The sequence below is a fragment of the Pristiophorus japonicus genome, chromosome 23 (assembly GCF_044704955.1).
Source record: "Pristiophorus japonicus isolate sPriJap1 chromosome 23, sPriJap1.hap1, whole genome shotgun sequence".
In the NCBI taxonomy this organism is placed as follows: Eukaryota; Metazoa; Chordata; class Chondrichthyes; family Pristiophoridae; genus Pristiophorus; species Pristiophorus japonicus.
This window is the reverse complement of record NC_091999.1, coordinates 66,865,000-66,937,088: the sequence shown is the minus strand read 5'-3', so window position 1 is coordinate 66,937,088 and position 72,089 is coordinate 66,865,000. Positions and strand designations below refer to the sequence as shown.

Genomic DNA, 72,089 nt, shown 5'->3' with positions numbered 1-72,089 from the left:
GGCACCTTAACAGGTTGGCGAAGTACGACCAGCTCTTTCTCCGTAAGATCCTGAAAATCGATTGGCAGGACAGACGCACCAACGTCAGTATTCACGTTCAGACCAACATACCGAGCATCGAAGCATTGACCATGCTCGATCAACTCCGATGGACAGGCCACCTGGTCCGCATGTCCGACACGAGACTCGCAAAGCATGCACTCTAAGCGGAGCTTCAACAAGGCAAGCGAGACACAGGTGGGCAGCGGAAACGCTTCAAGGATACCCTCAAAACTTCCTTGATAGAATGAAACATCCCCACAGACTGCTGGGATCTCCTGGATCACGACCGCCCTATGTGGAGAAAGAGCATCCAGCAGAGCGCTGAGCACCTCGAATCCCATCGCCGAGAACAAACAGAAACCAAGTGTATTTACCGGTTGAGCATGCGTCAATCCAGGCTTCACAACCATCCTTCTCTTCAAGCACTGTCTGCCCCACCTGTGACAGAGACTGTATGTTCTGCAGTTACCCGAGAACTCACTTTTAGAAGCAAGTTATCCTCGTCTACGAGGGACCCCCTATGATGATGAGGATGTCGTTCCATTGTGTTGTTAATGTTGGCAGTTCCTGGCTCAGTTCTACAAATTGTTCATTAATTCCGATTATTCGCCAATGAAATTTAATTAATTAACTTATTCAAAATACATTATTAGGTGGTGAATTCTTGACATAAATATAAGCAGTGCAATATGTGGCCGTTTTATGCATGAATCTATATTTGCCAAAAATACACACAGCAAGCATTACTGCTCTCCAATTCTAACGTCCCTGGTTCAGCCAGACTCTTCTCTTCCACATTTGCTGCTTCTGCGACTTCTACAGCGACCGCTGCTGTGACTGGGAGTGCCTTCTGGTCATAACACCTGGCCTTGTCCCGGATTGTCCTCGTCTTCAAACTTTTCTAGACATGGACTGACGCCGCACAACTGGTTACATCTCTGGTATCTGAGTCACAAAGTTTATCGTTCAATATTCACTCTCGGACTAAGCCAATCATTTATCCTGACAGCGCAGTACTGAACAAGTATTGCATTGTTGGAGGGGCCTTTTACTGATCACCTCCTCATCACCTGCCAGTTCCAATGGGTCAGGTCGGCACCGACGATCCAAGGTGATCATCAGCAGAAGAGTTACGAGTTTGCACCTCGCTGTTTGGGAATATGTTTGCGCAAGTTTACTGCTGAATTTTCCAAGAGTGAATCATTTTACAGTAATTAATCAGATTAGGGTGTTTACGGTCAGCCACAAGACACAATCCGTTTTAATGCATTGTTCCTACTTTCTTGTTACTTCATCTTAATAACCTCTCAAATATCTTCTATAAGCGCTATTGAGATGTTATTTTTGTTGTCAATCTGATGACTCCATGTTGGTTTCCAGGTTTCCCGATGAGTTACTTTTCTCCATTATCATTGTATGCATTATTTTACATTCCGATGTCATTGGTCTGTCAAATGTTTTATCCGGATGATTAATTAATCACGTGGTCAAAGTTCTAAATTTCACACAGAATCCTGCCAAATGGATGATTTTGCCTGGAGTCGGACCAGTAATATTACTGTTCTCGTTCAATCACACACATTCACTCGCTCTGTCCCTTTCTCACACATATTCACTCGCTTCCTCTCTGTCTCACACATTCTCTCTCTGTTACAGCTAACTTGGCAGTCATTGTGATCCTGCCTCGAGGAAGGTGCGGTCTCTCCAGACGTGTCACTCGGTACCTGGTGGCATGGCCGTGATAGATCTGCTGGTCATTTTCGCCGCTGTGTAATTAAACCGGATTGTAGGTATTTATTTCCCATTTAGCTTCCTGTCCATCACTCCGGTCTGTCGTTTCCATGTTGCCCTAATCTATGCAACCATAGACTGTTCTGTCTGGCTAACGGCCGCTTTCACCTTTGATCGATTTGTGGCCATTTGTTGCCAGAAGCTGAAAGCAAAATATTGCACCGAGAAAAACGTGGTAGTGGTGATTAGCACGGTCTGTTCAATGAGCTGCTTAAAGAAAACCTCTTGTATTTTATATATGAACCTTTGTACACAGTTAACAACATACCCTGGTTCTGCAGTATATAAAAAAACATTTTATACATCAACAGCTTGGGTCGTATATGACTGGATTTTCCACATTTCACCCCATGTCTCCCATTCATTCTGATTTTACTGCTCAATGCACTGACCGTCAGGCACATTCTAGCGGCCAATCGAGCCCGTAGGAGACTCCGGGCAAACAGCAATGGAGAGAATCCACACGATCCAGAGAGGTAGAAGTGGAGCAATTCCATCGTTTTACTCTTCTGTATCTCGGGCACTTTCATCATGTTAAATGTTTTCTTAGTTAGAAATTTCATCTATGTCCAGATTGGGAGCGTTCGTTATTTCTCAGGTTCCACTGTCAATGCATCAAGTATTATCCTGGAGGAATGTGGATATATGCTTCATCTTTTGAGTTCCTGCATCGACCCGTTATTTATGCAGGACCCAGAGTAAATTCAGAGAGGAATTACAGAATGGGATGAAATATCCACTGAGTCTCATTGTTAAATTATTTTAATTCTAAACAGAGTAAAGTATATAATGAATTGTACCTTGCTGTGCTCTCCTTTCCCGTGTCAGACGGGCCTCCGCTCGCAGGTACACGGTCACTCGCTGTAAGATCCATACCCAACGTGTTTTTAAGTATATATGAGCAACAGTGCATCAGTGCACAATTCAGTGCTGTAACCCGTTCTCAGTAAGATTTCCATTTATGTTTTCGGTGCGGACTAAGGCCGTGGATTATTTCTATATTTAAGCCGGAGATCGAGAGTGCGACCTCGGACCTGCGATGTGAGATCAAGTTTAACATTTTAATCAAATGACCCAACATCCCCGCTGGGAATGGTTTATTTCTTCAGGCTTGGGCATGCTCTTAACAGGGAGGTGGCTTTTTCTGCACACAATGTTCCTCTTTCTCTGGGCAATGGGAGCCTGCTGCTCCCACACATTGTTCACACTCAACGGGCAATGGGAGCGTGCACTGTCCCCAAATATTGTTTACATTCACTAGGTAATGGGAGCCCGCACGGTCCCCAAACATTGTTCACTTTCACTGGGCAATGGGAACCCGCACTCTCCCCAAACATTGTTCACTTTCATTAGGCAATGGGAGCCCGCACTGTCCCCAAACATTGCTCCCACTCACTGGGCAATGGGAGCCCGCACTCTCCCCAAACATTGTTCCCACTCACTGGGCAATGGGAGCCCGCACGGTCCCCAAACATTGCTCCCACTCACTGGGCAATGGGAGCCCGCACTCTCCCCAAACATTGTTCCCACTCACTGGGCAATGGGAGCCCGCACGGTCCCCAAACATTGTTCACATTCACTGGGCAATGGGAGCCCGCACTCTCCCCAAACATTGTTCACTCTCACTGGTCAATGGGAGCCCGCACTGTCCCCAAACATTGCTCCCACTCACTGGGCAATGGGAGCAAACACTGTCCCCAAACATTGTTCCCACTCACTGGGCAATGGGAACCCGCAGTTTCCCTACACATTGTTCACATTCACTGGGCAATTTGAGCCCGCACTGTCCCCAAACATTGTTCCCACTCACTTGGCAATAGGGGCCCACACTATCCCCAAACATTGTTCACATTCACTGGGCAATAGGAGCCCGCACTCTCCCCAAACATTGTTCCCACTCACTGGGCAATGGGAATCCGCAGTTTCCCTATACATTGCTCACATTCACTGGGCAATGGGAACCCACAGTTTCCCTACACATTGTTCCCCACTCACTGGGCAGTGGGAACCCGCAGTTTCCCTCCACATTGTTCCCCACTCTCTGGGCAATGGGAGCACGAACTGTCCCCACATATTATTCCCACTTACTGGGCAATGGGAGTACGAACTATCCCCACACATTGTTCCCACTCACTAGGCAATGGGAGCCCGCACTGTCCACACACATTGTTCCTCCTCACTGGGCAATAGGAGCCCGCACTACCCCCACACATTGTTCCCACTCATTGGGCAATGACCACACTGTCTCCACACATTGTTCCCACTCACTGGGCAATGGGAGCCCGCTCTGTCCCCAAACATTGTTCCCCATTCGCTGCGCAATAGGAGCGCGCACTGTCATAGAAACAGAAAATAGTTGCTAGAGCAGGCCATTCCGCCCTTCGAGCCTACGCCGCCTTTCAATATGGTCATGGCTGATCATGCAACTTCAGTACACCAACTCCCATCTTCTCTCCTGACCCCCTGATCCCCTTAGAAGTGAGGGCGACATCTAACTCCCTCTTGAATATATCCAACGAACTGGACGCTGCAACTTTCTGTGGTAGAGAATTCCAGAGGTTCTCCACTCTCTGGATGAAAAAGTGTCTCCTCATCTCGGTCACATATGGCTTACCCCTTATCCTTAGCCTTTGACCCCTGGTTCTGGACATCCCCAACATCGGAACATTCTTCCTGCATCTAACCTCTCTAGCCCCTTCATAATTTTATGTTTCTATGAGATCCCCTCTTATTCTTCTAAATTCCTGTGCGTATAAGCCTAGCCGATCCAGTCTTTCTTCATATGTCAGTGCTGCCAACCCGGGAATTAGTCTGGTGAACCTTCGCTGCACTCCCTCATTAGCAAGCACGTCCTTCCTCAGATTAAGAGACAAAAACTGCACACAATATTCAACGTGTGGTCTAACTAAGGTCCCGTACATTTGCAGTAAGACCTACCTGGTCCTATACTGAAATCCTCTCGTTATGAAGGTCAATATGCCATTTGCTTCCTTTACAGCATGGTGTAACTGCATGCCTACCTCCAGTGATTGTTCTACCATGACACCTCGGTCTCTTTGCACCTGTCCTTTTATTAATCCGTCACCTATTTTTGCCACCAAAGTGGGTAACCTCACAATTTTCCACATTATTTTGCATCTGCCATGCATTTTCCCATACACCTAACCTTTTCAAGTCACTCTGTAGCCTCTTAGCATCATTCTCACAGCTCACACTGCCACCCAGTTTAGTGTCATCAGCAAACTTGGAGAGATTATATTCAATTCCTTCGTCTAAATCATTAATGTATATTGTAAATAGCTGGGGTCCCACCACTGAAGATTGCGACACCCCACTAGTCACTGCCTGCCATTCTGAAAATAAACCGTTTATTCACACTCTTTGCTTCCTGTCTGCCAACCAGTTCTCTATCCACGTCAATACATTACTCACAATACCATGTGCCTTACTTTTGTACACCAACCTCTTGTGTGGCACCTTGTCAAAAGCCTTTTGATAGTCCAAATACACCACATTCACTGGTTCTCCCTTATCCACTCTACTAGTTACATCCTCGAAAAACGCTGGAAGATTTGTCAAGCATGATTTCCCTTTCATATATCCATGCTGACTTGGCCCGATCCTGTCACTGCTTTCCAAATGTGCTGCTATTACATCTTTGAATAATTGATTCCAGCATTTCCCCGCTATCAATGTCAGGCTAATTGTTCTATAATTCCCTGTTTCCTCTCTCCCTCTTTTTTTATTAAAGTGCGGTTACACGAGCTACCCTCAAATCCATTGGTACTGATCCAGAGTCAGTGGAATTTTGGAAAATAACCAACAATGCATCTACTATTTCGAGCACCACTTCCTCAAGTACTCTGAGATGCAGACTATCAGTCCCTGGGGATTCATCGGCCTTCAGTCCCATCAGCTTCCCTTAAACCATTTCCTGACAAATAAGGATTTCCCTCACTTCCTCCTTCCTTCATGACCCTCGGTCCATAGTACTTTCGAGAGTTTATTCTTGACTTACTTAGTGACTGCAAGGGACCTACATTAGTCTTCATTAACCATTTTCTCATCACATATCTATAGAAGCTTATGCAGTCTGTTTTTATGATCGCTGCATGCTTACTCTAATATTCTATTTTCCCCTTGCTATAAACCCTTTGTCCTCCTCTGCTGAATTCTAAATTTTTCCCAGTCTCAGGTTTGCTGCTTTTTCTGGCCAATGTATCTGCCTCTTTCTTGGATTTCAAACTATCCCTAATTCCCTTGTTAGCCACGGTTGAGCTCCATTTCCTGATTTGTTTTTACGCCAGACAGGGATGGACAATAGTTGTAATTCATCCATGTGATTTTTTTCCCCACACTTTGTTGCCACTCACTGGACAATTATCATAGTCTCCCCACACTTTGTTCCCAATCACTGGGCAATGGGATTCCGCACTATACCTACCACTGTTCACACTCACTGGTCATTGTGAGCCCGCACTGTCCCCACACGTTGTTCCCAATCACTGGGCAATAGGAAACCGCACTTCCCCACACATTGTTCCGAATCACTGGGCAATGGGAGCACGAACTATTCCCACACATTGTTCCCAATCACTGGTCAATGGGAGCACGCACTATCCCCATACTTTGTTCCCAGTCACTGGGCAATGGGAGCCCGCACTGCCCTCACACCTTGTTCCCAATCACTGGGCAATGGGAGCACGCATTATCCCCAAACATGTTTCACAGTCACTGGGCAATGGGAGCCCGCACTACTTGCACACATTGTTCACAATCACTGGACAATGGGAGCACGCACTATCCCTACACATTGTTCCCAGTTACTGGGCAATGGTAGTATGCACTATCCCCAAACATTGTTCGTAATCACTGGGTAATGACCGCACTGAGCCCACACATTGTTCACCATTCCTTGTGCAAAAGAAGCTTGACTGTCCCCACACATTATTTCCCACTCACTGGACAATGGGGACCCATAATTTCCCCACAGATTGCTCCCCACTCACTGTGCGAAGGCAGAAAGCACAATCCCCACACAATTTTTTCTTTCACTGGGCAATGGGAGCCCGTACTGCCCCTACACATTGTTCCCATTCACTGGGCAATGTGAACCTGCACAGTCCCCACACATTGTTCCCCACTCACTGGGCAGTAGGAGCCTGCACTGTCTGCTGACAATGTTCAAACTCACTGGGCAATGGGAGTCCGCACTGTCCCCTCACATTGTTCCCCACTCACAGGGCAATGGTAGTTCGCACTGTCTCCACACATTGTTCCCCACTCAGTGGGCAATGACTCTACTGTCCCCACACATTCACTTCGCTTCCCGTTCCCAATAAACCTTCACTTACATATCGCTCAAACATCTGTCTATCTCCGCCTTAAATATATTTATTGACTCAGCCTTCGCAGCTCTCGGGGGAAGAGAATTCTACAGATTTGCCACTCTCTGAGAGAAAAAATTCCTCATCATCTCAGCATGAAATGAGCGAAGCCTTAATATGAAAACGATGCCCCCTAGTTCTTCAATCCCCCTTGAGTGGAAATAACCTCACGGCATTTAACTTGTCGAGTCACCTCGGTATCTTATACGTTGCAATAAGAGCACGTCTCATTCTTCTGAACTCCGAAGAGTATAGGCCCATCCTACTCAAAATTTGGTAATGTCAATCCATTCTACTCAGGACTCAACCGAAAGAAACCTTCACTTAACTGCCTCGAATGCAATTATATTCCTCCTTATATAAGGAGACCAAAACTATGCAATAATCTAGGTGTGCCTCAACAATACCTGTACAATGGAGCTGGACTTCTCTGCTTTTATACTCCATCCTACTTACAATAAAGGCCAAGAATCCATTTGCCTTCTTGATTACTGAGGACCTGTATAATAACCTTTTAAGTATCAGGCACAAGGACGCCTGAGCCATCTGAACTGCATCATTTTGTAAGTATTCACCATTGAAATAATAATTTGCTCTTCATATTTTCTGCCAAAGTGGATAACCTCACACTTTCCCACCGTATATTCCATCTAGCAAATATTTGCCCACTCACTTTGTCTATCTATTTCCCTTTGCAGATGTATTGTGTCCTCCTCTCAACTTGCTTACCCACCTATCTTTGAATCATCAGCAAATTTTCCGACATTACACTCAATCCTTTCATCCAAATCATTAATATAGATGGTAATTGTTATGTCCGCAGCAACGATCCATGTGACACCCAACTAGTTACTGTTCCCAACTGGAAAATTACGCATTTATCGCGACTCTCAGCTTTCTGTTGGTTAGCCAATACTCTATGCATGCTATCACTGTGAACGTTTATCTTGTGCAGAACCTATTATTTGGCTCATTATCGAATGCCTTCTGGAAATCCAAATGCACCACATCCACTGGTTCCCCCTTATCCACCCTGCGCATTACATTCTCAAAGAACTCCAGTTGTTGTCCAATCAAAGCAATTCATCGCTCGCAACTAGTTTACAATAGACCGACACATGAGCTGAAATAATCCCAGTGGGGGAGAGCTTTAGGACTCAAAGGACCAAAGTGACCTGTTCCTCACAACATGCTATGCATACAAAATATCGTGTCTCAAATTACTTAAATACTATGCCCCAAAAATTATTTTCAGAAATAAATCTATAAATTTGCATTTAACTGAATAAATACTGACTGTTCCCAGGGTATGTCTAGGGAGATTGACCACTCTCCCAGTTAAATAATATGTTCCCAGAATATTTTTGAATGTACCCACTTCAAGCGCAGACACTACTTTTCTGGACAAGGTGATCAACATCGTTGCATCTATTAGTATTGCCAAAGTGGCCATTTTGTTTCTGATTGGCTCTCCAACTTCCCTGCACCTGTTGATGATTGATGCCATTTTGGAGGACCAGTAAGTGAGGGAACGAGATAATATTTGACATGGAGAGACTGTGGACACCGTCGCTTTCGCGTGCCCACAATGATATCACAGTTGCAGATTAGGGATTAATTTATATTTTGCAGTCAGGGTTTAGGTTAGAACTTAGTGTTTCGGGTGGTATAGAGTTAATATTACTGCTTGGAAGTTTGCGGCTGGGGTTCGGGTGTTATGGTTAGTGTGCTGGGGTTAGGGTTACGGTTAAGGAGTTTGTATTACCTTTTGGGGGTTTGCGGTTGGTGTTCGGGTGTTATGGTTAGGATGTTAGTGTTAGGAGTAGGATAATGGCGTTAGGGTTAGGTTTAATATTTAGCGTATGATGCAAACGTGTTAGGTTTAAGGGATTTGGTTATAGATACCAAGCTTTGAAGTAACACTCTGGAACGTATTGGGTGCTTGGCCTCCTAGAATAATTACTATTACTGGCTTGCGATGAATGAAAACAATATATTAATCCATTCATCAGAAACTCAATGGCACTTATACTTGCCGTGGATGCTCCACGTTACAGAATAAGTCTTCCCAAAAATAGTGCCGCACAACAGACGTTCATTCCTGGAGAGTGTCTCTCCAGAGGTGATGAAGAGCTGGCCGTTGGCTGCTCTTTGGAGGAGAAAGAGAGGAGGCGAGACCGGGACAGATAGGAGAGGACGGGGAGCTGTAGGGTAATAGAAATACCAGGCAGATTGTATAAACACGGGATGCGGCCATAGTCCCCAATAGCAGCCCACGGGACCAAGGCTCCTTCAGCAGGACGGCAGCTCCGGGTCTTTCTCTCTGGTGACAACCCTGGGTTATCATGGTAACCGAATTCTCAGTTCAGGGTCAGATTGAACACCGAGGTTGCGAACTTGCTGGTACAACCTCACATAATGGCCAGAGAGGGAGTTCGTTTCGAGATAATGGAGTTTTACTTTGTATCTAACCCCGTTCTGTACCTGCCCTGGGAGTGTTTTATGGGACAGTGTTGAGTGAGCTTTAGTCATTATCTAACCCGTGTTGTACCTGTGATGGGAGTGTTTGATGGGGCACTGTAGAGTGAGCTTTAGTCTTTATCTAGCTCGTGCTGTACCTGCCCTGGGAGTGTTTGTTGGGACAGTGTAGAGGGAGCTTTAGACTGTATCAAACCCGTGCTTACCTGCCCTGGGAGTGTTTTATGGTTCAGTGTAGAGGGACTGTTACTCTATTTCTAGCCAGTGCTGTACCTACACTGAGAACTACGATAGGGTTAAGGCCTCCAGCTAATGAACACAATAAACTCACAGAAGATGATACTGAAATGGTAGCGGTATTGAACAGGTACCACTGAAGGTTCCACTGAAGTGGTCAACAAAGAGGAAATGGCACCAGTACAGCAGTTCACGAGTGATACTACAATAGCTGAGACAGAAGAATAGGAAATACTAAATCATCTATAAAAATTTAAAAACAACCAAGTCATGAATTACAACTGTGGATGCCCGAAAAGACTAGCATATGGATGGCAGAAGCAACCGTGCCCATATATATATATATATATATATATATATATATATATAAACAATATGGAAGGGAACAGTGGCAGGGTAATGGCGAACCGCAAATATGATTACTATTTTCAAAAACAGAGTCATTCAAGCAAATGGAATTATAGACCAGTTAGGTTAACGTCAATGGTAGGAAAGATATAGGAATCGTTGCTAAAAGATCAGTAACACCATATGTAGAATCAGAGAATATCATAACCATAATCAGTATGGATTGCTTAAAGGAATGTCTTGTTCAATAAACCTCATTGAATTCCTTGATGAAGTAACAGAAAGAATATACGAGGTGAATACAGTGGATATGTTATACGTGGACTTTCAAAAGGATTTCGATGAGATGCCGCATCAAAGATTCATGACAAAAGTCAGGCCGCGTGGAGTGAGGAACCAAGTGGCAGAAAGGGCTGAAAGATGTCTAAACACAGGGGAAAAAACAGAAAAAAGCAAGAGTTAAGTTACGTTTCTCAGACTGAGAGAAAGTTGTGTGTGGTGTTCCGCAGGGACCCTTGCTGAGACCACCGTTGTTTACATCATACATCAATGATTTGTACTCGATCAATCGAGGCATACTCGACATCTGCAGATAACAGCACATTGGGAGATATGTTTAATCAAGTTGAGCACTGGACCAAAATAGATCAAGACATCAGATGGTTCGTTTTGTTAGGATAAATAAGAAAACCACTTGCTACATGGAAGGCAAGAAACTATAAGTGGCTGTGCAGGATAGCGATATGGGAATAATGATGAATAAATCACTGAAGCAACAGCACTGAAATGGACAAAAAATGTAAAACAAGTCCTGGCATTCATTTCTAGAGGAATGTAATACACAAGCAGGGAGGAAATCTTTAAATTACATTAAAACTTGGTTGGAGGAAATTAATATTCAAGCAGGGAGGCAATAAGAACATAAGAACATAAGAACGAGGAGCAGGAGTAGAGCACTCGATCTTGCTCCTCCAAGCAATGAGATATTTAATTGGTGTTTAACCCTCAGCTATTTGATGCCGAGGCTAGAATGCTACCACAGAGCCACTGCTGACAATCTTATAAAAATAATAACTTTCAAAAGGGAATTGGAGATATACTGGAAAAGGAACTGTTAGCTGGGTTGTGGGGAAAGAGCAGGAGACGTGAACTAATTGGATACCTACCTCTCAGAGCCGGGAGTTGCACGATAGGCCCAATGGCATCCCTGTGTGCTTTCTAATCTTCATATTCTATACCGACCACTAATGTGAATGTAATAAAAGCTGAGGAAGCCCTCCCAATATTTTCTGATAAAGCACCCGCTGTGTGTGCGACACTCTGGCAGTGCTGCCTGTCTGGGTGATTCCTGCGCTCGAGTAGAAAAGTAGAAAATAGTTACGAAATTATTAGCGAGTGTGGAATTAAAATGTATAGTACTATTTAAAATAGCATAGGGGGCACCGTAGGTCCAAATTATTATGTAGAGAGCATCGTTAATGATTACGAAATAGTGTTTTAATTATCCAGCAAATCGAGCAGGACAGCCAAGGCCATTGGTAAATATTCGGGGCAGAACAAAAGTGAATTGCTGAGGAGTGATTGTATGAGCAGCAGCGATAAAGGAGTTGTTAAATGTGCTAACCATGTTCAACCACATAAAATGGGAATCTGGAGTGCAGTGGAAGAGATCGATAAGAACTTACGAATATAAGAACGAGGAGCAGGAGTAGTCCATCGGCCCCTGAGCCTGCTCCATCATTGAAAATGATCATGGATGACTTAACACGTCAACTCCACTTGCCTGCACTATCCCCATATCTCTTGGTAACCGCAATATTTGAAATCGATAGATCTCTGTCTCGAGTATACTCAACGACTGAGCATCCACAGACCTTCGTGGTAGAGAATTCCAAAGATTCACCACGCTCTGAGTGAATAACTTTGTCCTCATCTCGGTCCTAAGTGACCGACCCCTTATTCTGAGTCTGTGACCCCTGATTCTCGTCACCCGAGTCGCGAGAGAAAGGAATGGGGAGTGACATGAGTGATGAAAATACTGACACGGTTGTAAATGTCCTCTTTTGAAAAGTGTCCATGAGGACCCGACAACGTCTGTAATAATCCCAGTCTTTAACATAAGGTCTAGAGAGATCTAGATAGTGAGCTCCTTGGAAAGTAGCAATGTAAAAGTGAATTATTTTGGTTTACGGGACGATGTGTCATCTTTATCTAAACTGCTGGAATTTCTGACACACCTCATTGAGCTTTGGGGCAGAGGAAATGCAGTTGGAATGTTACAGGCAGATTTTACCAAAGCAGCGGAGAAGTTTCCATATGAGCAAACGGTGAGAATTGTAGGATGGCGTGGGAAACCTGGCACTGCACGGACACATACTCAACAAATGAGAGCAGGCTATTGACACGTGGGACCTTTGCGACGGAAAGGAATGGGTAGCTATTGGATAGCAGGGATCTGACTGGTTAATAGCTTATTTTAATGTATTTTTAATAGAATATCAACGGTAATGCGGGTAGCTTGGAAACAAAAAATGAAAATGTTAGCAACCTGGTTAAAACGTAAACCCGTAGACATTTACTGGGCGAGAGTAGGTCATTTGAAGCTTCAAATATATAATGGATTCCTCGATACAACAATAAAAACAATCCACACTGTTCTCTCTCTCTCCACAGATATCCATTTACCGTGATTCAAATATTCACCTAATTTCCCCTAAACTATTCTCTGAGGTAAAAACATTCCATGATCCATCAGTCCTTTGCTCACATAATTTTATACTAACCCCTCCGCTCATTACCTTTGTGACTTTTTAAAAGAAGGTGACCTGTTCTCGTTGTCTCACCAACTAGAAGCAATAATCTCGACCTCTTCACTCAGTAGAAATTGTTCAGAATTTAAAATAAAACTCGCTGCTGCAGTGCCAATGGTCCCAATATCCTGTCCCTCATCATCAATATAGTTCAGATCCATGGCACCATTGTGGTGCATCTGCGCTGTCCGTTGTCTTTGGATTTAATATCCTTTCCACAATGAGCAGACCGAAGCTGCATCTAATGTTCTATAGGTGGCCTTATCAGCGTATTGTAATGAATTATCATCACATATTGCTTCTTGTGATCTATGCCCATGTCTATCAACATTATTTCGGTTTTACTACGGAATTAACCAGATGTAAACGCACGTTGTACGAATTCAGTATTTCGTCCCCAAAGCTCGCTGCGCATCCATACCATTCAGTTGCTTTAAATTGATAATCGGATCCCATTCCTTGGAGTTCCTAGCAGAATGAAGCGAGATCACCGCTGAACAACTTGCAGCTGATTCAATGTTGCTGATATTTTTAAATTATTATTTGGAACTATGTGCAACCGCATAATACTTCAGTAATTACAATGTATAATTTCTGAAAGTCTGAAGTTGTTCGCCAAACATTTAAAACATGAAAACATATGAAATAGCAGGATTAGGTCATTTGGCACCTTGAGCCTGCTCTGCAATTCATTAAGGTATTTGCTAATCTGATCTCGGCCTCAACTCCACTTTCTTGCCCGTTCTCCATAACCCTTGCCTGCCTTATCGTTCACCTATCTGTCTATCTCCACATTAAATAAATCCAGTTAATGTGTTATATTTGTACATTGAGAAGGCTTTCGACATGGTCCGACACAAGAGATTAATGTGCAAAGTTAAAGCACATGAGATTGGGGGTAGTGTGCTGACATGCATTGAAACTGGTTGTCAGACAGGAAGCAAAGAGTAGGAGTAAATGGCTACTTTTCAGAATGGCAGGCAGTGACTAGTGGGGTACCGCAAGGTTCTGTGCTGGGGCCCCATCTGTTTACACTGTACATTAATGATTTAGACGAGTGGATTAAATGTAGTATCTCCAAATTTGCGGCTAACACTAAGTTGGCTGGCAGTGTGAGCTGCGAGGAGGATGCTATGAGGCTGCAGAGTGACTTGGATAGGTCAGGTGAGTGGCAAATGCATGGCAGATGAAGTATAATGTGAATAAATGTGAGATTATCCAGTTTGGTGGTAAAAACAGAGAGACAGATTATTATCTGAATGGTGATAGATTAGGAAAAGGGAAGGTGCAACAAGACCTGGGTGTCATGGTACATCAGTCATTGAAGGTTGGCATGCAGGTACAGCAGGCGGTAAAGAAAGCAAATGTTATGTAGGCCTTCATAGCGACGGGATTTGAGTACAGGGAAGGGAGGTGTTGCTACAGTTGTACAGGGCCTTGGTGAGGCCACACCTGGAGTATTGTACACACATTTGGGCTCCTAACTTGAGGAAGGACATTCTTGCTTTTGAGGGAGTGCAGCGAAGGTTCACCAGACTGATTCCCGGGATGGCGGGACTGACCTATCAAGAAAGATTGGATCAATTGGGCTCGTATTCACTAGAGTTCAGAAGAATGAGAGGGGACCTCATAGAAACCTTTAAAATTCTGATGGGTTCAGACAGATTAGATGCAGGAAGAATGTTTTCAATGTTGGGGAAGTCCAGAACCAGGGGGCATAAGGTGTAAGCTATTTAGGACCGGGATGAGGAGAAACTTCTTCACCCAGAGAGTGGTGAACCTGTGGAATTCTCTACCACAGAAAGTTGTTGAGGCCAATTCACTGAATATATTCAAAAAGGAGTTAGATGAAGTCCTTACTACGATGGTGATCAAGGGGTATGGCGAGAAAGCAGGATTGGTGTACTGAAGTTGCATGTTCTGCCATGAACTCATTGAATGGCGGTGCAGGCTAGAAGGGCCGAATGGCCACTGCTACACCTATTTTCTATGTTTCGATGTTTCTATGTTCCAGCTTCCACCGCTCTCTGTGGGAGAGAATTCCACTGAATCACGACCCTCTGAAAAGTTATTTATCTCCACCTCCGTTTCAAATGTACAACCCCATATTCGGAAGCTATGCCCACTAGTTCGCGATACCTCCAACGAAGGGAAACATCCTCTCTGCATCTACACATTGAAGCCCCCTCATAATCGTATATCATTCAACAAGAACACCTCTCACTCATAGAATCACCAATTAGTATAGCTCTAACCTGCTCAACCTTTCTTCATACGACAACGCGTTCATCTCAGTAATCAACCCAGTGAACCTTCTCTGAACTCCCTCCATTCCAGATATATTCCTCCTTAATTAACTAAACCAAAAGTGTACACAGTACTTTAGGAGTGGGCTCATCAATGCACTGTACAGTTGTAGTAGGACTTCCCTTCTTTAATGCTCCATCATTTATAAATCAAAGGGAGAGTTATTATTAAAATGGGAAAAATTGCAAAGTGCTACTGTACAGCGGGTCCTGGGTGTACTTGTGCATGAAACACAAAAGTTTAGCAAGTAATCAGGATGGCCAATGGAGTTTTGGCTTTATTGCAAAGGGGGCGGAGTGTATAACAGGGAATTTTTGCTGCTGTTATACAGGGTTTTAGTGAGGCCCCACCTAGAATACTGCGTGCAGTGTTGGTTTCCATATTTACGAAAGGATATACTTGCTTTTGAGGCAGTTCAGAGAAGGTTCACAAGGTTAATTCCAAAGATGAGGGGGTTGACTTATGAGGAAAGGTTGAGTATGTTGGGCCTCTACTCATTGTAATTCAGAAGAATGGGTGGTGATTTTATCAACACTTTTAAGATTATGAGGGGGCATGGCAAGATGAATGCAAAAAGGCTGCTTCCACTCATAGGGGAAACTAGAATTAGAGGGCATAATATTATAATAGGGGCCCTCCCAATAAAAACTGAGATGAGGAGAAATTTCTTCTCTCAGAGTGATGTGGATCTGTGGAATTCGCTGTCTCAAGAGCTGTGGAAGCTGGGACTTTGAATACATTGAGGACAGAAATACAGTTTCTTAAACGTTATGTGACTGACGTGTAATGGAGAACGGGCAGGAAATTAGATCTGAGTCCGTGATCGCATGAAATGGCAGAGCAGGCTCGAGGAGCCTTATGGCCTACTCCTGCTCCTATTTCTTATGTTCTTATGTTCATATGATCCTCCATTGCTATAAATTCCAACATTACACTTGCCTTCCCAATTCCTATCAGTTCCCCACATTATAATCCATCTGCTAAATTTTCGCCCACTCAGCCTGTCGCGTACTCCTCACAACATATCTTTGCATCACCAACAAATTTGGCTACGTTACACTCGTTGGCTTCATCCAAGTCACTAATATAGCTTGTAAATAGAGAAGGCCACAACACTGATCCTTGTGGCACCTCACTCATTTCAGTTTGACAACCTGAAAATGAACCATTTATCCAGATTCTCTGCTTTCTGTTCGTTAGCCAAACATCGATCCTTGCTAATATATCATCCAAACCCGTGAGCACTTATCCTGTGCAGTAACGTTTTGCATGGTATCATGTTGAATGCTTTCTTGAAATCCAAATGCAGTACATCTAATGGTACCGCATTTATCTACCCTACTCTTTATATCCTCAAAGAACTCCAGCAAATTCTTAAACATGATTTCTCTTTCAAAGAATCATGCTGACTCTGCTTGACTATATTGTGATTGTCTAAATGACCTGCTTCTGTTTACTTAATAGTGGACCCCAGTATTTGCCCAATAACAGATGTTCGGCTAACTGGTCTATAGGGGACCTACGTTTGTCTTTACTAACCTTTTTCTCTTTACATACCTATAGCAACTTTTGCAATCCGCCTTACTGTTCCCTGAAAGTTTCCTCTCGTACTCCATTTTCCCTGCCCTAATCAAAACCTTTGTCCTCCTCTTCTGAGTTCTAAATTTCTCCCAGTCCCCAGGTTCGCTGCTATTTCTGCCAATTTGTATGCCACTTCCTTGGCTTTAATCCTATCCCTGATTTCCCGAGATAGCCACGGTTGAGCCACCTTCGCTTTTTTATTTTTACGCCAGACAGGAATGTACAATTGTTGTAATTCATCCATGCGGTCTCCAAATGTCTGCCATTGCCCATCCACAGTCAACCCCTTAAGTATCATTCGCCAATCTATCCTAGCCAATTCACGCCTCATATCTTCAAAGTTACCCTTCTTTAAGTTCTGGACCATGGTCTCTGAATTTACTGTTTCTTTCTCCATCCTAATGCAGAATTCCACCATATTATGGTCACTCTTTCCCATGGGGCCTCGCACAATGAGATTGCTAATTAATCCTCTCTCATTACACAACACCCAGTCTAAGATGGCCTCCCCCCTAGTTGGTTCCTCAACATATTGGTCCAGAAAACCATCCCTTATGCACTCCAGGAAATCCTCCTCCACCGTATTGCTTCCAATTTGGCTAGCCCAAACTATGTGCATATTAAAGTCACCCATTATAACTGCTACACCTTTATTGCATGCACCCCTAATTTCCTGTTTGATGCCCTCCCCAACATCCCTATTACTGTTTGGAGGTCTGTACACAACTCCTACTAACGTTTTTTGTCCTTTGGTTTTCTGCAGCTCTACCCATATAGATTCCACACCATCCAAGCTAATGACTTTCCTAACTATTGCATTAATCTCCTCTTTAACCAGCAATGCTACCCCACCTACTTTTCCTTTTATTCGATCCTTCCTGAATGTTGAATACCCCTGAATGTTGAGTTCCCAGCCCTGATCATCCTGGAGCCACGTCTCCGTAATCCCAATCACATCATATTTGTTAACATCTATTTGCACAATTAATTCATCCACCTTATTGCGGATACTCCTTCCATTAAGACACAAAGCATTCAGGCTTGTTTTTTTAACACCCTTTGTCCTTTTAGAATGTGTGAGGAGGACACAGCAAATCTGCAAAAGGACATAGACAGGCTAAGTTAGTGGGCAAAAATTTGGCAGATGTACTATAATGTTGGAATGTGTCAGGTCATGCACGTTGGCAGAAAATAATCACAGAGCAAGTTACTCTTTAAATGGAGAAAGGTTGCAAAGTGCTGCAGTACAGTGGGACCAGGGGTCACTTGTGCATGAAATACAAAAGGATAGTATGCAGGTACAGCAAGTGATCAGGAAGGCCAATGGTATCTTGGCCTTTTATGCAAAGTGGATGGAGTAAAACGCAAGAATGTCTTACGACTGCTATATGTTATTGGTGAGGCCACACACGGAATATTGCATGCAGCTTTGGTTTCCATATTTAGAAAAGGATATACTTGCTTTGGAGGCAGTTTGGAAAAATCACACGAGGTTATTTCCGGGGATGAGGGGGTTGACTTATGAGGATAGGTTCAGAAGGTTCGGCCTCTACTCATTGGAGTTCAGAAGAATGTGAAGTGATCTTATCGAAATGTGTAAGCTTAAGATGGGGCTTGACAATGTGGATGCAGAGAGGATGTTTCCACTGATGTAGGAGACTAGAACTAGAGGGCTGATGTTGAGGGGCCGCCCATTTAAAACAGAGATGAGGATAAATTTCTTCTCTCAGAGGGTAGTAAATCTGTCGATTTCGCTGCCTCAGAGAACTGTGGAAGCTGGGACCTTGAATAAATTTAAGACATAAATAGACATTTTTTAAACGAGAAGGGGATGAGTGGTTGTGGGGAACGGGCGGGGAAGTGGAGCTGAATCCATGATGAGATCAGCCATGATCTTACTGAATGACGGAGCAGGCTCTATGGTCTATATAGCCTTCTCCTGTTCCTATTTCTTATGTTCTTATGTTCTTATGAAACCATCCGAGACGAATTTCCAGCATTGCGTTTGCTACGAAATTAATGAAATCTTCACAAATGAACACACCCAGTTTTAACATTACAAGAACAAAGAACATTCTACAATGCAACGGAGTTCAAATTGAGATTTATTCACAAAACTCTTTTCATTTGACTTGATTCTTGTTAACCGCATTTTCTTTCGAATCTGAGACTGGTTGTCCAGGGAGATTTCACAGAAATCTTCAGCTCTGTACTGAATTTCCCCTATATCGCTGCTTAAATGCACGGGTTTTGAATGCAAATCAAAAACTTCAGTAAAGTTCTGGTTTCCATGTTGATATATCCAGGGGCTCTACGGTCGCCTCAGTAATAAGTGGTGTTTGTCAGTCTGGTAGTTACAAATCTCATAGCGGGTGTCAGCCACAACTGTACAAAACTGCCTGATATAGTGAACAGCAAAATGATGGTGTCCCTTCGGTTCTGCATCTCTGTTTCGCTATGATTCTCACTCCAATTACTCCGCAGTGCCCTGAGGGCTCTATTGGCCACTAATACACGATTGATAGTTAATGAATTAAACAGGACAATTAAAGTAAAAGGAAGCCAAACAACCTGGGCGTGTAAAAAACAGACGTACGCTGCACCTAAAGATGAGTGAAAAAAAGCCGCTCTTGACTGGCAGCCACAAAGCACATTGTTGATTAATTGCTAAGGTTCATATGCAAACAAAAAAGAAATATCCTTGAAACAACTCAAAACAAAAAATGTTGTTATAACCACAACCGCAGATTGCACAGTCCAATATATTGATTTAAATTTCTGGTAACAGAGGGCTACATATCGATCAAATATGAAGGGGATGATGAACCAAACAGATAGTTCAAAGGTGAGAGTTGTCATGTATATAATTAGCCTACACATGGAAGTGTGGGACAGCAATGAAAATGGAAAGTAAGAACTGAAAATATGATACACTGTTACATTGATGATCATGACCAGTATATCCACTGCTGCAATTGACACCATGCAGACCGAGATACACTTGGAAAGGCCGCACTTTCCTCGTCAGAGAATCACAATTGTCACCAAGTCCTCTGTAAGAAAGAGAGAGGAGAGAAATAATGTTGCAGTGTTTGATTGAAATAGACATGGAGATATATGTTGAGAGCATTCCACTCCATTCAGTGTGATTAGCAACATGAAATATTGTGAGAACAGGATTATTAATGCAGCCATTTCCTGGGTAACATCCCCAAACATTTAATAAGCCACTGCAGCGCTCATGATGCACCGGATAAAAAGAAGGGCTGGAAATCCGCTAAAAATCCACGTGTCGACCTTCAAAATTCATTGTGACCGCTAAGATTTTCAGATTTTAAGCAATGCAGTAAGTGCAGACATGCAGTTCACGACCTTGTTCCGGTGCCTACCGATTGTGTGACGCTGACTTCCTGGAAACATATTAACCTATCCAACGGGCTGTAAGATCAAGGAGACAATTAAACAGATTAACAACAAACACGTTACAATGGCTCACTGAGGACACCGTAGGCTGCGAGAATCAGGTAGTAAATCTCTTTGATCAGAAAAAATTCGGTCGCTCCATTTTCTGTGAGAATATATATATTCTGCTGCAATGTAAAGCCTCTGACTGGTGCACTGCTGAAGCAATGGAAAGTGAACCGGTATTTATCGACACATCAATGCATCAGGGAGTCAATTAAGTTAAATCATAATTAACATTAGGTTCAGTCACATAATAAATACACTCATGTAATTAGCTTTTTTTTCTGATACGTCTGTTTAAAAAAAAATGTTAACATTGCTCCAGGACAATTAAAAAAAACACAATGAAAATATTGTTTACAAGTGAAAAGTGAACTGTCCCAGCACTGGTGTTGATCCGATTCCAACCATTCTGAGGATAGCCTGCCTTGCAAAAATCGCCGAGACCCTGCACTTGCCTCACTATGGTGCAAGAACTCCTTCACATCAGGTGGGGAAATAAATCCTATAATACATGTGATGACAGCTGTACAGCAGCATTAAAAGTGACCGTATCTCTCCAGTATTAGTGGTACCTGCACATACACTGGAGGTGACCATATCACTCCTGCACTAGTGGTACCTACACATAAATTAAGGTAACGTATCCCTCCTGGATTAGTGGTACCTACACTTACACTAGAGGTGACTGAGATCCTGCAGTACTAGTGGTAACTACACTGACACTGGAGGTAACCATATCCCTCCTGTACTATGGTACCTGCACATACACGAGAGGTGACCGTATTCCTGCTGCATTTGTGGTATCTACACTTAGACTAGAGGTGACCGTATCCCTCCTAGACTAGTGTTACCGATATGTACACTAGATGTGATCGTATCTCTCCAGTTTTAGACATACATACACTTATACTACAAGTGACTATGCTCCTCAGTTACTAGTTTTAACTACACATACCCGGAGATGACCTTGCCCCTCCGTCACTAGTGGTACCTACAGTTACATTAGAGGCAACAGTGCTACCTCGGTTCTTTTAGAGGTAATGGAATTACTCCTGCCTTTATACCAGAGAAGGCAGTGTATGTTCAATAGTAATGTAACTCCTGCAGTTAAAAGAGATGGCCATACGACTCCGATGTTATTGGTACCCTGAACATACACTGCAATTTCCCATGCTCTGCTATTACTGATGGCCACCTACACTTACACTAGAGATGACCGTGTTCCTCCAGTGCAAGTGGTACCTACAACCACCCCAGCAGGTACCGCAGCCCTCCATTGCTAGTAATATCTACACTTACACTACAGGTGACGGTGCTCCTCCAGTACTTACACAACTACATAAGAACGCAAGAAATAGTAGCAGGAGTAGGACATTTGGCGCCTCCGCCATTCAATATGATAACGGCTATTCTGATCTTGCCCTCAACTGCATTTCCCTGCCTGCTCCCCATAACCCTGACAGCCTTACTATTCAAAAATTTAACTCCACCTTTAATATATTCAATGACGCAGCGTCCGCAGTTCGCTGCGGTAGTGAATTCCAAACATTCACGACCAACTGAGAGAAAACATTCATCCTCCTTTCCAGTTCATATGGGCGACTTCTTATTCTGAAACTATTCTGCCTAGTTGTAGAAACATCCTATCTGCAACTTCCATGGAAAGCCCCCTCAGAATTTAATAAGTTTCAATATAATTAACTCTCATTTTTTCCAAACTCCAATGAATACCGGCCCAACCTGCTTAAACTTTCTTCATAAGCCAGTCCCTTCATCTCAGCAATCAACCTAGTGAACCTTCGCTAAACTGCCTCCAATGTAAATATATCCCTCCTTGACAAATGTTCTGGAATTTTTTGAGGATGTTTCTAGTAGAGTGGACAAGGGAGAAACAGTTGATGTGGTATATTTGGACTTTCAGATGGCTTTCGACAAGGTCCCACACAAGGGATTAATGTGCAAAGTTAAAGCACATGGGATTGGGGGTAGTGTGCTGATGTGGATTGAGAACTGGTTGTCAGACAGGAAGCAAAGAGTCGGAGTAAATGTGTACTTTTCAGAATGGCAGGCAGTGACTAGTGGACTACCACAAGGTTCTGTGCTGGGGCCCCAGCAGTTTACTCTGTACATTAATGATTTAGACGAGGGCATTAAATGTAGTATCTCCAAATTTGCGGATGACACTAAGTTGGGTGGCAGAGTGATCTGCGAAGAGGATTCTATGAGGCTGCAGAGTGACTTGGATAGGTTAGATGAGTGGGCAAATGCATGGCAGATGATGTATAATATGGATAAATGTGAGGTTTTCCACTTTGGTGGTAAAAACAGAGAGACAGACTATTATCTGAATGGTGACAGATTAGGAAAATGGTGCAACGAGACCTGGGTGTCATGGTATATCAGTCATTGAAGGTTGGCATGCAGGTGCAGGAGGCGGTTAAGAAAACAAATGGCATGTTGGCCTTCATAGCGAGAGGATTTGATTAGAGAGGCAGGGAGGTGTTGCTGCAGTTGTACAGGGCCTTGGTGAGGCCACACCTGGAGTATTGTGGACAGTTCTTTTCTCCTAACTTGAGGAATGACATTCTTGCTATTGAGGGAGTGCAGCGAAGGTTCACCAGACTGATTCATGGGATGGCGAGACTGACCTATCAAGAAAGACTGGATCAACTGGGCTTGTCTTCACTGGCGTTCAGAACAATGAGAGGGGTCTTCATAGAAACGTTTAAAATTCTGATGCCTTCAGACAGGTTAGATGCAGGAAGAATGTTCCCAATTTTGGGAAAGTCCAGAACCATGGGACAGAGTCTAAGGATAAGGGGTAATCCATTTAGGACCGAGATGAGGAGAAACATCTTCATCCAGAGAGTGGTGGACCTGTGGAATTCTCTACCACAGAAAGTTGTTGAGGCCAATTCACTAAATATTATCAAAATGGAGTTAGATGAAGTCCTTACGACTAAGGGGATCAAGGGGTGTGGCGAGAATGCTGGAATGGCGTTCTGCAGTTGCATTTTCAGCCATGAACACATTGAATGGTGGTGCAGGCTAGATGTGCCGAATTGCATAATCCTGCACCTATTTTCTATGTTTCTATGTTTCTATGTTTCCTAAAATAAGGAGACCAAACTCTATCCAGTACTCCAGGTTTGGTCTCACCAAACAGTTGTAGCAGGACTTCCCTACTTTTTTACACCATCCCCTCGCAATCACTTAGCCCATCGACATCGCTTTGCAGATTCTTTATGTCCGCCTCACAACTTTCTTTCCCACCTATGTTTTTATCCTCAGCAAATTTGTTACATTACAATTGGTCCCTTCATGCAAATCATTGATATAAATTGTAAATAGTTGTGGCCCCAGCACTGATCACTGTGGCACCACACTAGTTAGTTTGCCAACCTGCAAATGACCCATTTAAACCGACACTATGTAAATTAGCCAGTCTCTCTCCATGCTAATATATATTACAGCCAACTTCGTGAGCTTTTATATTGTACAGTACATTTTCTGTTGAACCTTATTGAACTCCTTCTGGAAAAGCAAATGCGAGACATCTACCCCTTCCGCTTTATCCATCCTGGTCGGTAAATATTCAATTAACTCCCGCAAATGTGTCAAACATGATTTCCCTTCCATACAACCATGGTGACTCTGCTTGTCTGTATGATGATTTGCTAAATGTCTTCCTGCTACTTCCTTAATAACACTCTCTTCACGAGGCGACCGAAGGCTGCACAGGTGCAATGGAGGTGGTGTTGGCCCTTGCCATAGAAGTCTGCACTTGCTGAGAGTAGGCTCACGACGTCTGGAAAAGTGTCTACATTGTGCAAGTCCGAGCCATGTATTTTGATGAATGGGGGGAAGTGCTGTGTGGTGGGAATAGTTTTGTGGATGTCCTTTGCCTTACGGATGGTTCGTCCAATGCCCATGCTTTCGTACATTTCGGTGAAGATGTTGACAACATTTGAAAGTTCAGCCTCTGAATGTGTGCAGACACATTCATCATCAGCGTACTGTAGTTCGATGACAGAGCATGGAAAAGGAATGCTCTCCTATATGGCTCACAGAAGGGGACCATATAACAGCAGACACATCAAATCGCTGGAGATATATTACCAACGCTGTTTCCAGAAGATCCTACATATCCCCTCGGAGGATAGATGCACCAACGTCAGTGTTCTCGATCAGGCCAAAATCCGCAGCAGCGAAGCACTGATCATACTCGACCAGCTCCGTTGGGCGGGTAACATCGGCCACATGCCCGACACAAGACTCCAAAAGCAAGCGCTCTATTTGGAACACCTTCATGGCAAACGATCCCCAAGTGGGCAGAGGAAATGTTTCAAGGACACGCGCAAAGTCTCCTTGATAAAAAGCAACATTCTCTCCGACACCTGGGAACCCTGGCGGAAGACCGCCGTAGCTGGAGGAAGAACATGCAGGAGGGCGGTGAGCACCTCGAGTCTAATTGCTGAGAGTAAGTAGGAAGCAAACGCTGGCAGCGGAAGGAGCGTGTGATAAATCAGACTCCCCACCCATGCTGTCCTTCAATGCCTGTCTGTCCCACCTGTGACAGAGACTGTCATTCCCATATTGAACTGTACAGACACCTGAGAACTCACTTTTAGAGTGGAAGCAAGTGTTCCTCATATTAGAGGGACTGCATATGATGATGATGAACATTATTTCTGAATAATGGACTCCAGCATTTTCCCAACGACAGCGGTTGCACTAACTGTTCTATGGTTTGGTGATTGAGGGAAATTGTTGGGATTAAAGGCTGATAAATCTCCGGGGCCTTATGGTCTGCATCCTAGCGTACTTAATGAAGTTTCCCTAGAAATAGTGGATGCATTGGTGATCATTTTCCAACAGTCTATCGACTCCGGATCAGTCCCTATGGACTGGAGGGTAGCTAATGTAACAACACTTTTTAAAAAGGGAAGGATAGAGAAAGTGGGTAATTATCGTCCAGTTAACCTGACAGCAGCAGTGGGGAAAATGTTGGAATCAATTATTAAGGATGAAATAGCAGTGCATTTGGAAAGCAGTGCCATGATCGGTCCAAGTGAGCATGGATTTATGATGGGGAAATCAGGCTTGACAAACATTTTGAATTTTTTGAGGATGTAACTTGTAGAGTGGACAAGGGAGAACCAGAGAAGGTGATGTATTTTGACTTTCAAAAGGCTTTTGACAAGGTCCCACACAAGAGATAGGTGTGCAAAATCAATGCACATGGTATTGAGTGTAATATACTGACGTGATCGAGAACTGGTTGGCATTCAGGAAGCAGAGAGTCGGGATAAACGGGTATTTTTCAGAATGGCAGGCAGTGACTAGTGGAGTGCCGCAGGGCTCAATGCTGGGAAACCAGCTCTTGACAATATATTTCAATGATTTGGATGAAGGAATTGAGTGTAATATCCCCAAGTTTGCAGATGACACTAAACTGGGTGGCGGTGTGAATTGTGACGGTGCCGTTAGGAGGTTGCAGGTTGATTTGGACAGGTTAGATGAGTGGGCAAATGCATGGCAGATACAGTATAATGTGGAAAAATGTGAGGTTAGCTACTTTGGTGGCAAAAACGCGAAGACAGAATATTATCTGAATGGCAGCAGATTAGGAAAAGGGGAGGTGCAACGAGACCTGGGTGTCATGGTCCATCAGTCATTGAAAGTTGGCATACAGGTGCAGCAGACGGTGAAGAAGGCAAATGGTATGTTGGCCTTCATAGCTAGGGGATTTGCGTAAAGGAGCAGGTAGGTCTTGCTGCAGTTGTACAGGGCCTTGGTGAGGCCTCACCTGCGATATTGTGTTCAATTTTGGTTTCCTAATCTGAGGAAGGACGTTCTTGCTATTGAGGGAGAGCAGCGAAGTTTCACCAGAATGATTCCAGGGATGGCTGGACTGACTTATGAGGAGAGGATCGATCAACTGGGCCTTTATAAATTGGAGTTTAGAAGGATGAGAGGGGATCTCACAGTAATGTATAACATTCTGATGGGACGGGACAGCTTCGATGTGGGTACAATGTTCCCGATGTTGGGGAAGGCCAGGACAGGGGAACAAAGTCTTTGGATAAGGTATAGTCAATTTAAGACCGAGAGGAGGAGAAACTGCTTCACTCAGAGAGTTGTTAACCTGTGGAATTTCCTGCCGCAGAGAGTTGTTGATGCCAATTCATTGGATATATTCAAGTGGGAGTTAGATATGGCCCTTACGGCTAAGGGGATCATGCTGTGTGGAGAGAAAGCAGGAAAGAGGTAATGAGGGAGTGATGAGCCATGGTCTTATTGAATGGTGGGCAGGCTCAGCGGCCGAATGGCCTACCCCTGCTCTTATGTTCTTATGTTCTTATTATCCCGCTTTGCAATAAATTCCAACATTACACTGACCTTCGTAAGTCATATCAATGTGGATAACCTCAGATTTTCCCACGTTATAATCCATCTGCTAAATTTTTGCCCTCTCAGCCTGTCGCGTCCTCCTCACAACATACTTTAGTATCATAACAAAATTTGTCTACATTACACTCGGTCTCTTCATCCAAGTCATTAATATAGCATGAAAATAGTTGATGCCACAACACTGATCCTTGTGGCACCCCACTCGTTTCAGTTTGATTACGTGAAAACGAACCATTTAGCCTGATTCTCTGTTTTCTGTTAGTTAGCCAAACCTCTATCCTTGCTAATATATTATGCCAAACCCGTGAGCACTTGACTTGTGAAGTAACATTTTGCATGGCATGTTGTCTACTGCCTTCCTGAAATCCAAATACACAAAATCTAATATTACCGCATTTATCCACCCTAATCTTTATATCCTCAAGGAACTCCAGCAAATTGTCAAACATGATTTCTCTTTCATAGAATCATGCTGTCTCTGCTTGACTATATTGTGATTGTCTAAATGACCTGCTTCTATTTCCTTAATATTGCTCTCCAGTATTTGCCCAATGACAGATGTTAGCCTAACTGGTCTGCAGTTTTCTTCTTTCTTTCACCCTCCTTTCTTAAATAGTGCCGCTTTATTTGTTGTTTTTTAATCCCGTCGGACCTCTCCAGAATCCATGGGTTTTGGTAGATTGCAAGCAATGCATCCAATATCTCTGCTGCTACTTATTTTAAGATCTCAGAATGCAGGCCATCAGGTTCAGGGAATTGTACACCATGAGTCCCATTTTGACACCGAGTCCATTTTCTCCAGTGATATAGATTGTTTTAATTCTCCCTCCCTACAGCCTCTTGATTATTTATTATTAGGATGCTTTTAGTGTCTTCTAGTGTGAAGACCGATAACAATATTTATTGAAAGTCTCTCACATTTCACCGTTTCCAATTATTTAACACAGAATTCTTAATGTCAGATTGATTTTTTCTGGATTTCTGATTTTGTTTTTTGCAGATAACTTGCAACAATTTTAAGAGTTTATTAAATCTATGACAAAACGTTAATTCTAAGGTCCCTTTATTATTTCGTTTGGCAAACTGTTTAATATAGGAGAGCAATAATATTATTCAAGATTATTTTACTGAACGCACAAAAAAGATAGAATCCATCGTTTTGCTGAGTTAGAAACACCAGTCAGTGTACAATATTGTAAGGAAGTAACTGGGAGAGAAGAGGCGAAGATTCACATCGGTGAGCCAATTGCGGACTGTTTATTCCATTCTAACACACAGCATATTTCACGAGCCCAAGGAATGGTGTCCGATAGAGAGACCCGCACATACAATATTCACACCAAACTTCCATGAATGTTAACAATATTGGTGATCGCAGGTTATTTGGTTGTTTTGGCAACGAACGCTGCTTGTTATAAGGAGTGGTTATAAATAAAGAACGACGTGGATCAATGTAGTGCCTTTCACATCCACCAGCACTTTACAGCCAATTAATTAAGTTTGGAGTGTAGTCACTGTTATGAGTCAACTATTCTGAATACCAGTTGCTCGTATAACGGGGGAGGGGGGTGGGGAATGTTCTATATTAACGACTTGGACGAAGGAACTGAGTGTAACGTAGCTAAGTTTGCTGACGATACAATGATGGGAGGAAAAGCAATGTGTGAGGAGGACACAAAAAATCTGCAAAGGACATAAACAGGCAAAGTGAGTGGGCAACTATTTGGCAGATAGAAACATAGAAACATAGAAAATAGGTGCAGGAGCAGGCCATTCAGCCCTCCTAGCCTGCACCGCCATTCAATGAGTTCATGGCTGAACATTAAACTTCAGTACCCTCTTACTGCTTTCACGCCATACCCCTTGATCCCCCGAGTAGTAAGGACTTCATCGAACTCCCTTTTGAATATATTTAGTTAATTGGCCACAACTACTTTCTGTGGTAGAGAATTCCACAGGTTCACCACTCTCTGGGTGAAGAGGTTTCTCCTCATCTCGGTTCTAAATGGCTTAACCCTTATCCTTAGACTCTGACCCCTGGTTCTGGACTTCCCCAACATTGGGAACATTCTTCCTGCATCCAACCTGTCCAAATCCGTCAGAATTTTAAACTTTTCTATAAGGTCCCCTCTCACTCTTCTGAACTCCAGTGAATACAAGCCCAGTTGATCCAGTCTTGCTCGATAGGTCAGTCACACCATCCCGGGAATCAGTCTGGAGAATCTTCGCTGCACTCCCTCAATAGCAAGAATGTCCTTCCTCAAGTTAGGAGACCAAAACTGCACACAATACTCCAGGTGTGGACTCACCAAGGCCCTGTACAACTGCAGCGACACCTCCCAGCCCCTGTACTCAAATCCCCTCGCTTTGAAGGCCAACATGCCATTTGCTTTCTTAACCGCCTGCTGTACATGTATGTCAACTTTCAATGAATGATGTACCATGATACCCAGGTCTCGTTGCACCTTCCCTTTTTCTAATCTGTCACCATTCAGATAATAGTCTGACTCTCTGTTTTTACCACCAAAGTGGATAACCTCACATTTATCCACATAACACTTCATCTGCCACGCATTTGCGCACTCACCGAACCTATCCAAGTCACTCTGCAGCCTCATAGTATCCTCTTCGCAGCTCACACTGCCACCCAACTTAGTGTCATCCGCAAATTTGGAGATACTACATTTAATCCCCTCGTCTAAATCATTAATGTACAATGTATACAACTGGGGCCCCAGCACAGAACCTTGCGGTACCCCACTAGTCACTTCAAGCCATTCTGAAAATACCCATTTACTCCTACTCTTTGCTTCCTGTCTGACAACTAGTTCTCAATCCACGTCAGCACACTACCCCCAATCCCATGTGCTTTAACTTTGCAGATTAATCTCCTGTGTGGGACCTTGTCGAAAGCCTTCTGAAAGTCCAAATATACCACATCAACTGGTTCTCCTTTGTCCACTTTATTGGAAACATCCTCAAAAAATTCCAGAAGATTTGTCAAGCATGATCTCCCTTTCACAAATCCATGCTGACTTGGACATATCATGTCACCATTTTCCAAATGCGCTGCTATGACAACCTTAGTAATTGATTCCATTATTTTACCCACTACTGTGGTCAGGCTGACCTGTCAATAATTCCCTGCTTTCTCTCTCCCTACTTTTTTAAAAAGTGGGGTTACATTGGCTACCCTCTACTCGATAGGAACTGATCCAGAGTCAATGGATTGTTGGAAAATGACTGTCAATGCATCCGCTATTTCCAAGGCCACCTCCTTAAGTACTCTGGGATGCAGTCCATCAGGCCCTGGGGATTTATCGGCCTTCAATCCCATCAATTTCCACAACACAATTTCCCGACTAATAAAGATTTCCCTCAGTTCCTCCTCCTTACTAGACCCTCTGACCCCTTTTATATCCGGAAGGTTGTTTGTGTCCTCCTTAGTGAATACTGAACCAAAGTACGTGTTCAATTAGTGTGCCATTTCTTTGTTCCCCGTTTTGACATACGCTGATTCTCACTGCAGGGGACCTACGTTTGTCTTTACTAACCTTTTTCTCTTTACATACCTATAGAAACTTTTGCAATCCGACTTAATGTTCCCTGCAAGCTTCTTCTCGTACTCCATTTTCCCTGCCCGAATCAAACCCTTTGTCCTCCTCTGCTGAGTTCTAAATTTCTCCCAGTCCCCAGGTTCGCTGCTATTTCTGGCCAATTTGTATGCCACTTACTTGGCTTTAATACTATCCCTGATTTCCCGAGATAGCCACGGTTGAGCCACCTTCCCTTTTTTATTTTTACGCCAGACAGGAATGTACAATTGTTGTAATTCATCCATGCGGTCTTTAAATGTCTGCCATTGCCCATCCACAGTCAACCCCTTAAGTAGCATTCGCCAATCTATCGTGGCCAATTCACTCCTCATACCTTCAAAGTTACCCTTCTTTAAGTTCTCGACCATGTTCTCTGAATTAACTGTTTCATTCTCCATCCTAATGCATAATTCCACAATATTATGGTCACTCTTCCCCAAGGGGCCTCGCTCAATCAGATCGTTAATTAATCCTCTCTCATTACACAACACCCAGTCGAAGATGGCCTCCCCCTAGTTTCTTCCTCGACATCTTGGTCTAGAATACCATCCCTTATGCCCTCCAGGAAATCCTCCTCCACCGTATTGCTTCCAGTTTGGCTAGCCCAATCTATGCGCATATTAAAGTCACCCATTATAACTGCTGCACCTTTATTGCATGCACTCCTAATTTCCTGTTTGATGCCTCCCCAACATCACTACTACTGTTTGAGGTCTGTACACAACTCCCACTAACGTTTTTTTGCCCTTCAGTGTTCTGCAGCTCCACCCATATAGATTCCACATCATCCAAGCTAATGTCTTTCCTAACTATTGCCTTAATCTCCTCTTTAACCAGCAATGCTACCCCACCTCCTTTTCCTTTTATTGTATCCTTCCTGAATGTTGAATACCCCTGGATGTTGAGTTCCCAGCCCTGATCATCCTGGAGCCACGTCTCCGTAATCCCAATCACATCATATTTGTTAACATCTGTTTGCACAGTTAATTCATCCACCCTATTGCGGATACTCCTTGCATTAAGACACAAAGCCTTCAGGCTTGCTTTTTTAACACCATTTGTCCTTTTACAATTTTGCTGTACAGTGACCCTTTTTGTTCTTTGCCTTGGGTTTCTCTGCCGTCCACTTTTCCTCATCTCCTTTCTGTCTTTTGCTTTTGCCTCATTTTTCTCTCCCTTTGACTCCCTGCGTAGGTTCCCATCCTCCTGCAATATTAATTTAACTCCTCTCCAACAGCACAAGCAAATACTCCCACTAGGGCATTGGTTCCGGTCCTGCCCAGGTGCAGATCGTCCGGTTTGTACTGGTCCCACCTCCCCCAGAACCGGTTCCAATACCCCTGGAATTTGAATCCCTCCCTGCTGCACCACTGCTCAAGCCACGTATTCATCTGCGCTATGCTGCGATTCCTACTCTGACTAGCACGTGGCACTGGTTGCAATCCTGAGATTACCACTTTTGAGGTCCTACTTTTTAATTTAGCTCCTGGATCATTAAATTCTTTTCGTAGGACCTCATCCCTTTTTTTACATGTGTCGTTGGTACCAATGTGTACCACGACAACTGGCTGTTCTCCCTCCCATTTCAGAATGTCCTGCACCCGCTCCGAGACATCTTTGACCCTTGCACCAGGGAGGCAACATACCAGCCTGGAGTCTCAGTTGCGGCCGCAGAAACGCCTATCTATTCCCCTCACCATCCAATCCCCTATCACTATCGCGCTCCCAATCTTTTTCCTGCCCTCCTGTGCAGCAGAGCCAGCCACGGTGCCATGAACTTGGCTGCTGCTGCCCTCCCCTGATGAGTCATCCCCCCCAACAGTACTCAAAGCAGTGACCCCTGCACTATCTTTCTTGCACTGCTCTTCCTGCTGGTCTTCCATTCCCTATCTGGCTGTGGACCCTTCTCCTGCGGTAAGACCAACTCACTACACGTGTTACTCACGTCATTCTCAGCATCGTGGATGCTCCAGAGTGAATCCACCCTCAGCTGCAATTCCGCAACGCGGACCATCAAGAGCTCGAGGCGGATACACTTTCCACACACGTAACGCCCAGGGACACCGGAAGTGTCCCCGAGTTCCCACATGGTACAGGAGGAGCATATCACATGGCCGAGCTCTCCTGCCATGTCTTAACACTTAGATACCCTTAAATTGGTAGTAACAATGCTAAAGTTCACTTAATAATTTAAAAAAGAAAAAGAAAAGCTACTCACCAATCACCAGACAATCACTTACCCCATTGGCTGTGACGTCTCTTTTTGATTCCTTTCTACTTCTATTTTGCTTTCTCTCCCGCTGTAGCTGCATCGGTACGCTATTTATAGATCGCTCCCCTCTCACCAACTGCCGCTGGCTCTCGATCTACCGCTGGGCTTTTTATAGGTCACTCCCCTCTCACCAACTGCCGCTGGCTCTCGATCTCCCGCTGGTATTTTTTTAGGTCCCTGCAAAGCAGATACACTGCTTTGAGTTCTGTTGGGGCGGATGACGCAGTAGGGGAGGGCAGCAGCAGCCAAGTTCATGGCACCGTGGCTGGCTCTGCTGCACAGGAGGCAGGACAAAGATTGGGAGCGCGGTAGTGATAGGGGATTCGATGGTAAGGGGAATAGATAGGCGTTTATGCGGCCGCAACCGAGACTCCAGGATGATATGTTGCCTCCCTGGTGCAAGGGTCAAGGATGTCTCGGAGCGGGTGCAGGACATTCTGAAATGGGAGGGAGATCAGCCAGTTGTCGTGGTGCACATTGGTACCAACGACATAGGTAGAAAAAGGGATGAGGTCCTACGAAAAGAATTTAAGGAGCTAGGAGCTAAATTAAAATGTCGGACCTCAAAAGTAGTTGAGATCGAGAACCAGCGGCAGTTGGTGAGAGGGGAGCGACCTATAAAAAGCCCAGCGGGAGATCGAGAGCCAGCAGCAGTTGGTGAGAGGGGAGCGACAGACTATAATGTAGTAAAGTGTGAGGTTATGCACGTTAGCAGAGAAAATTAAAGAGCAAGTTATTATTTAAATGGAGAAAATTGCAAAGTGCTTCAGTACAGCGGGATCTGGGGGTACGTGTGTATGAAACACAAAAGGATAGTATGCAGGTACAGCAAGTGATCAGGAAGGCCAATGGTATTTTGGCCTTTAATGCGAAGGGGATGGAGTATAAAAGCAGGAAACTCTTACTACAGCTATATAAGTTTTTGGTGAGGCCACACACGGAATACTGCGTGCAGTTTTTGTTTTCATATTTTAAATGGGATATACTTGCTTTGGACGCAGTTGGAGAAGGTTTACAAGGTTGATTCCGGAGATGAGGGGCTTGCCTTATGAGGAAAGCTTGCATAGGTTGGACCTCAACTCATTGGAGTTCAGAAGAATGTGAGGTGATCTTATCTAAATGTATAAGATTATAATGAGGCTTGACAACGTGGATGCAGTGAGGCTGTTTCCACTGATGGGGGAGATTGGAACTTGAGTGTACGATTTTAGAATAAGGGGCCGGTTATTTAAAACAGAGATGAGGAATAATGTCTTCTCTCAGAGGATTGTAAATCTGTGGAATGCGCAGTTTCAGAGAACTGTGGAAGCTGAGAAAATGAATAAATTTAAGACAGAAATAGACAGTTTGTTAAACGATAAGAGGATAAGGGAATATGGGGAGCGGGCTGGGCAGTGCATCTGAGTCCATGATAAGATCAGCCATGATTTACTGAATGACGGAGCAGGCTCAAGGGGCCATATGGCCTTCCCCTGTTCCTATTTCTTATGTTCTTATGACACCATCCGAAACGAATTGCAATATTGCGTTTGCTACGAAATGGATGCAATTGTCACAAATGAACACACCCAGTTTTAACATTACCAGAACAAAGAACATTATACAATGCAACGGAGTTCCATTGAGATTTATTTACAAAAAGCTTTACATTCAACTTGATTCTTGTTATCCATATTTTCTATCTAATCTCAGAATAAGTGTGCAGAGAGATTTCACGGAATTCTTCAGCTCTGCTCTGAATTTCCCCTGGGTTGCTGTATAAATGCATGGGTTTTGAATGCAACTCAAAAACTTCAGTAATGTTCCAGTTTCTGTGGCAATATAACCAGGATTTATGCGGTCGCCTCGGTAATAAGTGGTGTTTGTCAGTCTGGTATTTACAAAGCTCACGGCAGCAGTCAGCCACAACAGTATAAAACTGCCCGATATAATGAACAGCAAAATTATGGATTTTCTTCGATTCTGCATCTCTGTTTCGCTATGATTCTCATGCCTGTGACCCAGCAGTCCCCTGCGGGCTCTATTGGCCACTAAAATACGATGGATAGTTAATGAATTAAACAGGACAATTAAAGTAAAAGGAAGCCAAACAACCCATGCACTGTGAAACCAGACGTACGCTGCACCTAAAGGTGAGTGAAAAAAAGCCGCTCTTGACTGACAGCCCCAAAGCACATTGTTGATTATTTGCTGAGGTTCATAAGCAAACAAAAAAGGAATATCCTTGAAACAACTCAAAACAAAAAATGTTGTTATAACCACAGCCGCAGATTGCACGGTCCAATATCTTGATTTAAATTTCTGGTAACAGAGAGCTATATATCGATCAAATGCGAAGGAGACGGTGAACCATACAGACAAATCAAAGGTGACAGTTGTCATGTATATAATTAGCCTACACACGGAAGTGTGGGACAGCAATGAAAATGGAAAGTGATAACTGAAAATATGATACACTGTTACATTGATGATCATGACCAATAGATCCGCTGCTGCCATTGCTACCATGTAGACCGAGATACACTTGGAAAGGCCGCACTTTCCTCCGCAGAGAATCACAATTGTCACCAGGTTCGCTGTAAGAAAGAGAGAGGAGAGAAATAATGTTGCAGTTTTTGATGGAAATAGACACGGAGACAATTGTTGAGAGCTTTCCACTCCATTCAGTGTGATTAGCAACATGAAGTCGTGTGAGAACAGAATTATTAGTGCAACCATTTCCTGGGTAACATCCCCAAACATTTAATGAGCCACTGCAGCGCTCATTATGCACGGGGTAATGAGAAGGTCCGGAAATCAAAAATTATTGTGACCATGACGATTATCTGATTTTAAGGAATGCGGTGAGTGCAGACATGCAGTTCACGACCTTGTTCCCGTCACTACTGACCGTGTGACGCTGACACCCTGGAAGCAAGTTAACTTATCCAACAGGCTGTAAGATCAAGGAGACAATTAAAACCGATTAACAGCAAAAAGGTTACAACGGCTTACCGGGGATACCGAAGGCTGCGAGAATCGGGTAGTAAAACTCTTTGATCAGAAAAATAATCGGTCGCCCCATTTTCTGTGAGAAAGGATGAATTCCGCTGCAGTGGAAAGCCTCTGACTGGCGCACTGCTGAAGCAATGGAAAGTGAACCTGTATTTATCTACACATAAATGCATCAGGGAGTCAATTAAGTAAAATCATAATTAACATTAGTTTCAGTCACGTAATAAATACACTCATGTAATTAGCTTTTTTTTCTCTGATACGTCAGTTTAGAAAAACATTCTAACATTGTTACTGGACAATTAAAAACAACACAGTGATAATATTGTTTACAAGTGGAAAGTGAACTGTCCCAGCACTGGTGCTGAACCAATTCCTTCCATTGTGAGGAGAGGCTGCCTTGCAAAAATCGCCAAGACCCTGCTCTTGCCTCACTAGTGGTGCAAGAACTCCCTCACATCAGGTGGTGAAATAAATTCTGTAATACATGTGATGACAACAGTACTGCAGCATTAAATTTGACCGTATCTCACCAGTATTAATGGTGCCTACACATAACCTAGAGGTGACCGAGCTCCACTGGTACTTGCCCTACCTGCACATACACTAGAAGTGATTGTATCGCTCCTGTACTAGTGGTAACTACACTTACACGAGAGGTGATCGAGATCCTACAGTACTAGTGGTACCTACACTTACACGAGAGGTGACCGTATCCCTCCTACATAGAAACATAGAAACATAGAAAATAGGTGCAGGAGTAGGCCATTCGGCCCTTCTAGCCTGCACCGCCATTCAATGAGTTCATGGCTGAACATTCAACTTCAGTACCCCATTCCTGCTTTCTCGCCATACCCCTTGATCCCCCTAGCAGTAAGGACCTCATCTAACTCCTTTTTGAATATATTTAGTTAATTGGCCTCAAAAACTTTCTGTGGTAGAGAATTCCACAGGTTCACCACTCTCTGGGTGAAGAAGTTCCTCCGCATCTCGGTCCTAAATGGCTTACCCCTTATCCTTAGACTGTGACCCCTGGTTCTGGACTTCCCCAACATTGGGAACATTCTTCCTGCATCTAACCTGTCTAACCCCGTCAGAATTTTATATGTTTCTATGAGGTCCCCTCTCATTCTTCTGAACTCCAGTGAATACAAGCCCAGTTGATCCAGTCTTTCTTGATAGGTCAGTCCCGCCATCCCGGGAATCAGTCTGGTGAACCTTCGCTGCACTCCCTCAATAGCAAGAATGTCCTTCCTCAGGTTAGGAGACCAAAACTGTACACAATACTCCAGGTGTGGCCTCACCAATGCCCTGTACAACTGTAGCAACACCTCCCTGCCCCTGTACTCAAATCCCCTTGCTATGAAGGCCAACATGCCATTTGCTTTCTTAACCGCCTGCTGCACCTGCATGCCAACCTTCAATGACTGATGTACCATGACACCCAGGTCTCTTTGCACCTCCCCTTTTCCTAATCTGTCACCATTCAGATAATAGTCTGTATCTCTGTTTTTACCACCAAAGTGGATAACCTCACAATTATCCACATTATACTTCATCTGCCATGCATTTGCCCACTCACCTAACCTATCCAAGTCGCTCTGCAGCCTCACAGCATCCTCCTCGCAGCTCACACTGCCACCCAACATAGTGTCATCCGCAAATTTGGAGATACTACATTTAATCCCCTCATCTAAATCATTAATGTACAGTGTAAACAGCTGGGGCCCCAGCACAGAACCTTGCGGTACCCCACTAGTCACTGCCTGCCATTCTGAAAAGTACCCATTTACTTCTCCTCTTTGCTTCCTGTCTGACAACCAGTTCTCAATCCATGTCAGTACACTACCCCCAATCCCATGTGCTCTAACTTTGCACATCAATCTCTTGTGTGGGACCTTGTCGAACGCCTTCTGAAAGTCCAAATATACCACATCAACTGGTTCTCCCTTATCCACTCTACTGGAAACATCCTCAAAAAATTCCAGAAGATTTGTCAAGCATGATTTCCCTTTCACAAATCCATGCTGACTTGGACCTATCATGTCACCTCTTTCCAAATGCACTGCTATGACATCCTTAATAATTGATTCCATCATTTTACCCACTACCGATGTCAGGCTGACCGGTCTATAATTCCCTGTTTTCTCTATCCCTCCTTTTTTAAAAAGTGGGGTTACATTGGCTACCCTCCACTCCTTAGGAACTGATCCAGAGTCAATGGAATGTTGGAAAATGACTGTCAACGCATCCACTATTTCCAAGGCCACCTCCTTAAGTACTCTGGGATGCAGTCCATCAGGCCCTGGGGATTTATCGGCCTTCAATCCCATCAATTTCCCCAACACAATTTCCCGGCTAATAATGATTTCCTTCAGTTCCTCCTCCTTACTAGACCCCCCGACCCCTTTTATAACCGGAAGGTTGTTCGTGTCCTCCTTCGTGAATACCGAACCAAAGTACTTGTTCAATTGGTCCGCCATTTCTTTGTTCCCCGTTATGACTTCCCCTGATTCTGACTGCAGGGGACCTACATTTGTCTTTACTAACCTTTTTCTCTTTACAAATCTATAGAAACTTTTGCAATCCGTCTTAATGTTCCCTGCAAGCTTCTTCTCATACTCCATTTTCCCTGCCCTAATCAAACCCTTTGTCCTCCTCTGCTGAGTTCTAAATTTCTCCCAGTCCCCAGGTTCGCTGCTATTTCTGGCCAATTTGTATGCCACTTCCTTGGGATTAATACTATCCCTGATTTCCCTTGATAGTCACGGTTGAGCCACCTTCCCTTTTTTATTTATATGCCAGACAGGAATGTACAATTGTTGTAATTCATCCATACGGTCTCTAAATGTCTGCCATTGCCCATCCACTGTCAACCCCTTAAGTATCATTCGCCAATCCATCTCAGCCAATTCACGCCTCATACCTTCAAAGTTAGCCTTCTTTAAGTTCTGGACCATGGTCTCTGAATTAATTGTTTCATTCTCCATCCTAATGCAGAATTCCACCATATTATGGTCACTCTTCCCCAAGGGGCCTCGCACAACGAGATTGCTAATTAATCCTTTCTCATTACATAACACCCAGTCTAAGATGGCCTCCCCCCTAGTTGGTTCCTCGACATATTGGTCTAAAAAACCATCCCTTATGCACTCCAGAAAATCCTCCTCCACCGTATTGCTTCCAGTTTGGTTAGCCCAATCTATGTGCATATTAAAGTCACCCATTATAACTGCTGCACCTTTATTGCACGCACCCCTAATTTCCTGTTTGATGCCCTCCCCAACATCACTACTACTGTTTGGAGGTCTGTACACAACTCCCACTAACGTGTTTTGCCCTTTGGTGTTCTGCAACTCTACCCATATAGATTCCACATCATCCAAGCTAATGTCCTTCCTAACTATTGCCTTAATCTCCTCCTTAACCAGCAATGCTACCCCACCTCCTTTTCCTTTTATTCTATCCTTCCTGAATGTTGAATACCCCTGGATGTTGAGTTCCCAGCCCTGCTCATCCTGGAGCCACGTCTCCGTAATCCCAATCACATCATATTTGTTAACATCTATTTGCACAGTTAATTCATCCAACTTATTGCGGATACTCCTTGCATTAAGACACAAAGCCTTTAGGCTTGTTTTTTTAACACCCTCTGTCCTTTTAGAATTTTGCTGTACAATGGCCCTTTTTGTTCTTTGCCTTGGGTTTCTCTGCCCTCCACTTTTCCTCATCTCCTTTCTGTCTTTTGTTTTTGCCTCCTTTTTGTTTCCCTCTATCTCCCTGCATTGGTTCCCATCCCCCTGCCATATTAGTTTAACTCCTCCCCAACAGCACTAGCAAACACTCCCCCGAGGACATTGGTTCCGATTCTGCCCAGGTGCAGACCGTCCGGATTGTACTGGTCCCACCTCCCCCAGAACCGGTTCCAATGCCCCAGGAATTTGAATCCCTCCCTGCTGCACCATTGCTCAAGCCACGTATTCATCTGAGCTATCCTGCGATTCCTACTCTGACTAGCACGTGGCACTGGTAGCAATCCCGAGATTACTACTTTTGAGGTCCTACTTTTTAATTTAGCTTCTAGCTCCTTAAATTCATTTCGTAGGAACCCATCCCTTTTTTACCTATGTCATTGGTACCAACGTGCACCACGACAACTGGCTGTTCTCCCTCCCTTTTTAGAATGTCCTGCACCCGCTCCGAGACATCCTTGACCCTTGCACCAGGGAGGCAACATACCATCCTGGAGTCTCGGTTGCGGCCGCAGAAACGCCTATCTATTCCCCTTACAATTGAATCCCCTATCACTATCGCTCGCCCACTCTTTTTCCTGCCCTCCTGTGCAACAGAGCCAGCCACGGTGCCATGAACTTGGCTGCTGCTGCCCACTCCTGATGAGTCATCCCCCTCAACAGCACTCAAAGCAGTGTATCTGTTTTGCAGTGGGATGACCACAGGGGACCCCTGCACTACCTTCGTTGCACTACTCTTCCTGCTGGTCTTCCATTCCCTCGCTGGCTGTGGACCCTTCTCCTGCGGTAAGACCAACTCGCTACACGTGATACTCACGTCATTCTCAGCATCGTGGATGCTCCAGGGTGAATCCACCTTCAGCTCCAACTCCGCAACGTGGACCGTCAGTAGCCGGAGGTGGACACACTTCCCGCACATGTAGTCGTCAGGGACACTGGTGTAGGTACCACTACTTCGGGAGGGATACGGTCACCTCCAGTCTAAGTGTAGGATCTCGATCAACTCTAGTGTATGTGCAGGTACCACAAGTATAGGAGGGTTACGGTCATCTCGTGTATCTGTAGGTACCACTAATACACGAGGGTTATGGTCGCCTCTCTGTATGTGTAGGTACCACTAATACACGATTGATACGGTCACCTCTAGTTTATATGTACGTACTACAAGTACACGAGGGATACGGTCACCTCTAGTGTAAGTGTAGGTACCACAAGTACTGTAGGATCTCGGTCACCTCTAGTGTAAATGTAGGTACCACTAATACAGGAGGGATAGGCCATCTCGAGTGCAAGTGTAGGTATCAAAAGTGCAGGAGTGATACGTACTACTGCTTTCTACACTTACACGAGAAGTGACAGGGATCCTACAGTACTAGTGGTAACCACACTTACACGAGAGGTGACCGAGATCCTACAGTACTAGTGGTACCTACACTTACACGAGTGGTGACCGAGATCCTACAGTACTAGTGGTACCTACACTTACACTAGAGCTGACCGTATCCCTCCTGTACTACTGATATCTACACTTACACAAGAAGTGACAGGGATCCTACAGTAGTAGTGGTACCTACACTTACACTTGAAGTGAACATACTCTTCCTGTACTAGTGGTACCTTAAATTATACTAGAGGTGCTCGTATCCCCATGGTACTTGGAGTATCCACATTTATACCAGAGGTTACCAGGATCCTACTGTACTCGTGGTACCTACACTTACACTAGAGGTGACCGTATCCCTCGTGTACTTGTAGTACGTACATATAAACTAGAGGTGACCGTATCAATCGTGTATTAGTGGTACCTGCACATACAGAGAGGTGACCATAACCCTCGTGTATTAGTGGTACCTACAGATACACGAGATGACCGTAACCCTCCTATACTTGTGGTACCTGCACATACACTAGAGTTGATCGAGATCCTACAGTACTAGTGGTACCTACACTTAGACTAGAGGTGACCGTATCCCTCCCGAACTAGTGGTACCTACACATCCACTAGATGTGATGGTATCTCTCCAGTTTTATTCATACATACACTTACACTACACGTGACCATGCTCCTCTGTGACTAGTTTTAACTACACTTACCCGGAGATGACCTTGCCCCTCCGTTAATATTGGTGCCTGCAGTTACATTAGAGGCAAGTGTGCTACCTCGGTGCTTTTAGAGTTAATGGAATTACGCCTGCCTTTATACCAGAGAAGGCAACGTATGTTCAATAGTAATGTAACTCCTACAGTTAAAAAAGAAGGTGGCCATACGACTCCGATATTATTGGTACCCTGAACAAACACTGGAATTTCCCATGCTCTTCGATTATTGATAGCCACCTACACTTACACTCGAGATGACCGTGTTCCTGCAGTGCAAGTAGTACCTACAGCCACTCATGCGGGTACAGTAGCCTTCCAGTGCTAGTAATATTTACACTTCCACTAGAGGTGACCGTGTTCCTCCAGTGCTAATGGTGCATACACAAGTATATAAGAACATAATAAAGAGTAGCAGGATTCGGCCATTTGGCGCCTCGAGCATATTCCGCAATTCAATATGATCACAGCTGATCTGATCTTGCCCTCAACTCCATTTCCCTGCCTGTTCCATATAACCCTGACTACCTTACCATTCAAAAATCCATCTATCTCTACATTAAATATAGACAATGAACCAGCGTTCGCAGTTCACTGGGGTAGTGAATTCCAAACATTCACGACCATCTGGGAGAAAAAATTCATCCTCCCTTCCATTTCATATTGGCGACCCCTTATTCCGAAAATATTCTGCCTAGTTGTGGAAACATCCTCTCTGTAACTACCCGTGCAAGCCCCCTCAGAATTTTATAATTTTCAATATGGTTACCTCTCATTATTCCAAAATCCAATGAGTACAGGCCCAACCTGCTGAACCTTTCTTCATAAGCCAACCCCTTCATCTCAAGAAGCAACCAAGTGAACCTTCGCTGAACTGCCTCCAATGTAAATATATCCCGCCTTCAAAAAGGAGACCAAACTGTATCCAGTACTTCAGGTGTGGTCTCACCAAACAGTTGTAGCAGGACATCCCTACTTTTATACACCATCTTCCTTGCAATCACTTAGCCCATCGACATCGCTTTGCAGATTCATTATGTCCGCCTCACAACTTTTTTTCCCACCTATGATTGTTCCCACAGCAAATTTGTTACATTACACTCGGTCACTTCATGCAAATCATTAATATAAACTGTAAATAGTTGTGGCCTCAGCACTGATCGCTGCGGCACCACACTAGTTACTTTGCCAAGCTCAAAATGACCAATTTATCCCGACTTTATGTTAGTTAGCCAGGCCTCTCTCCATGCTAATATATATTACAGCCAAATTCGTGAGCTTTTATATTGTATACTAACTTTATATGTTGCACCTTATCGAATGCCTGCTGCAAATACAAATATAAGACATCTACCGGTTCACTTTATCCACCCTGCTCGGTACCTATTTGAATAACTCCCACAAACGTGTCAACAATGATTTCGCTTCCAGAGAGCCATGCTGACTCTGCTTGTCTGTATTATGATTTCCTAAATGACCTGCTGCTACATCCTTAATGACACTCTGATTCTCAGGCGAACTAAGGCTGCATTGGTGCACTGGAAGCAGTGTTGGACCTCGTCATAGATGTCTGCCCTTGCTGATAGTAGGCTCCCGAGGTATCGAAAAGTGTCTATGTTGTGCAAGGCCGAGTCGTGGATTTTGATGACTCGGGGGCAGTGCTGTGTGGCGGGGTTAGTTTGGTGGATGACTTTGCATTACGGATGTTTAGTCTCAGGCCCATGCTTTCGTACACCTCGGTGAAGATGTTGACAATGTTTTGGAGTTCAGCCTCTGAATGTGCACAGACACATTTATCATCAGCGCACTGTAGATCGATACAGAGCATGGGAAAGGAGTGCCCTCCTATCTGGCTCAGAGACGGGGAACATATAACAATGGCCACCCCAAATTGCTGGAGATATAATACCAACGCTGTCTGCTGAAAATCCTGCAAATCCCCTTGGAGGATAGATGCACCAATGTCAGTGTTCTCGATCAGGCCAAAATCCGCAGCAGCGAAGCACTGACCATACTCGACCAACTCCACTGGGCAGGGCACATCGGTCACATGCCCGACACAGGATTCCAAAAGCGAGCGTTCTATTTGGAACTGCTACATGGCAAGCGGTCCCCAAGTGGGCAGATGAAATGTTTCAAGGAAAATCTCAAAGCCTCCTTGACCAAGTACAACATTCCCACCGGTACCTGGGAAACCCAGGCCCAAGACTGCAATAACTGGAGGAAGAGCATGCGGGAGGGCGGTGAGCACCTCGAGTCTCGTTGCCGAGAGTAAGCAGGAAGCAAGCGCAGGCAGTGGAAGGAGCGTGTGACAAACCAGACTCGCCACCCATGCTTTCCTTCAATGAATATCTGTCCCAGCTGTGACAGAGATTTTCATTCCCATATTGGACTGCACAGTCACCAGAGAACTCACTTTTAGAGTGGAAGCAAATCTTGCTCATATTAGAGGGACTGCATATGAAGATGATGATCATTATTCCTTAATAATGAACTCCAGCATTTTCCCAAGGACAGCGGTTACGCTAACTGGTCTATGGTTTCCTGATTTCTGTCTTACTCCTTTCTAAAATAGGGATGTTACATTTGCGGTTTTCCAATCCGATGGGACGTCCCCAAAATCCAGGTAATTTTGGTACATTACAACCAATGATGATCATCATTCCTTAATAATGAACTCCAGCATTTTCCCAACGACAGCGGTTACGCTAACTTGTCTATGGTTTCTTGATTTCTGTCTTACTCCTTTCTAAATTAGGGATGTTACATTTGCGATTTTCCAATCCGATGGGACGTCCCCAAAATCCAGGGAATTTTGGTACATTACAACCAATGATGATCATCATTCCTTAATAATGAACTCCAGCATTTTCCCAATGACAGCGGTTACGCTAACTGGTCTATGGTTTCCTGATTTCGGTCTTACTCTTTTCTAAAATAGGGATGTTACATATGCGGTTTTCCAATCCGATGGGACGTCTCCAAAATCCAGGGAATTTTGGTACATTACAACCAATGCTGTTAATATCTCTGCAGCCACTTCTTTTAAGATCCTACCATGAAGGCCATTAGGATCGGGGGTCCTGTCCACTGTAGTCCCGATAGTTTGCCGAGTATATTTTTTTCGAGTGATACTGATTGTTTGGACCACCCCTCCCTATAGCCCCTTGATTATCAAATATTGGGATGCTTTTAGTGAGTTCTACAGTGAAGGCTGGTATCTGTTCAAAGGCACTGCCTTTTCCGTGTTTCCCATTAAAGACCCCTGTCTCATCGCCGAAAGGACCAACGTTTACTTTAGCTACTCTCTTCCTTTTTGTATACCTGCAGAAGCTCTTACTGTCTGTTTTTACATTTCTTGACAGTTTACCCTCATACATTATCTTCTTTCTCTTTCTTATTTTTTTAATCGTTCTTTGCTGGTTTTTAATAATTTCGCAATCCTCTGTCCTTCCAGTATTATTCACTAAATTGTTGGTATTTGTTTTCAATTTGTTACCATCCTTTACTTGATTCGTTAGCAACAGATGGCTCGTGCTTCTTTTTCACTGGAACATATCGTTGTTGAGTGTTATGAAATATCTCCTCAAGTGTTTTCCACTGCTTATCTACCGTTCTGCCCTTTAATCATTTGCACAGTTCACTTAAGCCACCTCTGCCTTCATACCTTTGTAATTGTCTTTATTTAATTTCAGAGCGCTAGCTTTCTCACTCTCAAACTGAACTTGAAATTCTACCATGCTATAATCACTCTTCACAACAGCATCCTTTACTGTGGGATCGTTAATTAATCCCTTCTCATTACACGTTACACGATCGAAAATAGTATCCTCCCTGGTGGTTTCCAGAAAGTATTTTTCTAAGAAACCATGCCGAATACACTCTATGAACTATTCCTGAAGGCTACATTTGCCAATTTCATTTCTCCAATCAATATTAAAATTAAATTCGCCCATAATTGTTGCCATACATTTTTCACAAGCCTTCATTGTTTCTTCATTTAATCTCGGCCCAACAGTATAGCTATTGTTATGGAGCCTATAAACTGCACCCACCAGTAACATGTGGAACTTATTATTTATTATCTCCACCGAAAATTTTTCCACTTCTTGATCTTCTGAGGCAATATCATTTTTCCTTACTTCATTGATCCCATTCCTTTTTAACAGTGTTGCCCAATCTCCTTTTCCTTTCTGACTATCCTTCCGAAATGGCAAATACCCCTGAATATTCACTTCCCAGCCTACTCCATTCTATTTGACTTTTTTTTAAATTTCCGTTGACCTGATCCCTCTACCTCACTATTTACCTTAAAGGCCGATCGACAGTCTTACTTATTCGAGTCGCCAGGAAACTTGGTCCCAGCCTGTTTTAACTGAAGTCCGTCCGACAAAACAACTCCCTTTTATAAGAATATAAGTGTTATGTATTTGAACTTGTACAGGTTCTAGAGAGCTCGTCCCCTGGAGTCCCACGGGATCCCACAATCCCGTGAGAGCACAGGTACTTAAGGAGGCCTCACAGGCTGGAGAAGCACTCGGGAGACCTGCAATAAAATACTAATGTCACACTTTACTTTGGGTTCACAGCATCCAGTACAACTCTTTATTCATATATAAGAACTGGCGACGAGATACAGATGACGCAGCCGCATCCGAGACTCCAGGATGTTATGTTGTCTCCCTGGTGCAAGAGTCAAGGATGTGTCGGAGCACATGCGGGGCATTCTGAAAAGGGAGGGTGAATAGCCAGTTGTTGTGGTGCATATAGGGACAAACGAATTCGGTAAAAAAATGGAATGAGGTCATACAAGTGGAATTTATGTAGCTAGGACCTAAATTAAAAAGTAGAACCTCAAAAGTAATAATCTCAGGATTGCTACCAGTACCACATGCTAGTCAGAGTAGGCATCGCAGTAGAGCTCAAATGAATACGTGGCTAGAGGAGAGGTGTAGAAGGGAGGGATTCAAATTTCTGGGACATTGGTGCCGGTTCTGGGGGAGGAGGGACCAGTACAAATCGGACCGTCTGCATCTGGGCAAGACCGCAACCAATGTCCTCGGGGGAGTGTTTGCTAGTGCTGTTGGGGAGGAGTTAAACTAATATGTCAGGGGGATGGTAACCTATGCAGGAAGACAGAGGGAAGTAGAATGGGGGCAGAAGCAAAAGATAGAAAACAGGAAAGTAAAATTGGAATGTAGAGAAATCCAAGGCAAAAAGCAAAAAGGGCCACATTACAGCAAAATCCTAAAAGGGCAAAGTATGTTAAAAAGACAAGCCTGAAGGCTCTGTGCCTCAATGCGAGGACTATTCTGCATAAGGTGGAAGAATTAACTCTGCAGATAGCAGTGAACGGGTATGATGTAATTGGCATCATGGAGACATGGCTCCAGGGTGACCAAGGCTGGGAACACAACATCCAGGGATATTCAAACATTTAGGAATGATAGACAGAAAGGAAAAGAAGTTGGGGTGTCATTGCTGGTTAAAGAGGAAATTAATGCAATAGTAACAAAGGACATTAGCTTGGATGATGTCGAATCGGTATTTGTGGAGCTACGGTAGATCAAGCGGCAGAAAACGCTAGTGGGAGTTGTGTACAGACCACCAAACAGTAGTAGTAAGGTTGGGGGCAGCATCAAACAAGAAATTATGGGGTGCATGCAATAAACGTAAAGCAGTTATCATAGGTGACTTTAATCTACATATTGATTGTGCTTACCAAACTCGTAGCAATCCGGTGGAGGAGGACTTCCTGAAGTGTATTAGGGATGGTTTTCTAGACCAATAGGGAGCTAGCCATCCTAGACCGGGTGATGTGAATTGAGAAAGGGCTAATTAGCAATCTTGTTGTGCGACACCCCTTGGGGAAGAGTGATCATAACATGGTAAATTTTTTTATTAAGATGAAGAGTGTCACAGTTCATTCAGGAACTAGGGTCCTCAACTTAAGGAAAGGTAACTTCGTTGTCTTGAGGCGTGAATTTTCTAGAATAGACTGGCAAATGATACTTAAAGGCTTCCCATTAGATATGCAATGGGAAACAGTTAAAGATCAAATGGATGAACTTCAGCAATTGTACATCCCTGCCTGGAGTAAAAGTAAAACGGGGACGGTGGCTCATCCCATGTCTACCGAGGCAAATTAAGGATAGTGTTAAATCGAAGGAAGGGGCATATAAATTGGCCAGAAAAAGCAGCAAACCTGAGGACTGGGAGAAATTTAGAATTCAGGAGAGGAGGACAAAGGCTTTAAGTAAAAGGGAAAATAGAGTACCAGAAGAAGCTTGCCGGGAACATAAAACACTGAATGCAAAAGCTTCTATAAGTATATGAAGAAAAAATGATTATTGAAGACAAACGTAGGCCCCTTGTAGCCGGATTCAGGTGCATTTATAATGGGGAACAAAGAAATGACAGGCCAATTGAACAAATACATTGCTTCTCTCTTTACGAAGGAAGACACAAATAACCTTCCGGAAGTTCTAGGGGACCAAGGGTCTAGTGAGAAGGAGGAACTGAAAGATATCCTTATTAGGTGGGAAATTTTATGAGGGAAATTGACGGAATTGAAGGTCAATAATTCCCTCGGACCTAATAGTCTACATCCCAGAGTACTTAAGGAAGTGACCTTAGAAAAAGTGGATGCATTGGGGATCATCTTCCAACAGTCTATCGAATTTGGATCAGTTGCTATGGACTGGAAGGTAGCTAATGTAACAGCACGTTTAAAAAAGGGAGGGAGCGAGAAAGCGGCTAATTATAGACCAGTTAGCCTGACGTCAGTGGTGGGGAAAATGTTGGAATCAATTATAAAGGAAGAAATAGCAGCGCATTTCGAAAGCAGTGACAGGATATATCCAAGTCAGCATTGATTTATGAAGGGAAAATCATGCTTGACAAATCTTCTCGGATTTTTTGCGGATGTAACTAGCAGAATGGACAAGGGAGAACCAGTGAATGTGGTGTATTTGGATTTCAAAAGGCTTTTGACACGGTCCCACACAAGAGATTGTTGTGCAAAATAAAAGCACATGATATTGGGGGAAATGTACTGATGTGGATAGAGAACTTGTTGGCAGACAGGAAGCAGAGAGTCGGGATGAGTGGGTCATTTTAAGAATGGCAGGCAGTGACCAGTGGAGTGCTGCAGGGCTCAGTGCTGGGACCCCAGCTTTTTACAATATACATCAATGATTTGAATGAAAAAATTGAGTGTAATATCTCCAAGTTTGCTGATGACACTAAATTGTGTGGCGGTGTAAGCTGTCAGGGGGACGCTAAGAGGTTGCAGGGTGATTTGGATCGGTTAGTTGAGTGGGCAAATGCATGGCAGATGCAGTATAATGTGGATAAATGTGAAGTTATCCACTTTGGGGTCAGAAACGCTAAATAAAACAAAATATTGTCTGAATGGTGGCAGATTAGGATAATGGGAGCTGCAACAAAACCTGGGTGTCATGCTTCATCAGTCATTGAAAGCCGGCGTACTGGTACAGCAGGCGGTGAAGAAGGCAAATGGTATGTTGGCCTTCATAGCTCGGGGATTTGAGTATAGGAGCAGTAAGGTGTTACTGCAGTTGTACAGGGCCTTGATGAGGCCTCACCTGGAATATTGTGTTCGGTTGTGGTCTCCTAATCTGAGGAAGGACATTCTTGCTTTTGAGTGAGTGCAGCGAAGGTTCATCAGACTGATTCCTGGGATGGCTGAACTGACATATGAGGAGAGATTGGATCAACTGTGTCTCTATACATTGGAGCTGAAGGATGAGAGGGCATCCCCTAGGAACATACAAGATTCTGACGGGACGGGACAACTTAGATGCAGGTAGATTGTTCCCGAAGAAGGGGAAGTCCAGACCCAGGGAACACACTGTTAGGATAAGGGGTAGGCCATTTAGGATTGAGAAGAGGAGCAACTTCTTCAATCAGTGAGTGGTTAACCTGTGGAATTCCCTGCCGCAGAGAGTTGTTGATGCCAGTTCATTGGATATATTCAAGAGGGTGTTAGACACCAGACCCCCGCACTGTGCTCACTGAGTCATACGGACAATGACGGACATCTGGCCCATCCAGCCTGTCCCACACAATGGCGATACCTTGTGTATTACAACATATACACTCCACCCCACTCCAAACCAAGTGATCTCCTGGGTGAGGCAAAAGAACAGATAAAAATTCCCAAGCCAATTTGGGGGGGAATAATCTGGTAAATTCCTCTCTGACCCATCTAGGCGATCGAAACTTGTCCAGGAGATCGCTCTGACAATAAATCCGCTGCAGTACCTACCCTTCTGTAAGAGTTAATCACCGCCGCGGCCAGAAACCAATCCAGCTTTCGCTTGAAGTGATTCAGTGAGCGCATTCGTCACATGAAACGGCAGCTTGTTCCAGAGAGGGCATCCCCTAGGAACATACAAGATTCTGACGGGACGGGACAACTTAGATGCAGGTAGATTGTTCCCGAAGAAGGGGAAGTCCAGACCCAGGGAACACACTGTTAGGATAAGGGGTAGGCCATTTAGGATTGAGAAGAGGAGCAACTTCTTCAATCAGTGAGTGGTTAACCTGTGGAATTCCCTGCCGCAGAGAGTTGTTGATGCCAGTTCATTGGATATATTCAAGAGGGTGTTAGACTCCAGACCCCCGCACTGTGCTCACTGAGTCATACGGACAATGACGGACACTGGGTCCTGTTTACCTCCTGGCATCTAACCCAGATCTGGCCCAATACAACTTAAATTTGTGCCCCCTGATCCTGCCTAACATATTTGAAATAAGGTCTTAGCTGGAACACTGTCTATTCCCTTCATTATCTTATAAATCTCAGTCAGATCCCCCCTAATTCCACACTGCTCGAAGGTAAAGAGTCCCAACTCTTTGAACCTATCTTGATAACTAAGATGCTTTAGACTTGGGATTAGTTTAGTGGCCCTTTCCAGAACCTCAATATCACCCACCATGTGAGGAGACCAAAACTCGACAGTATTCACAGTGCGACCTGACTTGTACACAGACAAAATAGTCTCGCTTCATCTTATACTCGATTGTCCTATGGATACACCCCCGCACCCTATTTTATCCTGCTATCACTGCACGGTATTGCTCGTGTACCTTTAAGGATGTAGGCAGGAGAATGCCCAAATCTCTGTCCTTCTCCACCATATTTAATGTCTTTCCCTGGAGGGTGTTGAGCGTTTGCCTGGCCCACACCGTGGGAGGTCTAAGTTATGTATTATTTTCCAGTCCCGAGCCCAATCTCCACACACATTCAGACCTGCCTGAAACAGATGAGCATCTTCTACAGTTCTGGCACTCACACAGATCGTGGTATCATTTGCAAATTGTGGTCCCAACCTCAAAATCCAGTTCTTGCTATTGAGCGAGTGCAGCGAAGGTTCACCAGACTGATTCCTGGGATGGCAGGACTGACATAAGAGGAGAGGTTGGATCGATTTGACCCGTTTTCACTGGAGTTTAGAAGGATGAGAGGGGATCTCATAAAAAACATAAACTTCGGACTTGATTGGACAGGTTAGATGCAGGAAGAATGCTTCCGATGTCGGGGAAATCCAGAACCAGGGGTCACAGTCTAGCGATAAGCGTAAGCCATTTTGGACTGAGATAAGGAGAAACTTCTTCACTCAAAAGGTTGTTAACCTGTGGAATTCCCTGCCGCAGAGAGTTGTTGACGCCAGTTCATTGGATATATTCAAGAGGGAGTTAGATTATTGCCCTTAAGGATAAAGGGATCAAGCGGCATGGAGAGAAAGCAGGAAAGGGGTACTGAGGGAATGATCAGCCATAGTCTTATTGAATGGTAGTGCAGGCATGAAGGGCCGAGTGGCCTACTCCTGCATCTATTTTCTATGTTTCTATGTTTCTATGCTTCTATATGGCCCTTACGGCTCAGGGAATCAAGGGGTATGGAGAGAAAGCAGGAAAGGGGTCCTGAGGGAATGATCAGCCATGGTCATATTGAATGATAGTGGAGGCATGAAGGGCCGAGTGGCCTACTCCTGCATCTATTTTCTATGTTTCTATGCAACTAGTGGGGTGCCGCAGGTATCAGTGCTGCGATCCTAAAGAGTTACAATTTATATTAACGCTTTGGAACAAAGGACCGACTGTAACTTAGACAAGATTGCTGATGTTACGAAGGTGGGAGGAAAAGCAATGTGTAGGGAGGACAACAAAAACATCTGCAAAAGGGCACAGACAGATTCAGTCAGATTCAGCTGAAATTATAATGGGGGACAAAGAAATGGCAGACCAGTTAAACAAATAGTTTGGTTCTCTCTTCAGGGAGGAAGACACAAATAACCTTCCGGAAATACGAGGGGACCGAGGGTCCAGTTAGAAGGAGGAACTGAAGGAAATCCTTATTAGGTATGAAATTGTGTTTGGAAATTTGATGGGATTGTAGGCAGACACATCGCCGGGGCCTGATAGTCTGCATCCCAGAGTAGTTAAGGAAGTGTCGCTAGAAATAATGGATGCATTGGTGACCATTTTCCAACATTCTATCGACACTGGATCAGTCCCTGTGGACTGGAGGGTAGCTAATGTAACACCACTTTTTACAAAAGGAGGGCGAGAGAAAACTTGTCATTATAGATCGGTTAGCCTGACATCAGTAGTGGGGAAAATGTTGGAATCAATTATTAAAGATGAAATAGCAGCGCATTTGGAAAACAGTGACAGGATCGGTCATGTCAGCATGGATTTATGAAAGGAAAATCAAGCTTGACAAATCTTCTCGAATTTTTTGAGGATGTAACTCGTAGAGTTGTCAAGGGACAATGAGCGGATGTGGTGTATTTGTACTTTCAAAAGGCTTTTGACAAGGTCCCACACAAGAGATTGGTGTGCAAAATTGAAGCACATGCTATTGGGGGTAATGTACTGATGTAGACAGAGAACTGGTTGGCAGACAGATAGCAGAGAGTCAGGATAAACGGGTCCTGTTCAGGCTGGCAGGCAGTGACTAGTGGGGTGCCGCAGGGCTCAGTGCTGGTGATCCCAGCTATTTACAACATACAGTAATGATTTGGACAAACGGATTGAGTGTAATATCTCCAAGTTAGCGGATGACACGAAGCTGGGAGGCGGTGTGAACTTTGTGGAGAACATTACGATGCTGCAGGATGCCTTGTACAGGTTAGGTGAGTGGGCAAATACATGGTAGATGCAGTATAATGTGGATAATTGTTAGGTTATCCATTTACGTGGCAAAAACATGAAGGCACAATATTTTCTGAATGGTGGCAGATTATGAAAAGGGGATGTGTAACGAGACCTGGGTGTCATGATTCATCAGTCATTGAAATTTGGCAGGCTGGTACAGCAGGCGATGAAGGAGGCAAACGGTATTTTGGCCTTCATAGCTAGGGGATTTGAGTAGAGGAGCTGGGAGGTCTTACTGCAGTTGTTTCGGGCCTTGGTGAGTCCTCAGCTGGAATATTGTGTTCAGTTATGGTCTCCTAATCTGAGGAAGGATATTCTTGCTATTGAGGGAGTGCAGCGAAGGTTCACCAGATTGATTACCGGGGTGGCAGGACTGACATATGAGGAGAGACGGGATCGACTGGGCCTTTATTCACTGGAGTTTAGAAGGGTGAGAGGGGATCTCATAGAATCATAAAACATTCCGACGGGACTGGACAGGCTAGATGCTGGAAGAATGTTCCCGATGTTGGGGACGTCCAGAACCAGGCGACACAGACTCAGGATAAGGGATAAGCCATTTAGGACTGAGATGAGGAGAAACTCCTTCAGTCAGACTTGTTAACTTGTGGAATTCCCTACCGCAGAGAGTTGTTGATGCCAGTCCGTTGGATATATTCAATGGGGAGTTAGATATGGCCCTCATGGATCAAGGGGTATGGAGTGAAAGCAGCAAAGTGGTACTGAGGTGAATGATCAGCCATGATCTTATTGAATGGTGGTGCAGGCAAGAAGGGACGAATGGCCTACTCCTGCATTTATTTTCCTTGTTTCTCTCTTTCTGTGAAAGGCTAAGTGCCTGGGCAAAATATTGGCAGATGGAGTATCATGTGGGAAATTGTGAGGTAATGCACTTTGGCAGAAAAATCAAAGAGCAAGTTGTTATTTAAATGGAGAAAATTGCAAAGGGCTGCAGTACAGTGGGACTTGGGGAATTTGTGCATGAAACAAAAAAATGATAGTATGCAGGTACAGCATGTGATTTGGAAGGCCAATGGAATCTTGGTCTTTATTGCAAATGGGATGGTTAATAAAAGCAAGGTAGTCTTGCTACAGTTATACAGGATATTGGTGGGGCCACATCTGGAATACTGCGTACAGTTTTTGTTTCCAAATTTACGAAATTTTATAATTGCATTGGAGGCAGATCAGAGAAGGTTCAGTAGGTTGATCCCGGAGATGAGGGGGGTGGCTTATGAGGAAAGGTAGTGTAGGTTGGGCCTCTGCTCATTGGAATTCAGAAGAATGAGACGTGATCTTATCGAAATATACAAGAGTATGAGGGGGCTTGACAAGGTGGATGCAGAGTGGATGTTTCCACTGATAGGGGAGACAAGAGCTAGGGGACATAGACTTAGAATTAGAGGATGCCCATTTAAAACAGAGATGTTGCGGAATTTCTTCTTTAGAGGGGTATAAATCTATGGAATTCCCTGCCTCAGAGAGCTGTGGAAGCTGGGGTATTGAAAAAATTTAAAACTGCGATAGACGGAGTATTAACCGATAAGGCAATGAGGGATTATGGGGAGCATGCAATGAAGTAGACCCGAGTCCGTGATCGGATTAGGCATGATCTTATTCAATGGCGTAGCAGGCTCGCAGGGCCGTATGGCCTACTCCAGCTCCTATTTCTTATGTGCTTATGTGCTTGTCTTAGTGACAGAATCATAGATTTCAGCCAATGACCCTGGCTCCTCCATCAGCATCCCTAGGTACGTCCCTTTCCACTGGCAGTTGAGACCCACCACGGGTGGTGACATAGTGCTATACAGTCGGGTGATATTGGCCGCTGTAGTCCTCAACATTGACTCCAGACCCATGAGGTCTCATGGCTTCAGATCACGCCTGGGCAAGGGAACATCAAGTTGATTCCCACCTACCGCCCCCACTCGGCTAACGAATCAGGAAGCCTCCATGCTGAATACCACTTGGAGGAAGCACCGAGTATAGCAAGGGCACATAATGTAATTTGGGTGGTGGACTTCAATGTCAATCACCAAGAGTGGATCGGCAGCACCACTAACAACCGAGTTTTCCAAATCCTAAAGGACAGAGCTGCCAAACTGGCCTGCAGCAGGTGGTGAGAGACCCAATACGAGCGAAGAACCTACTTGATCTCATCCTCACCAAGCTACCTGTCGCAGATGCATATATCCATGATAGCTTTGGTAGCAATGATCATCGCACAGTCCCTGTGGCAACGAATCCTGTCTTTCAATTGAGGACACCGTCTATTGTTAAGAGTAGCACGAACATTGTGCTAAATAAGACAGATTCAGAACATATCTAGCAGCTCAAAACTAGGCCTTCATGATGCGCCGTGTGTCATCTGCAGACGCAGCTTTGTATTCCACCATAATCTGTAACCTCATGGTCCGGAATATCCCTCCCTCTACCATTACAATCAACCCAGGGGACCAAAGCCGATTCAATGAGGTGTGCAGAAGAGCATGCCAGGAGCAGCTCCAGACGTAGCTAAAAATGAGTTTTTAGACCTGCAACACAGGACTACACTCATTCTAAACAGAAGGAGCAGCATGTTATAGAGAGAGATAAGCGATCTTGCAATCAGATCAAAGCTCTGCAGTCCTGACACATCCAATCGTGAATGTTGGTGGAAACTTCAACAACTAACGGAAGCAGAGGTTCCATAAGTATTACACCTTCATCAGTGCTGAAGGAGCCCAGCACGTGATTCCAAAACACAAGGCTGCACTGTTTACAACCATCTTCAGCCAGAAATGCCGAGCAGATGATACATATCGGCATCTTCCTGACTTCCCTACCATCAAATATCCAGTCTGCAGCCAAATCGATTTAATCGACATGATCTGAAGAAATGGCTGAGTACCCTGGATACCGCAAAGGCTATGGGCCAACATTCCGGCTGTCGTGCTGAAGACTTGTGTTCCAGAACTAGCCAGGCCTCCAGCCACTCTGTTCCAGTACAGTCACAACACTGGATCCGACAATGTGTAAAACTGCCCAAGTGTGTCCTGTCAACAAAAAACAGGGCAAATCTTTCCGGCCAATTTCCGCTCCATCAGTATCAACATCAGCAAAGTGATGGAAGGTGTCATCGACAGTGCTATCAAGCGGCACTTACTCACCAATGACTGGCTCACCTGTGCGGAGTTTGGGACTGCCAGGACCACTGAATTCAGACCTCATTACAGCCTTGGTCCAAACTAAAGAGCTGAATTCCAGAGGTGAGATGAGACTGATTCACCTGACATCACAGCAGCACGTAACCAAGTGTAGCATCAAGGAGCCCTCCTAAAAATGTGCAATAGGGGTCAGCGATATAAATCTCCACTGGCTGGATTCATACCATGGCACAAAGGAAGATGGTTGTGGTGGTTCAATGTCAATCATCACAGCCCCAGGCAGCAGTTCCACAGAGCAGTGTCCTAGGCCCAACCATCTTGAGGTGCTTCATCAGTGACCTCCATCTATCATAATATCAGAAGCGGGGATGTTCACTGATGACTCCAGTGTGCAGGATAATCGTAGGCTAATGGAGCACTCCCTGTCCGTAGGCAGAAAGACCTGGACGACATTCAGGCCAAGGCTGATTAAGTGCCAAATAACATTCACGCTACACAAGGACCAGAAAATGAATATATCCAAGCACAACAACCGCACCAATGATATTAGCTGAATCCCCACCAACATCCTGGGACTCAATACTGACCACAAACTTTCAATGGAACAGACTCATAAATACTGTAGCATCAGGAGCAGGTCAGAGGCTGAGTGTTCTCCAGCGAGTGTCTTACATCCTGACTTCCCCAAAATATTTCCAACATCTACAAGGCATCAGTCCTGAGCGTGATTGAACAAAGAGAACTTGGATTGCAGGTCCACAGGTGCCAGAAGGTGGAAGGCCAGTTAGATAAGGTAGTTAAGAAGACATATATAATATCCACCTTTATTAGCAATGGCATATAATACAAGAGCAGCGAGGTTGTGCATGAACCTTATAAAGCACAAGTTAGGCCACAGCTAGAGTACTGCGTGCAGTTCTGGTCACCAAATTAAAGGAAATATGTGATTGCTCTAGAGAGTTTACAGAGGAGATTCATGAGGAGGTTGCCTGCACTGGAGAATTCTAGTTATGAGGAAAGTTTGGATAGGCTTGGTGTGTTTTCGTCGGAACAGAGGAGGCTAAGGGGAAACCATATTAAGGTGTTTAAAATTATGAGGGGCCGAGATACAGTTGATAGGAAGGATCTAATTCCCTTAGCAGAAGGATCAACAACCAGGAGCTATAGATTGAAAATACTTGATAAGCGCTTCAGAAGATTTTGGGGTGCTTTATCTTCACCCGGAGGGTACTGAGGATCTGGACCTCACTGCCTGAAAGGGTGGTAGAAGCAGAATCCTTCAACATATTTAAAACGTTGTTGAATGTGGACTTTAAGTGCATTAACCTGCAGGATTATGTACTAGAGCTGGAAAGTGGGATTAAGGTGGACAGTCTCTTGTTGGCCGGCACGGACACACGGGGCTGAAATCGCCTCCTTCCGTGCTGTAAATTTCTGATTCTATGACAATCACTTCCTCCACCGCCGGCGGACCCTGGTTGCAGTGTGTACCATCTATAAGATTTATTGCAGCAACTCGGCAAGGCTTCTTCGACAGTCAATCCCAACCTTGCGAATGCTACCACCTAGAATGACAAGGGCAGCAGGTGCATGGGATCACCATCTCCAAGATATACACCATGCCGACGTGGAAATATTCCAACCCTTCCTTCATTGTTATTGGGAAAAATCCGGGAACTCCCTCCCGAACATCACAAGGTCTGCACATGTTGAAGAATGCAGGCTTGCCAGTGATGTCCAAATCCCAGGAACGAATAATAAAAACAAACTTTCACATCCAAACAATTATTTCTGCCCATAAGCCAATTTCCTTCCACACTGCCATTTCTCTTTAATTCCATGGTGTCTAATTCTATTATCTGGCAATTTATCAAGCGTTTTTTTAAAGTTCATATACTCAATATCTACTTTGACCAACCTTTACCTTCATTCCATCGAATAACAAAATCAAGTTAGGCAAACACGATATTGCGTTCATTTAGTTACCCTTGTTCTTCGATTTTATAATTGATTTCGTCCCGTATTATTGTCGATAAAGGTTTCCCCAACCACCGGCGTTAGGCTGACGGGCCTGCTGTTGCCGGGTTTATACTGCTCCCCTTTTTGAACAATGGTGTACCAATTGCTATGGTCCAATCCTCTGGCACCAGTCCCATATCACAGGAGGATTGAAAGAAATGGCCGGGCCCTCCGGAATTCCCAGCCTTACTCACATCAGTAGCCTAGAATGCCTCTCATCTTGTCCGGCTGACTTTTCTACTATGTGAACTGCCAACCGTTTTAGTACCGTCTCTTCATCTATTGTTATCCTATCCATTTTCTCTACTACCTCCTCCATTACTGTATGAGTGGGAGAATCCTCCCCTTCAGTGAATACAGATGCAAAGTACTCACTCAGTGCCTCAGCCATATCCTCTGCATCCAGAAGAAATGTTGTCCCTTAATCGATCCCAGTTTTCCCAAGATTCTCCTTTACTTCTTTATATATTAATAATATAATTTGTTACCCGCTAAGCATCTCCAATACAATTGTTTTGCCTGTCTTATCTCCTTATTCAGTTATTCTCTGCGATTTCTGTATTTAGCTTGATTTCCCTTGCTGTATTATAAACCTGACATTAACCATCTATTTCGGTTTCAATTGAACCTCTATTTCTTCAGTCACCAAGGAGCTTTAGGTTTGGGTGCCTTTTCTTTCCCCCTCGTGAGAATGTGCCGAATCTGTACCCAAAGTATCTCCTCTTTGAAGGCCTCCCATTGCTCATTTATTTTTTTTCTTGCTAACCTTTGTTTCCAATCCACCTTGGCTAGATCCCCTTTAAGCTTATTAGATTAGCCCTCCTCCAGTTAAATATTTTCACCTTTGACATTTGCATCGCTGCATCATTGGCGGCTGTTCATTCAAATACCAAGGCTGCAAAGTCTGCATTTCAGTCCCTTTCCCTCTCTGCTTCCGGATATCTCTCTCCTCCTTAACGACGCTGCTTCGAACCCAGCTCTTTGAACAAGCATTTGGCTACATTTTTTTATTCGTTCTTGGGATTTGGGCGTCGCTGGCTAGGCCAGCATTTATCGTCCATCCATAATTGCCCCTTGACAAACTGAGTGGCTTAGTGCACAATTTTAGAGGGAAGTTAAGCGTCAACCACTTTGCAGTGTTTCTGGAGTCTCATATAGGCCAGCCTGTGTAAGGGCGGCAGATTTCCTTCCCTAAAGAGCTTATAGACGACATGCTCTCTCGCTTCTAGCGTTCATTTGATTTTGATATCGATATTTTACTTTATTCTCTCTGCTAGATGCTACGTCCTTATTGATTTTCATTATTTATTGTCTCTGCTCCTTTATCTTTTACATCTGACCGAGACCAGATTCGGTTTCCGTCTCATCGGAAAGATGGCACCTCTGACAGTGCAGTACTCTCTCAGAACGGCACTGGGATTGTCAACCTAGTTATCTGTGGTCAAGTCTCTGGAGTGGGACTTCAAACCACAATCTGCTGACTCAGAGGCGAGCCAGCTACCTAGTGAGCCATGGCTGGCACTGTGTGTAACATATTTCCCTCATTGATTCTAATTTTCTATTGACAATTTATATTATTGATTTCATCTGTTTGAGTCCTCGATCTTTGCTTCCACTGGGTGCACAGCCCGTCTTCAATCCCAGTCATGGTTGCGATATAATTTTGAATTCACCCAGAATCAAGCGCTTCATTAAAACTGAACATTTTATTACAAATGTCAAACTGGAAGATTTATTTTGAATCTGATCTCTATTTTCACTTTGTTTTTCTCAATGTTCCAGTTAACTTGGTGGCGATTGTGATCCTGTCCCGAGGAAGATGTATCACAGGTTTATCACTTGGTACAAGTTGTTCTTGGTGGTGACCGACCTATTGGACATTTTCAACGCCCTGATATTAATTTCGCTTCCAGGTATTTAATTTCCACCTCGCTCTCTCTCTACTGCCCTGGCTTGCAGTCTAACACATGTCCTAATTTCTGCAGCATGAGAAAAGGTTCAATCTGATTCACGGTCGCTTTCACCATTAATAGATTAGTGACTATTTGCTGCCAGATTCTGAAAACAAAATATTGCACTGAGAAAATGGCGGATGTTGTTATAAGGAAGGTTTGTGTGCTGGGCTGTTTAAAATACTTGCCTTCCAGCTTCATATATAAATCACCTCATATAATTAACAATTTGCACTCGTACTCTATGATTAGAATAATAATCCCTCTTTCACTCGGATGGAGAGCGTTCGTCTGCTTGGACCGCAGTCTAACTGTCTCTCCCATTCCTCCTGATGTTACTGTTCAATGAGCTGACCATCAGCCAAATTCGAGCGCCCAGCAGAGCCCTCAGGAGACTCCGGTCGCATACAGGAATGGAGAGAGTCGGTGACCCAGAGATAGAATGACTGGGCCCACAGCAATGGAGATATTCAGTGACCCAGGGATAGAAACCCCGGGTCAGCAAGAATGGAGAGAGTCGGTGACCCAGAGATAGAGTGATTGGTCCCACAGCAATGGAGAGATTCAGTGACCCAGAGATGGAGACTCCGAGCCCAAAGGAATGGAGAGACTCAGTGACCCAGAAATGGAGAGCCCGGGCCCACAGTAATGGAGATAGTCAGTGACCCTGAGATAGAGACTCCGAGCCCACAGCAATCGAGAGACACAGTGATCCAGAGATATCGACCCCTTGCCCATAGGAATGGAGAGAGTCAGTGACCCAGAGATAGAGAGCCCGGGCCCACAGGAATGAAGAGAATCAGTCACTCAGAGATATAGACCCGTGGCCCACAGGAATACAGAGAGTCAGTGACCCAGATATATCGATCCCTTGCCCACAGGAATGGAGAGAATCAGTGACCCAGAGATATAGACCCCGGGCCCACAGGAATGGAGAGAGTCAGTGACCCAGAGATATAGACTCCTTGCCCACAGGAATGGAGAAAGTCACTGACCCAGAGAAAGAGACTCCAGGCCGACAGGAATGGAGAGACTCAGTGACCCAGAGATAGAGACCCCGATCCCAGAGGAATGGAGAGAATCAGTGACCCAGTGATGGAGAGCCCGGGCCCACAGCAATGTCGAGTGTCAGTGACCCAGATATATAGACTCCTGGCCCACAGCAATGGCGAGAGTCAGTGACCCAGAGATATAGACACCTGGCCCATAGCATTGAAGAGAATCAGTGAGCCAGAGATTCTTTGGACATCTCTGTTAAATCTCCCTCATCCTTCTCTGCTCTAAGGAGAACAATCTCAACCTCTCTGGAAGCTCGACACAACTGAACTTCCTCCTACAATTCTAAATCTTTTCTGCATCACCTCCAAAGCCACGACAACCTTCCTAAAGTGTGGTGCCCGAAATTGGAAAAATGCTCCAGCTGAGGTCTAAACAGTAATTTACAACCACTGGTTCAACCGTACTGGAGTAGTGGGCACTCTTCTGGTTTCTGTATTACAAAGAGGATAAAGGCACTTGAGGTTGCAAAACAGGTTTGCAAGGGTGATACCACAACTGAGAGGATATACGCATCAGGAAATTCTAAACAGTTGGGGCACTTTTCTTAAGAAAATAGAAAAATGACAGGTCTTTAAATTACGAAGGGATTTTATTGGCTTCGTGTAGAGAAGATATTTACATTTGTGTGAGCGACCAAATGTTTGGCCGTCAATATCAGTTAGTTATCATTAGATCCAGATGGACATTTAGTAGAAACTTATTTACCGAGATTCGTATGATAGTGGAAATTGCTATCTCAAAGTGTAATTGAGATGAATAATATAGATGTTATATCATTGTAAGATCATCCAAGGTGCAGGTTATTTTTGTTCTGGTAATGTGTAACAAGTCTGGATTTATGAATGACCTCGCAGTGAAGGATACATTTGGTAAGTGTGATCATAGCATGGTAGAATTTCAAACTCAGTTTGAGGCTGAGAAAGCTACGTCTCAAAGAAGTGTCCTGAACATCTGGAGCATTTTTCTCAAGAAAAACGAAGAATGATAGGTCATTTAAATTACGAAGATGTAATTACAAAGGAATAAAAGCAGAGTTGGTTAAAGTGGATTGGGAAATATACTAAAGTTTAAGACTGTAGAAACTCAGTGTCAAATTTTAAGGAGATATTTCGTAACTCTCAGCAAAGATATATTCCAGTGAGAAATAAAGATGCTAATAGAAAGATAAGCCGTCCGTGACCATCTAAGGAAGTAAAGGATTGTATAAAATTGAAACAAAGGCATACAATGTTGCGAAGAAAAGTAGTTCCGTGGATAGGGAGATTTTTATTGACCAGCAATGGACGACGAATAAATTGATAAAGAGAGAGAAGATAACTTATGAGTGTGAACTAGCAAGGCATATAAAAATAGACATTAAGATATTCTACTGGTATATAAAAAGGAAGAAAGTGCCTAAAGTAAATGTTGGTCGCTCAGCGGATGAGACTGAGGAATTAATAATTGAAACAGGGAAATGGTGGAGACTTTGAACAAATATTTTGTATTGTCCTTCACAGTAGAAGGCACGAAAAGCATCACATAATTGATAATCAAGAAGCCATTTGGGAGGGGGAACTTAAATCAATCACTATCACTGCAGAAAAAGTACTAGGGTAACTAATGGGACTAAATGCAGACAAGTCCCTTCGACCTGATGGCCTGCATCCTTGGGTCTTGAAGCAGATAGCTACAGATATAGTGGTTGCATTGGTTGTAATCTAACAACATTACCTGAATTTTGGAGAAATCCCAACGGAGTGGAAAAGAGCAAATGTAACAACCCTATTTAAGAAAGCAAGGAGACAGAAAGCAGGAAAAAATAGATCAGTTAGCCTAACATCTATCATTGTGAAAATGCTGGAGTCCAACATTAAGGAAGTAATAACAGGACGTTTAGAAAATCATAATATAATAAAGCAGTCAGCTTAATTTTATGAAAGGGAAGTCATGCTTGAAAAATTTGCTCGAGCACTTTGAGGATGTAGGGAGCAGGGTGGATAAAGGGATACCAGTCGATGTCATGAATTTGTATTTGCAGAAAGGTGCTACTTAAAAGGTCAATACACAATTTAAGAGCTCAGGGGGTTGAGGGTAATACATTAGCAAGGATAGAGGATGCCTTACGAGCAGAAAATAGAGTCGGGATCAATGGTTCATTTTGAGTTGCTCAAATTGTAACTCGTGGGATGCCATAGGGATTGGTGCTGGGGCCTCAACTATTTACAATTTATATTAATGACTTGGATGAAGGGGCCCAGTGTAATGTAGGCAAACTTGCTGATGATACAAAGATAGGTGGGAAAGCAAGTTGTGAGGAGGATGCAAATAATCGACAAAGGGGTATGGATAGGCTTAATGAGAGGGCAACAATTTAGCAGATGGAGTATAATTTGGGAAATGTGAAGTTTTCCACTTTGGTAGGAAAAATAAAAATCAAATTATTATTTAAATGAGTGAGATTACAAAATGCTGCGATACAGAGGGATCTGGTGGTTCTTGTACATGAAATGCAAAATGCTAGCTTGCAGATACAGAAGTAAATAGGAAGGCAAATGGAGTGTTGGCTTGAATTGCAAGAGGGATGGACTTTGAAAGGAGGGAGCTTCTGCTATAACGGTACAGGCCACTGGTAAGACCACAGCTTGAGTACTGCGTAGAGTTTTGGTCTCCTTATTTAAGATGGGATATACTTGCATTCGAGGCAGTTCAGAGAAGTTTCACGGGGTTGATTCCTGAGATGAAGCGTTTGTCATATGAAGAGAGGATGAACAGTTTGGGCCTGTACTCATTGGAGTTTAGAAAACTGAGAGGTGATCTTACTGAAACGTTTATGATTCTGAAAGGGCTTGACAGGATAGATACTGAGAGGATGTTTCCACTCGTGGAGGAACTCCCTCCTTTCAGATTTTTGAACGATAAGGGATGAACAGTTATGGGGAGCTGGTGGGGAAGTGGAGTTGAGGCCACGATTGGATCAGCCATGAACTTATTGAATGGTGGAGAAGGCTCGAGGGGCCAAATGATCTACACCTGCTTCTATTTCTTATATTCTTATGTACTTAAGGATAAACTATACAAACACACGATAGAGATAGGATTGGAAGAGTATTCTGATCGGGAAAGATGCGTAGATTGGGTACAGGCTCGTGCAGAACATGAACATTGGCCGAGATCGCATTGTCCTTTTGGAATTTTTCTGTGCTGTAGACTCGGAAAAATGGTGTAATAAAGGTTGATCATAAATAATTGCTTTTGCACTCTATGCCGCTATTTATAAAGCCCAATTTCCCGTATGCCATTTTACCATTCCACTCCACTTGCGCTGCCACATTGAAGGATGCATATACATACGCATCCCATGTATCTGTCCCAGCACCCCTTTAATATTGTACTATGTAGTTTATATTGTCTTTATTCTTTCATTTTACCAAAATATTTCACTTCTATACGAAAGACTGCTATTAGATATTCATATACATATATTGAATTTGCAGTCATTGACCCAACTAATCTTACCCATGATTCTTGACGAGCATGGGAATGTTAGATGCTGCTCAAATATATGCAAAGGCAGTCAAAAATAACAAGCAGCCATGTGCTGCGAGTCAATGTCAAATTATTATAATAAGAAAGTAGAAATTGGAGTTTGTCTAGCAATGTTAACAGGGAGGATATAGGTGCATAAATAAGTCTTATTTCCGAGGAGGTGCAAGAATTTGTAAACAAGATAACATGGACAAAGTTCAATTGGTGTAAAATTACTGGAGGCACGAGAGGACAATATACTACCTCTGGTTTGAGTGACAACGGTATTTTGACCATTAGAACCAATTCCAAGGAGATTTTGTTAAATATCATATATCAACTCTGGCCAAAAGATCATTGGTCCGAACTTGGAAAAAACATCGATACTGAAAGACGAGATTCACATAGAAACTGCTGGTAAAGCAACGAACTGATTGAAAACGATGTCACCTGTATCTGAAAGTTTGCAGAGACCGAGGGCTGCGAGCTTTTGTTCTGTTATCGCCTTTTGTTAAGTATACTACTGCTGTAAGCTTAATGAACCTTGATCTATTGCAGAAAACATACTGACTGCTGCCTATTGATGTCTTGTCCAATATACTTTAAAATGTTTAACTCACTGAGACCCCAATGGGACTAAGACAAAGCCGTTGGTATTGTTTAATAGATCGGACCTTTAGAGCGGCCTCCTGATCAGGTGCTACAGTCGAGGAGGGATTAACTCCTCGTGGGGAGTGCTCGTGGACTGTGCACCAATCGTTATTGATATTAGAGATCTGTTAACAAAATGGCTAGTAAAGATTTGATTAACACTTACAAAAGTTAATGTGTTCCAAATTAGACCAATTCCCCTTTGAAGAAATGATAACTTCACTGAGGAACGCGTGAGTCTAAAACAAGTTTAAAATGCTGAGTACCATAACAAACAAAGTAAAGAATTAGAAGAGCTAAATGAAAAATAAAGTCAGGTGGTAGACGGCTTAAAGAAACAGCAAGAGCTGGAGATGGAAGACCAATCGGGAAAGTTATACGAACTCGAGTGAACGCTCTGAAATTGGAAGGCTGTTGTGGTTGCCGTTACTGCCAGATCTTATGATTGTGCATTAGGAGCAGTGGGTGGCGGGGGAATGATTAACTGGGATGCACTGCTCGAAAAGACATATCAGCACGACCGGCAGCTGTACTCGGGAGACCCCGGAGAGTTTCTCAACAATATTAAAGCGCAGGGACCTGTGAAGGTCAGTGATAGCACCCAGGCCTAAGATAACAAGCGGGGAAAACCTCGTCCGAGAAGCATAAAAGTGTGGGAGATGCAGAGGTAAAAAGAACAAAGAGAAAGTTAAAGATAAAATCGACACTTAAACAGCCGAGTGTAAAAAAAATTAAATTTATTATTGAACGAAAGGAACATTAAACATGTTGTTGAAAAGTTTTCCGTTTATATGAAAGTGTGTATGCTTTTTTTGTGGAAGTTTTCCTGACTGTGAATTTTTTGGGAGTTAACGAATTTTTGATTTGTCTGATCGCATGTCTTTTAAAAGAAAAACGGTGTGTCTGTATGTTTATTTTAGCGCTGCCCACTATTTCAGACAGAGAGGTGAAAGATTATTTTTAACATTTTGTAATGTTATACTGGATATGTGACATTGAGGAAAGTATATGTGTTAATAAGTTCAATGTGTAGTTAGAATTGAAGTACATTTTATGTTAGAAACGAAAATTATTTTGATTAAGATATACGGAGCTATGAAATGTACAGAAGGTGGGTACTTTTTACAAAAGATAGACTTCAGCCTTGCAGTTACAGTTGAGATGATGTCAGCTAAACAAATTTGAACGTTGCAATTGAACAACAGTAAAAATTGCAATTGTCGTATATAGCTTCAATTAAAAATGCGTGGTCTCGTTTTAAAATAATTTGAATCGTAACTAAGCACAGTGCTTTCAAGTTGGTCATTGCAAGAGTCATACTTGCTTACATTTATTTTTATTTTTATTCCATTGTTACGGTATTGAGTGTGTGGTTTTAAATTCATTGTCTTAAATCTGTCTGTATAAATTATTGAATTATTTTATTCTTTATTGCACAATCGAGTTTTTTTAACTGATTTGACATTTCTATTTATTTATTTTTTTTTCCCCTATGAACTGAAATATTATTTTGCTTTCACCTCAGATATTTATATCGCATTCTATCACTTCAATTATCAAAGTTGGAACTTAAGAACTCGAGCCTGTTCCGCCACTTAATTAGAGCATGGATGATTTGTAAAGCTTTCATATTACGTCCATATATTACTTCTGCTGGGAGCCTCTTCTGAACCCTCTCCTCTCCCTCTATTTTTTACAGTTAATATAGTGGCGATTGTCCCGAGGAAGGTGCGGCCTCTCCAGGTGTATGACTCGGTACCTCGCGTCCATGGCGGTGACGGATCTCCTGGTCATTATCACCGCTGTGATATTAAACCGAATTCCGGGTATTTATTTCCAGGTAGCTTCCTGTCCATGACTCCCGTGTGTCGTCTCAGCACTGCATTAATTAATGCTTCAAGAGACAGTTCTGTTTGGTTCACCGTCGCTTTCACTTTTGATCGATTTGTGGCCATTTGCTGCCACACGCTGAATACAAAATACTGCACCAATCAAACGGCGGCTTTTGTTATAGGAACGGTCTGTGCACTGGGATGTTTAACCAACATACCCTGGTACTTTAGACATGAACCCATCGTCATAATTGACAATGTTCAGTGCAGACTGAAGGAAATCCGTTATACATCACCCGTATGGAGAACATTTGACTGGTTCGACCGTATTCTAACACCATGTCTCCCGTTCGTTCTCATTCTTTTGCTCAATGCTGTGACCGTCAGACAATTTCTAACGGCCAGTAGAGCCCGCAGCAGACTGCGGGCCCACAGCTCTGGGGAGAATTAGAGTGACCCAGAGATGGAGAGCCGGAGAAAGTCCATCGTTTTACTCTTCGCCATCTCGGGAAGTGTCATCCTGTTGTGGATGATGTATGTTGCACAGGTTTTATTTGAGCGATTCGCAAATGATTATAAAATCAACAAGTTCAGTGATCCAAAATGTATTTACAGAGAAAGTGCAAATATGTTTCAGCTGTTGAGTTGCTGCACGAACACGTTTATATATTCCGTGACTCAGAGCAAATTCAGGGAGCAGTTAAATAAAATGCTGCAATATCCGTTGGCCCTAATAGGTAAAATAGTTAAATAATGACAGTAATAAAACTCAAGCTATTAATCGTCCTTATTTAAATATCCTATACTGCGTTACATTTTCACAATAATTTCCAAATAATTTCCATTGCCGGATATGGATTTAAGTGAACTGGAAATGTGTCTTCACTTATGGATGAGTTAAAATTAATTCATCATCTGCATTGCAGTAAAGATAAGATTCAAACAGCAACAATGATCACATAGGGTTGCGAAACGTACCCGTGACACAGAAATCCCAATTTACTGATAGGTGAACTTCCTGTGACAGAGACACAAACATCCCAATTTACTGACAGCTAACATTCCTTTACCAGAGACACAAACATTCCAATTTACTGACAGCTTACATTCCTTTACCAGAGACACAAACATTCCAATTTACTGACAGCTACCTTTCCTCTACCAGAGACAAAACATTCCAATTTACTTACAGCTAACATTCCTCTACCAGAGACAAAACATCCCAATTTACTGACAGCTAACATTCCTTTACCAGAGACACAAACATCTCAATTTACTGATAGGTGACATTCATCTACCAGAGGAACAAACATCCCAATTTACTGACAGCTAATATTCCTCTACCAGAGACAAAACATCCCAATATACTGACAGCTAACTTTCCTCTACCAGAGGAACAAACATCCCAACTTAGAGATAGGTGACATTCCTCTACCAGAGACACAAACATTCCAATTTACTCACAGCTAACATTCCTCTACCAGAGACAAAACATCCCAATTTACTGACAGCTAACATTCCTTTGCCAGAGATACAAACATCCCAATTTACTGACAGCTGACATTCGTCTACCAGAGGAAAAAACATTCCAATTTACGGATAAGTAACATTCCTCTGCCAGAGATACAAACATCCCAATTTACTGACAGGTAACATTCCTTTGCCAGAGAGACAAACATCCCAATTTACTGACAGCTAACATTCCTCTACCAGAGAGACAAACATCCCAATTTACTGACAGATGACATTCCTTTGCCAGAGAGACAAACATCCCAATTTACTGACAGCTAACATTCCTCTGCCAGAGAGACAAATATCCCAATTTACTGACAGATAACATTCCTCTGCCAGTGACAGGAACATCGCAATATACTGAAAGCTAACATTCCTTTTCCAGAGACAAAGCCATCCCAATTTACTGACAGCTTACTTTCCTCTACCAGAGACACAAACATTCCAACTTAAGGATCGGTGACCTTTCGTTACCAGAAACAAAAAAAAACTATTTACTGAGATGTGCCCAGCAATGTTCAAAGTCAACATCTGCCTCCAGTTTTGCCACGGCTCCCCCGACGACAATGGAAAAGTGCCGTTATTTATTTGCTTCTGATAACTGGTTGCTGTTTATTAAATCTGTTAAAAGTGAAAATTGCTGATTTAATGATGTGCACCTTTTCTGGAATTGGGAAGTGCATTGCACTGTGATCCATTGTGTAGCATCATCATACATGGTCCCTCTGATTGGGCAGCTCTGCACCACACAAGGAAAAGTAGCCCTCGTGATTGGCACCCCACCTTAAACATTCATTCCTTCGACCACCGGTGTACCGTGGCTGCAGTGTGTACCATCTACAAGATGCACTGCAACAACTCACCATTGCTTCACGCACAATCGTGGCGTGGAAAAATATTGATGTTACTTCATCGTCGCTTCTTTTTAAATCCTAGAAATCCATGACTAGCAGCACTGTGGGAGTACCTTCATCACACGAACTGCAGCTTTTTGCGGAAGCGGCTCACTTCCACCTACTCAACGGCAATTAATTATAGGCAAGCAGTAATTCTGGCCATGTCAGCGACGCCCGCATCCCATCAAATAATCAATTGGAAAACTCGTGAACGGCTCGGCTTTCACTTTTATGTGAAGTCTCCTTATCCCAGATTTCCAAACAGCGGAAATAGTTTACTTTCATCTACCTGATCAATTCCCCTTATTTTCCTGAAAACATGCATTAAATAACTCTGTAATCTTCTAAAAATTATTTTCGTGATTTAACTCTTCGTAATCCAGATATGAATATGTTAATTCTACGCTACACTCCCTCCAGGCAAATATAACCCTGCTAATGTGTGGCGCCCAAAATTGGAGGTAGGTTTACCTGCTTACAACAAAGCTTAGTTTAACTAGTTCATCTTACACCTCATCCCTTCTAAATCAGCCTCACTTATATTTAAACCTTGGCTAGTGTGTGCTATTTCCTCTGCGTGAACATAATTTAAATCCGTATCATATTACGGTTACTATTTGCTATAATATGATAACTGTCACATTATATTGTAAGAGGTATTTTCAGTTACAATGATCATTATCGTTCATTGTATAATCTGCTCGGGTATTCCAACCAAACTCTGCAGGAAGACGAACAGGTTTCCTTAATGATCTTTCAATATTTAACTCCATGCAACCTTCTTGAGCTTTATATTAGCAATCCCGTATTTCCTTAATGACCATTGCAATATCATTCCCAATGCATCCTTACTAACCATTGCATAATAAGTATCCATATATCCTTACTGGCCATTGCAATATTAATCCCATATATCTTTATTGACCATTGTATTATCAGTCCCTATGTACAATTACTGACCATTGCATGTTCAGTCCAAATTTATCAGAACTGGGTTTTTTAATATGAGACCCCATGCATCCTTAAGCACCATTGTATTAGCAGTCCCCTGGTATCATTACTGAGCATTGAATGATCAGTTCCATTGTATCGGTACAGACGATTGCATTATCAGCCTACATGTGTCCATTCTGATTATTGTATTGTCTGTTGCATGTATCCTTACTGACCATTGAATTATCAGCACCCCATATATTCTTACTAATCATTGAATTATCAGCCCCCATATTTCCGTACTGAACATTGAATAATCAATCCCCATATATCCTAACTGACCATTGTATTATCAGCACCCCATTTATCCTTACTGACCATTGAATTATCAATCCACATATATCCTTATTGACCATTGTATTATCAATCTCAGTGTATCCTTACACACCATTGTATTATCAGTCCTCATGTATCCTTACTGACTATGTATTATCAGTCCCCATGTACCCTTACTGACCATTGCATTATAAGTCCCGGTGTATCCTTACTGACCATTGTGTTATCAGTCCCCATTTATCCTACTGACCTTTGTATAAACAATCCCAATGTATCCTTACTATATTTTAGACATCCTGGAGAGATGTATGTTGGTCTCGTGCAGAGTTAAAAGTTAAAAATGATCTCAAAGCAGCAGGCTTTCCAATATAAACAGTGTGACATTGAAGTGCCGTGAGTAGAAATCACGGTTTGCCTTCTTATATCTAAAGTGGATTTGAAAGGTAAGATGGGATGGGTAACAAAACATGGATCGCGAGTCCTTTAACTGAAGATAACAGTGAGTAAATGATGTTTTGTTTCAGGGATCCTGAGGTAAACACGTGCAAACTAATTAAAAATATAATCTGTTTTCAGAGGATTGGGGAAACAGATTCATCATTTTGGCAATTACTTTTGATGTAGTTAAATTATTGCTTATAAAGGGTCATGATATCCAGCAATACCTCACAGTGTACTCCAAAGATACGGAAACCGGGATCGTCACATTCTCTGTACATCTTAAGGCCGATCATCTTTCTGTCGGCTAAGGAAGTCTGTTCCGTAGACTCCACTACGAAGTCTTGTACGTGCTTGAAACATATTGCTGTGAACCAGCGAGGAAAGTAGGATGCTCAACAATTGGAGCCCAGAATTTATCCCATGAATATGAAGTGAGTGAGTATGATTAATATTGAGAGTGGGTGCAACTAGTTCCTGGTTATCGTGATCAAAGGATCCGGATGGAATCGAGCATAATCGTCAGATTCTCGACGAATTTGGTCCCATTGTAAATTTCTGACTGGACTAAATGTAAGGGGTGACCTTAAAGTTTTCCAAGGAATGTTTAAGGCAGAGCTGGGAGGTGATTGAGCAGGCACTGGAGAATGTCTGTCTGCACACACAAAAAGATAGTCGACGGAAAATGTTGCTGTTTCAGCAAAAACAAAATGAAAGCAGGCAGAGATCATACCTAATGTAAGTTATGAGACACAGGCTGAAATAGGGGCTTGAAGCTATGATTAGCGAAGCTTTTAGATGAGTTTGATGCATAAGAACATAAAATAAGAACAGCAGAATTCGGAACAGGATTAGACCATCTAGCCCCTCCAGCCTGCTCCGCCATTCAACAAGGTCATGGCTGACCTGGCCGTGGATTCAGCTCCACTGACCCGCCCGCTCCCCGTTCCAAGGTCCACGCTGTGCAAGCTGCTGATTCCAGCCTGAGTTGTCACAGTGTTGTGGTGCAAATGTTTGATGTGAGACAGGAATTGGAAGATAAAGTCC

The 72,089-nt window shown here is 43.5% G+C and overlaps 1 pseudogene; it reads left to right on the top strand.

Moving 5' to 3' along the window:
- Positions 1–59,641: 59,641 nt before the first annotated feature.
- Positions 59,642–67,681, top strand: LOC139235590 (probable G-protein coupled receptor 139; annotated as a pseudogene).
- The last annotated feature ends 4,408 nt before the right edge of the window (positions 67,682–72,089 follow it).